We start from the raw sequence: 72,089 nt of genomic DNA, 5'->3' as shown, positions 1-72,089 counted from the left end.
GCCTTACTAGATACAACAGAGAGCTTTCTCGTGAGAACCAAGGCCATCTCTACTGGCAACAGATAAGGTTGGGGAAAGAGTGCCTGGAGAGCCCGCCAATTGACCTAATTGGTCAACATGACCTGTGACACTTGGGGATGGGATTATTTCCTATTTTAATTATACTGAAACCTCGGGAGATCTTTAGAGATGGTTTTCCTTTAAAGCAGTGCCGATATGATGTACTCAATAAAGAAGTTCTTTGAGGATGATTCTAATCTCAGAGTTCTGATTTGCTTGGGTTCATTAGATGGAACCTTGACACATATTTTATTATAGCCACCCTTAGCTAATCTGCATTAATATTTTTTTATTTATAAATTATAGCAATAGCAATAGCACTTAGACTTATATACCGCTTTACAGTGCTTTACAGCCCTCTTTAAGCAGTTTATTACTAATAACATTAACTGTGCAAATTACTGAGTACCATAGTCAGGACCTTAAATACATATTTCAATGCCAAAGCAGATTTTATTTTCTAGACATGGAATATAATTCAAATGAACATGTGAACATGTGAAAATATGACTTCTTGTCTAAATCTTGAATATATGTAATAACTTCCTTCTGAAATGGTATAAATATATGACATTGTATAAACACATGTTTGAATGAAGTGTTAATCTTATTGCAACAACATGAGATTTACTTTATTCTATAAAAATAACGGAACCCAATAAATTCAAAATACTATTTTTGGTTGAAAAAGATATAATCTAAGGTTTTTTTGGTGTGGATGTCCACATCTATTCCCATTGTCTAGCCAAAATAGGAATCCTTAATTATTCTAATCAATAAGTAAAGTTTGCATATCAAATCAATTCATCACCAACAAATTTTTATAAAGAGCAATAGAGTTTTTGAGTCATAAAATTTAATAATTGGTTATAGATATATAGTGCAAGTAATCCTTGATTTACGGTCACAAAGTTTGAGCTGAATATTTCTGTTGCTAAGCGAGACAGTTTTAAGTGAGTTTTGTCCCAGTTTACAATATTTCTTGCAATAGTTGTTAAGTGAATGACTGCAGTTGTTAAGTTAGTAAGATGGTTGTTAAGTGAATCTGGTTTCCTCATTGACTTTGCTTGTCAGAAGGTCACAAAAGATGATCACATGACCCCAGGACACTGCAACTATCACAAATAAGAGTCAGTTGCCATGCATCTCAATTTGGATCATGTGATTATGGAGAAGTTGCAATGGTCATAAATGTGAAAAACAGTCATAATTCACTTTTTCCAGTACTGTTGTAACTTTGAAAATAATTTCATTATTTTCACCTACTAATTAATCACCCAAATGCTATCCAAAGTGGATGGATTCAGTTACAGTGGCAGTGAGTGGATTCTTGGAAGATCTGAAAGACCAATTTAGGAATAGATTGTCATGTAGAAAATTTTATCTATGTGGTCACTTGATGATACATAATCAATCAATGTTAAGTCTTGTATTTTGGTACTTTTCCTACTTAAAGATGCCAATATTCAACAGTTCTGCTTTGAAAAGTCATGGGTCACAAGCGGGGTGCGTTCTAATTTTTTTTACTATTGGTTCTGTGGGCGTGGCTTATTTTGTGGGCGTGGCTTGGTGGGGTAATGTGACTGGGCGGGCATGGCCAACTTTTTTTTTTTTTTTTTTTTTTTTACTTTTAAAAGCATTTTTTCTACAACCTTAAGAGGTTGCAGAAAAAAATTCTTTTAGAAGCCTCAGACGATCAGGCAACTCAGCTGGGATCGCCAGAGGCTTTTAAAGGCATTTTTCCCCTACAAGTTCTTCGGCTGAAGAGGTTGTAGAAAAAATGCTTTTAAAAGTGTCTGATGATCCCAGCTGAGCTGCGCGATCATCAGAGGCTTTTTTTTTTTTTTTACTTTTAAAAGCATTTTTTTGGCCAAAGGGGTTGTAGAAAAAATGCTTTTAAAAGTAAAAAAAAAAAAAAGCCTCTGATGAGGTGGGTGGGGTAAGCGAGCGGCGACCAGGCCGGGGACCGGTTCAGGGGTGTGGCCAGCCAATGTTATTACCGGTTCTCCAAACTACTACAAATTTTTACTACCAGTTCTTGCGAACCGGTGCGAACTGGGAGCAACCCACCACTGGTCACAAGAAGTTCAAGGCCTCTCAATATCACATATCCATCTAAGAAAGGATGCTGTAAAAGGGAGGGAAGGAAGGAGGATGAGTCTCAGTACAAAATAATAAATGTATTAGTATTTATTATTTCTATTTATTTGTACAAGCTAGAAGAATGTATGGTGCACAATAAGGAAAGGCTCTCTGCCTCAAGAAATTCATAAACCTGTATAGGTAAAATAAAAGTGAATAATTCAGTGTTATTCTTATGGAAAAGATAAAGTGCCTGTTTTTCCATGATAGTAATTTAATTTATTGCAAATGCTTTTATCACACCAGTTTGAAAATCTTTATCACCAAGACTATAGACTCAAATGAAACCTCTATAAAAAAGAGAAATTATTTTATTATGCTATTTCCTCTTTTTTATTCCTTTCTTTTGGCCTTTTCTCCTGCTTCTTGTTCCTATGGCACAAACACCATTCAAAAGTCGGGCCTCCCAGCAACCACAAGAAGAATGTACATGTTGCTGATATGGGCAGCAGCTCTACAAATCTCATTGATTTAGATAATCAGTTTAAATGCTAAAACAGCAGCAGAGGAGATAAAATTCTTTTTAACTGCAGAGATTAAGAAAGCTGTTTACGGAGATGGATAAATATTTTGATAGCATTCTGTTGCTCCATCTAGTGACAAGAGAAGGAAAAGCAAGTTTTGATTCTCTCATGGCAGAAATTCTGTTTTGCATTCAGCAAACTATTTTTTTTGTCCTTCGAGGCCCCAAATATTAAAAAAATTCCACTGTGTTATTTAATAGCAAAGACCTTGCTATTTAAATATTAATGCAAAAATATGCTTTTAAAATGGCTTCTCTGGAGATTATTCTATGCAGTTATGGATCACATAAAAGAGAAGCAGAAAGAAATACAGTACAGTAAAAGTATGGAAATGAGGATTAAAACCAAGCTATACATCAACAAATCCATCGCTGTTATAGAAGGCTTACAAGTTCTTCCAAATCCCCACCTTAAAAGCTTCTCCCCACCCTTGTTTTTAACCTCTTGTCTTCCTTCTCCACAGAAAGGGTAGTTAGATGGAAGTTTCCTCAACAGATTGGTTGTCACTGCAGATTAGGAATTAGTTATTGTAGATTTATTCAGTTCCAGTGGTTCTATGCTCTTGCTGATTTTCAAGGTTATGAAAAGAATGATTATATCTAGCAGGTATTTAATTAGATTTGGGCTAAAAAAGTCTGGATAACCACTAGATGGCAGCAAAGCAGCTCTTAGCTATCTTAATGATCTTTCTGTTTAGGCCGCCAAGAGCGCAGCATGTCAGCATGCTGGACATCAAACTGGCTTTTGTATGAGAGCTGTGTGTAGATCCCCACTATTTTATGACATTATTTAAATATAATTGGTGACTGTATGTAAGTGTGGTTAAATAGGAGCACTCTTCTGTTCCTCTAGAACACTGTTTAAAGGAAGGAATTATACTGCTTTCAACATAGTGCTTATGATACCGAGTTTAATATAAAAGTTGGAAATGAATCTTGATGTGAGGTTTGTTGCTTCTTAAGGCTTTTGCCAAGCTGAAATATTTTCTTTGTGAAAAAGTTTACAATGAAGCAAAATATATGATTGAGTATTATGTTGGAAATTATTTTATCACATAATAATTATCAAGCAAGAAAATCATTTGGTTAAGGCTGATTGTCAAATAACTTACTACAGTATAAGTAGGTCAGGTATATCTCCCCAGGTATATCAGCTTTCTGCAATCTCATGTCCCCTTAATGTGTTGGGATAGCAACTCCCAAATTTCCAACTATACAAGGAAATCTGGAAATTGAGTCCAGTATGGGAAAATGCTTTTCCCTTCTTATGTCATGAAAAATACATTAATGCTTCTCATTCCTTCCTTCCTTCTTTCCTTCTTTCCTTCCTTCCTTCCTTCCTTCCTTCCTTCCTTCCCTCTGTCCCTCCATCCCTCATTCCTTCTTTTCATCATAAGAGCTCACATATCCAGTTTTTTCAACTGCACATAAACAATAATCTATTCCTCATTTCCTCCATCTCTCCCCCTATCTTATCCCATTTCTTGTTATAATTAATAATAACAAGAAGTTACCCCTTTCCCCCACTTCCCCCTCCCCCCCCGCCACCTCTTTTCTGGTTCACTGACCAGCACTGTGAAAACACTACTCATCTTGATGTTTTTTTGAAAAATTAAGGTAGAAGATAGAAGGGAAGAAAGGTTTGGTAATTTAATTTTTTTTTTCTCCAGGTCAACTTCTCTTGCAGTTCAAGGAGAAGCAAAGAGAGCATCTACAAATAAGATTCACATTTTAAAGTATCAAATTGAACAGATTTTTTTTTCTATTTTGAAATATATAATGTACAAATATTGTTTTTATTTTATCATAGCTACATTGTGTAATACAATATTTCTCATTTGGGATGTTTTCTGTGGCACCAGATGAATATCATAGTCCTGGTGGTCTTAAATTCCTCCCTTTCAATCCAACTGCTAATGACTGCAGTAGATAAAAACTTAAGCCTCAGACCTGGATTCATGCTGCTAAGCAAATTTGTGCACACCTCTTCTTTCTGATGTATCTTTCATAGATGGAGATTTATTTTGCAAATATTTGAGATCAACAAGTTCTGACCTGCACTGGCAATTTTGAACAACAAAAATTAATCAGCTCCTTTTACATCTTGGTTTTTAAGGATTCTCTTGCTCCATTTGTCTTTGTTTCCCAAATGAGAACCCAATTTTGTTTGCTAAATTGGAGAGGAGAGTGAACAATAGTGAGGAAAGCAGCATTTCTGTCTTTATTCTTTGCTGTTGAATTGATAATGGGAATGTTGAATCAAACCACTGATCAAGAGCCTCTACAGTAGAATTAGACAAGATTATTAATGTTTTAAGAAAAGAGAAAAGAACAAACAAAAAGGAATAGCTTGCATAGTTATTGCTCAGTATATCACTGATGATAAATTAATCATAAAAATACATTACTGTTAACAATAAGGTAAATGATTTTTTTAAAAAAATTAATCTCTGAGTTTATTGCCAGTTTCCACTATTTTGTTATTAAAAGATACCATAAAAAGAGAAAGAAAAAAAAAATTCTAAAACTTGCTGTCTTCTAAAATCATTTTTTTTTAAAAAAAAAAATTGATTTATATGCTGCCCTTCTCTGGAGACTCAGGGCGGCTTACAGTGCGTTAAGCAATAGCCTTCATACTTTTGTATATTTTATACAAAGTCAGCTTATTGCCCCCACAAACTGGGTCCTCAATTTACCTACCTTAGAAAGGATGGAAGGCTGAGTCAACCTTGAGCCTGGCAAGATTCAAACTTACTTTAACTGCAGACAGCTGGTGTTAAATTACAGTGCCTTGTCTGCAGAGCTGTCCAGGCTCATTGGACACCCACTTCTGTAATCCTTTGTCACTGACCATATTAGTTGAGGTTGCAGGGAGAAGAAAGACCTTCACTTCCCACCATCAAGCAGGAGGTTATTTCAAAGAATCAGACAGGCTTCTGTCTTATTTTCAAACATAAGGATTTCTATGGAGTCCAGAACTGATTGGTGAGGATGGCAGTTGTTTAGTTCAACAATTGAGCCATGCAGGAAAGGAGTTACTGATTCAGGAAAGGAAGTGTGTGATGCCAAATCAAAACGACAAAGCAGCTAGAATTGCAGTTTGTGGCTCCACAATGAGTAAGATGATTCCCTAGAATGGATTCCAATTGATGTTTAAGTATCCTATGCTAGGAATTCAGCCCCTCAAAATGTTCCAGAAATATTTAAAATATTTAAATTATTATTATTTGTTAAAGCACCTTCCTTATTTTTATTGATTTTTTTCAGTCCAACATGGTCTATTAGGGACATGATATTTTTGCATCTTAGTTCTAGTTCCTCCCACATAGTGAAGTCTAAGCTGAGAAAGGAAGGAAAGAGAGATGCCAGGAGAACAGTCCAACTGTATCAACATCCTCCTGGCAGTGAAATTAATACCAGGCTCCTTTCCCTTGAGACTTGTTCCTGGTTGTGTTGCAAGCAGTTCCTTCAATGTGTGTGCCGCTGGCAGCAGATGGTTACTTCACTCAATAGAAGCAGGCTGTGGATAAATGAGGCAGATAGCCATACACCAATGAGGCTCCAGTTAATGGTGTTCCCATCCAAACAAATGTTTTCATGACTGGTGGATTCGTCTGTGGTCTCTGCTGACACATAACAAGTTTTTGAACATGGTCTGACATATTACTGTGTTACAGAGGAAAACACAGAGGAGACAATTGTCCCAAAAGATCAAAGTTGTTGTGATGGTTGAAAACCAGAAGAATTTCGACTGAGTGCTAGCACTGATGATATTACCTAGTTTGGGTGATGAAATATTTGCAAGAAAACAACCAAGTTCAGAGAGCACCAAGGAGCTTAGTTGTTTCAACCCTGAGCTACAGATATTCTCCTTTACTGGCATTTGAGTTGACATCTATCACAGCTGTAGTAACTGTGGTGAGGATATAAAATAAAGAAAAGTGTGAGTGCCATATGTAGATTCTGTTTATTTTCTCTATAAAATTGTTCTTTTGTTCTCAGTAGCAGTTTTTTTCTGGACTTTACTCAGCAGGACCATAATTATGTGGATTTTAATAGTGAATAGTGAGGGGTTCTGGACTTTGCATACAGTACATACATATAGTTGGAATAAATAACAGAAAATCTATGGTTCATTACAACCCCTTCTGCAGCCACATCTCACATAAGAGGTGCTCTTTTAAGAACAAGATGGAGGGACATTCTGGGTAAACATCCAAGCCAATCTCAAGTTTCTGATTGGTCTGTTTCCGAACTGAAATGAACCTGGAGAAGAGTAGAAATAACCAATTTTATATAGGAAAATGACACTTGAAATAGTTTCCCTTTGCTTTACAGATTTGGAGAGTTGAATAATGAATAATAACTTCCAACCTCCTTCATCTCTAGGGTTATTGAGAATTAAATTTAGCAATACCCACAGAGTTATCCTGATGTATGATATACTTCTAGAATGAACCATCATAAACCAAACAGTTGAGTAATTTTCCTTCTCAAATTAGAAATAATATAACTAACTGGGCCTTTAGAGCCGAGTTGGCACAGTGGTTAGAATGCAGCACTGCAGGCTACTTCAGCTGACCGCTAGCTGCAGTTCGGCAGTTCAAATCTCACTGGCTCAAGGTTGACTCAGCCTTCTACCCAGGGGTGAAATGCTACCGGTTCGCTCCGTTCGGGCAAACCAGTAGCGGTGGCACGGTGTGGTTTGGTGAACCAGTAGTGGCGGCAGTGTGAGGTTCCGCCCACCCGCCCTGACCTGTTTTTGACCCTCTGTGCATGCACAGAAGGCTTTGTGCATGCACAGAGGGTCCAAAATTGGACGTGAAGTGCAGCACGTGCACGTCTGAACCAGTAGGGAAGGTAAGTAGGTTTCACCCCTGCTTCCATTCTTCTGAGGTTGGTAAAATGAGGAGCCAGATTGTTGGGGGCAATATGCTGACTCTGTAAACCAGTTAGAGAGGGCTGTAAAAGCATTATGAAGCAGTATATAAGTCTAAGTGCTATTTCTATTGCTATCACATCCAGGCCTTAGGAACAGACTTCTGCAAATTGCTCAGGATGTGATTAAAATATGCTTCTGGCCAGACACAGAATGGGTCAGAAAGTGCATTTAAGACTCAGATGTCAGCTTGTCCACAGTCTTGCCTGAAAAAAAATCTTTTTTTTCAGAGATATGAGACAATAAACTAAATGCAATTTGAAGCATAAATTCAATCGCCAAAATTGTGCATGAGTGCATGTTAGGATTCTATTGTTTTCTGTCAACAGGAAAATTGATTTAAAAAAAAAGTTTTATTCTCCTCAGAGCCCATTGGAGTCACTGACACTCCACCTCTAGGAGTAGGATAAAATTTGCTTGCTTTGTATATTAAGACAAACCACTCCAATTTGAACTTTCCAAATTAATATGTGAAGTGAAATATAATTATGTGTGCATCCCAGAACATTTAGGAACATGCTGTATACAGTGGGGAAAATGTGCAAATATGTGTTCATATTTATTTGTGGACATTTAATCATTCCTCATTACAGTTGGGAAATAGCAGAGAAGGGATTTATATTTGGGAAAAAAAAAACATAATTAAAGCCAGTAAAACTGGCCCATTTATCCAACTCCATTTTTCTTTTAAAGATCAGTAATCTCTTGTCACTTATATGTGCAAAAACACCTGAGTCTCTTAAGGAACAGCGTGACAATATATAGTCCAATTTGTTATCAGACAGATAAAGCAGCTGTAATTTCTTAACTTCTTAAATTACAAGAAGTATGTTTTTTGCCTATTTTAACTTTTGTGTCAGTTTTTCCAGAATCTTAAAAGAATGAATTCTCTCTGACTTGGCCCAGCAGAATGAAATGTGCTCCCAAATGATACAACCATAGATGTTGCCAGATAGGGGATGAAGTCAGCCAGAGTGGAGAGGTCAGATCTAAAATGCTTGGTGCTCTGTGAGCGTGGTGGTTTGGTTGCAGACATGTCATTACCTGAATAGGTAACATCTGGTTGCATTTGCTAATGACAAGCTTTGCAAAAGAAAATTCCCTTTTCAGTACTTTCTCCTAAAAGGAATGAGGTTCTAATATAACGCCTGCCTTTGATATTAGTATTTGCACAAAATGTTCAAAAATGCAAAATGTCTTTCTAGTGGCTGCAAATAAAGTGTTGCAGGTTTCAAATGAACATCCCCAGCAGAAAGAATTGAATGTAATTGTTTCCCAAAATTTAGGCATGCAAACACTATATATTAAAGGCAGTGGTGAAATCTAAATTTTGTTACTACCGGTTCTGTGGGCGTGGCTTGGGGGGGGTAATGTGATTGAGTGGGTATGGCCAATTTTTTTTTCTTTTAAAACCATTTTTTTCTACAACCTCTTCGGCGAAGAAGTTATAAAAAAAATGCTTTCAAAAGGCTCTGATGATCCCAGCTGAGTTGCCTGATCGGCAGAGGCTTTTTTTCTTTTAAATGCCTCTGCCGATCAGGCAACTCAGTTTGGATCGTCAGAGGCATTTAAAAGAAAAAAAGGGTTTTTTTCTTTTAAATGCCTCTGCCGATCAGGCAACTCAGCTTGGATTGTCAGAGGCATTTAAAAGAAAAAAAGGGTTTTTTTCTTTTAAATGCCTCTGCCGATCAGGCAACTCAGTTTGGATCATCAGAGGCATTTAAAAGAAAAAAAGGGTTTTTTTTCTTTTAAGTGCCTCTGCCAATCAGGCAACTCAGCTTGGATCGTCAGAGGCTTTTAAAAGGAAAAAAAAAGGGTTTTTTTCTTTTAAATGCCTCTGATGATCCAAGCTGAGTTGCCTGATCGGCAGAGACTTTTTTTTCTTTTAAATGCCTCTGACGATCAGGCAACTCAGCTTGAATTATCAGAAGCATTTAAAGGAAAAAAAGGGTTTTTTTCTTTTAAAAACCTTTGATGATCCCAGCTGAGCTGCGCGATCATCAGAGGCTTTTTTTTTTACTTTTAAAAGCATTTTTTCGGCCGAAGAAGTTGTAGAAAAAATGCTTTTAAAAGTAAAAAAAAGCCTCTGATGATTGTGCAGCTCAGCTGGGCATGGGGGGAGAGGGATTTGTGCTACCGGTTCTCCAAACCACCCGCCTCCATCGCTACCGGATCAGGTGATCTGGTCCAAACCAGGAGCATTTCACCCCTGATTAAAGGAGGTTTGGGAATTATGAGTTCTACAGAATTATTTGCATGACATTACAAATATATAATAAAGTTATTTCAACTCTGACAGAATTATATCACAAAATGGGGCAAAAATTCCAGAGTTTTCTTTCATGCATAATTACAGTTAATGAAATACAAATGTATATCATTTGAAGTCAAATTATTACTGTATCAGATCACAAGAGAGAAAGCAGTTCAATGGTTTTACAAAATCTTTTTTTTTTAAATTCAGCTTGGTTTGAATGCAGAAAAACACAGATATAATATGGACACATAACAGCCACATAGCTTCTGATGTGTTAATGGGACCACTGCAGTGGTGGTATTCAACCGGTTCTATCCAGTTTTGGCGAACCGGTAGTGACAGCTGCAGGAAGCTCCACCAACCTGCCTGTACGTCATCATGTCCCATTTTTGATACTCTGCACATGCACAGAAGGCTCTGGGAGGCGTGCAAATGGGAAGTGCACACTCCCATTTGCGAACTGGTAGTGAAGGTAAGTGAATACCACCCCAGGACTACAGAGCTAAGAAAGTATTGTTTGAATGGTTCTGAGATGAAATCAGGTCAGCAGTGGAAATAATTGTAAGTATTGCTACCCCTTAGACCAAATTTTGTAATTCCCTCTCTCAGTTATCACTTTGCAGTAACTACAGCAAGCTTAAAGTTCAAATAAGTTTCAACCTCTGAACCAATGATGCAATTTTTCTTATTTGCTAGATATTATATACTTACATTCTTTGTTCTCCTATACACAGAGAATTTACTCATGCAACTATTTACTCTTCAGAAATCATTTGTGATTCCTGATTGTGCTGTGGCAGTATATGCATCCATGCATTAGAGCAGCGGTCACCAACTGGTGGTCCGTGGACCACTGGTGGTCCGTGAGAAAATTTTGGTGGTCCACAGAAAAATTATTTGCTTTTTATATTGCACTACCATGTTTCCCCAAAAATAAGACCCTGTCTTATAATTTTTGAACCCTGAAATAAGTGCTTGGCCTTATTGCCATGAGGTCAAAAGCCCAATTGGGCTTATTATCAGGGGATGTCTTTTTTGGGGGAAACAGGGTAAAGCAGGGGCCCCTGGGCCAGATATGTGCAATGAACGCTTGTGTTACTGTAGGGAGTCTCCCCCTTTGGGGTCTTTTTGTGCGGGGCAGAAGGGGGCAGAAATTCCAACTTGGGATCTGCTTCAGCCTCCTGGTGCGGGGCTTTGGACGAAGGCTGGGGGGAAGTGCTGCTGGTGGCAAAGAGCCAGAGGGCCTTGTTCCAGTGGGACTGTATCATGGCCTGGAACTGGCTGACCATCTCAGCCCGCTAAGCCTCCAGGCACCAGTACCTGGCCTTGTACTCCCGCAGGTCTTCCCTCTGCTTCTGCTGAGCCTCCTTCTTGGTCAGATCCAATTTGAACTGAGCCAGCTGTTTTGCCAACTCTTTCTCGTGTCTGCTTAGCTCCAACAACTGCTTCCTGTTGGGGCCCTAAGGAGCTCAGGTGGGCAGGCGAGGAGTGGCTGGGAAAGGAAGAGCAAGTAGAGGCTGGCGAGGCACCCCTCGACGTGAGTGACATCACTCACCTAACCTAGCCACGCCCACCCAGCTGGTCATTAGGTAGATCATATTAGTGGTCCACAGGATTTAAAATTGTGACCCCTGCGTTAGAGCCCATTTTTGACATGCCACTTGATTTGTCACTGAGTTGTGGTGGCAAACTAAAACCTGATGTCTCTTTCCCACCGCTGTTATGCTTCTTATGTGCATTAGAACACAATTTAAGTTAGTCATATAGCTGGTCCTAAATAAGCATGGGCAGATAGATTGCAAAGTCCAGTTGATTTTCAGTCTGAATGAAATCAAATTTTGAATTAAGCTCTACTGTGAGAGCAGAGCCTGATATTCAGACAGCTCTGAGTGACACTACTGCATTGCAAAAGCTTTTCCATTGCCTTCAGAGCACTGAGTAAGGAGGGCAGTGTGATGTGTAGGCATTCTTGCTTGTAACAGAGAGGATGAAGCTGGATGCAAGACTCTTAAGAAGACTTCATAGAGCATACCATCACAAATATAAGAAAACCATTAGTTCAAATTTTGCTGATGTACTAGAAACACAAATAGAAATATGTGATTTCCAAGGATAGAAAGGGAAAGTACTTAAAATTAATGTTCTCACACACCAAGCAGGTGAAAGTTCTTCCTCTTTGTGCAAAAAGGAACTTGAAAATCGCTTGTGGCCTCAGGACCACAGATTGTCCACCTGCTTAAAAATATCATGTAGGTTTGTCTAGTTCATGCTGTGAACAATCTTGAGTTCTGAACTACAATGGTAAAAGATAAAAAGAGAAACAAATGAGTCAATTTTGATTAACAACTAGATTACAAACTATTTTTCCAAAGAGCTACTTAAAAATGAATCAGCTCAGGCTGCATCCAGTACAGTGGGTGCCGTTCTTGTTAAACTAACAATGCTTGAGATTTTATTTGGAGTCTCATATACAAGAAAGGAAAACTAAAAGAAATTGAGTTATTTTTTGCACAGAGAAAATGTTGTGCTATGTCTGGAGCCAGAAGCCCAGAGTCAAAGTGTCAGTGGAAACATGACAAGATTTCAAGCACCAATTAAAAATGCTGTGGTTTTTTGTTTATTGTCAAAAAGCCCACCCTCTTTTCAAAAAACTAAACAGACTCCCGATCTATTAGTGGAAGAGATCAGAGCAGAAAAGCAGCAATTATGCTCAGCCTACTACTTAATTTGTCCCAGTTCAGAGTAACAAAAAATGAATAAAGATATTTATCCCTCGCTACAGGGTTTTAATTGTCACTAATCTAATTGCTACTCTGTCCGATTCTTGCTATATCTTTGCTCATTAAAATGTTGCTGCTTTACTGGTTTTTCTGCTTATTTCTAAGCAGCTTCTTTCTCAAGTTTTTCACATGTCTTAGATCAGAACTATAGCCAATTTATACACCCAAGGAAAATTTTACTTCTTTTCTTCTACCAACAAAGCAGTGTGGAGGGAAGAATGCTTCGTCTAAAATATTCAGTGGTAGAAGGTTTATTTTAAAAAGTGCTGCTTTGCTAGCATTCAAAGTAATCAAAATTAAATGGAACTAAATAAAAATATAAAGACAACAACTCAGTAAAACTAGTAGCACTATTACTTATTTCATCCAAAACTGAAATGTTACTTATCCAGTGTCCAAACTTATTGTTTCCATCCTGACATCCCCAGATTTTCTAAAGTCTGCTGTATCACAATTTAAAAGTAAGGAATTATATTATTTTTCTGTTACAATTTCCATAAGATAAGTATATACAAAAATAAAGAGTTGTTGTTGAGGTTTTGTATGGAGTCATTATCCTTGTTTATATTAGGCATTAAGAGGTGTGCATGTGTGTGTATACTGTGTATATATATGATCAGGGGTGGGTTCTACTTATCTTTACCACTGGTTTGCAATGGGCTCTCGCGCACACCTTGCTTCTGCGCATACGCAGATCACAGATGACGACATCCGGGGCGGTGGGCGGGATTTCCCGCTGGTTTTACTACCTGTTCTTGCGAACCAGTCTGAATTGGGGGCAACTCACCACTGATACACACACACACTATAAACGAGAATTCTCAATTTTGTTCACTTAAGATTTCAGAAATATTCTAATTCTGCTACACATTTGTGCAACGTCAATGATGGGGGAGAATAAACTAACCATTAAACTTAAAACTGAATGAATTTTTCTACGAAGTAAAATACGTTTTTAATGATTAGAAAAAAATGATAATAGAAAAAGTGAGCTTTTTTGTAATTACAGAGCAAGATAATTCTGTAATCCTTTGCTCTATCCATTTTGTATTAGTTTGCTACTTTTTTTTTTAATTTTCTGTTTAAAACTTTTAATGTAATGTTCTTTATGCAGGTTTTTTTAATCCAAGCACCAGCATCTTCTATGCAGAAGATGCTGGTGCTTGGATAGCAGCCATAATAGGATTGTATTTGTAAAAGGCGAAAGATTTATACGATCTGAAGAGAAACCAGATTGTATTTGTAATGTGTTTGCCAAAGTACTCCTTCCATCTGTCCTTGAATTAGGATTAAAAATAGTTATTATCCACAAATTTCCATCAATGCACATGCCATTTACACAAATGTAGATGTGTATGTACACATGCAAATTCATATATGCTCATCTGATGAAGCATGTATGTCCACATTTCAACATATGCACACAGCCTCACAAAAAAGTGTATATGCATGTTTCAGGTAGAAATCAAGATTTTGGTCTTTACTTTAACCTTTGAACCTTCTGTACAATTTGGCTAGTTAAATCTCCCCAGCTGGCTGAGCAGATGCTTTGGCCTTTGAGGAGGGGAGGAGGAAAGGCCTTCTCACATTTGGCCCTCACTTTCGGAATTCCCTTCCCCAGCCAAGTAAATAGAGTACTCAAATTTAGGGTCATCCCAAAGTCAAAATAAAATCATGCTTCTGTCGTAGCATTATTAAATTTTTACTAGACTTTAGTGATCTTTTTTTCCCCAATGGGTTTCCTATTGTATGCTACCTTTGTGGGACCATTAATATGTATGTCTGAGTGCCTATGCACCATAAAGTATTATCTTGAAAGTATTATCGTGAAACAATGTTGACGTCATGCAACATTGCTATGCAGGGGTGGGTTTTACTTACCTTTACAGGGGTAAAGATTCTACTTATGCAGGGGTGGGTTCTATTTACCTTTACTACTGGTTTGCAACGGGATCGCACATGCGCAGATCACTGATGAGAATATCCGCGTGGTGGGTGGGGCATCCCACCGGTTTTACTACCGGTTCTTGTGAACAGATCCGAACCGGGGGCAATCCATCACTGTTCCTATGCAATTTTCTACCTCCAAAAGTAAGTTCAGCCACTTAACTTTAGCCTACCAGGAAATGTTGGGGAAAGGAATGGAATGTGCTCCCAAGGAAGTAATGTTAAGTGGAATATATAGTGCAAACACTGCTGAAATCTGAGTTTGGATTATCTGCTGTGTGGTTGTAATTCTATGATTTCAGTCTTACTGCTGTGCAGAGGAATTGTACGCACACTCACCCCAGACAAGTTTTAATTGAAGCATCATAAAAGCCTAAGTAATAAAAGGTAAAGTTTTTTGTACATTTATGTCTAACTCTAGGGGGCGGTACTCATCTCTGTTTCCTTAACTGAGGGAGTCAGCATTGTCTGAAGACATTTCTGTGGTCATGTGGCTAACATGACTATGTGCCAAGGTGAATGGAACAGTGTTACCTTCCCACCGAAGTGGTACTTACTTATCTACTCACATTTGCATGCTTTCAAACTGCTAGGTTGGCAGGAGCTGGAGCAAGGAATGGGAGCTCAACCCATCATGTGGCACTCAGGTCTCGAACCTGGGCTGTCAGCTTTCCAGCTGACAAGCTCAGCATCTTTAACCACTGAACTATCGTACCCAAGTAATAAATAATAAATAAATAAATAAATAAATAAATAAATAAATAAATAAATAAATAAAATCACATGAACACATAGACTTGCATGCAAATAGACTGTGTACTTATGCCTAAAATGAGGGATTAATAAAATCTCTTGAAAAAAAGATTGCAAATTTCTTTTCTCATTATACTATAATTATTGAGAGCAAACTAGCCAGCCATGTTATACTGCTACCACTAGAAAAGCATTGCAGCATAAAATTTGCTTCTTTGATTGCTGAACTCCATTCTGCCATGGTAATAAAACCAGTGACTGGTGCTGTCTCTGTACTTTAATGTGGATCAAGTCAAGAAAAGGATTGTTGAATTTTCATGGCTTTTTTCTCTTCCCACCAAGCATCAACAGCTGATGGGAAATCAATCCTTAGCCTAAGGGAGCCAAGGTTGGGCACAATTGTACACGCTTGGACTGGTATACTTATCCACCTGTTAATTTGCCTAACACATCACAGAATCTCTACAGCTGCAGTCTACCAGTTGACCTATTTCTGATCATGGATCTAGGACTCTTCTGAGAAGGCCTAGTGGAGGGTGTGAGGATTAAAGAGGGAGGGAGCAATTGATAGTATTGACTAGTCTTGATACAGAATGGTAGTGACTCCAGTTCTGTCCTCACAACTGACAATACAATTATTCCTTTTGAGATGTCTATTGTTGCTCATTGTTGTTTTAGCATTTATAACTTTGAATTCTATTTTAGTGGGTGAGATATACTGGATAGAGAAAGATGGGATTCATCAACTATGATCTTGCTATTTGCCCTTCGCTCGTATGTTTGAGTACAGATGGACCTTGACTTACAATATGTTTAGTGACTGTTCAAAGTTACAACAAAGTGAAAAAAGTGACTTATGACTGCTTTTCACACTTATCACCATTGCAGCACTCCATGATCATGTGATCAAAATTTAGACACTTGACTATTGACTCATATTTATGACGGTTGCAGTATCCCTCATGTGTCATGTGTTCACCTTTTGTGACTTTCTGACAAGCAAAATCAATGGGGAAGCCAGATTCATTTAACAAACATGTTACTAACTTAACATCTGCAGTGATTCACTTAACAAATGTGGCAAGAAAGGTTATAAAATGGGGCAAAACTCACTTAACAAATGTCTTACTTATCAACAGAAATTTTGAGCTCAGTTGTGGTCGTAAGTCAAGAAGTACCTGTATAGAAAAAGTCCTGGAGATGATGAACCCTTTCATAGAAAGAAAAACAAAACACTTTGCTTAAAGTACAGTATATATATACACACACACACACACACACACATTTAGCCCTATCTTTTTATATACAAAATACACCATAGAAACACTGTGGTGGGTTGCAGACATAGGATGAACTTACAAGTGAGAGATTTATTTATTTTTATTTATTTATTTATTGTCATATTTATATGCCACCCTTCTCCCCGGGGCTACTCGGGGCTGCTCACAGAATAAAACAACCCAACAATAAATAAAATTAAAATGTTAAAATCCGATTTAAAAACCCCAAATCCCCCAAATTAAAATGCACAGCAGATCAGGGAATTTGTTGAAAGAGCCATGTCTTTAGGTCGGCGTGGAAGGTGCGGAGGTCAGGGGCCATCTGGAGCCCAGTGGGTAAACCGTTCCAGAGGGTCGATGCAACCACAGAGAATGCCTTCATCCTGGGGGCCGCCAGCCAACACTGTCTGGCCGATGGGACCCAGAGGAGGGCAGTCCTATGTGAGCGCACTGGGTGGTGGGAGGCTGGTAGGAGGTAGTCCTGCAAGTACCCCAGGCCCATGCCATGAAGGGCTTTATAGGTGAGCACCAGCACCTTGAAGTGGATCCGGAGAACCACCGGCAACCAGTGCAGCTCACGCAACAATGGTGTTATATGGGAGTAACGGGAAGCATCCGTAACTACCCACGTGGCCGCATTCTGGACCAGTTGGAGCCTCCAGGTGCACCCCAAGGGCAGACCCATGTAGAGGGCATTGCAGTAATCCAGCCGAGAAATAATGCCTTTAATGTAATGACACAGAAAGACAATGTTCCAGGAAAGGAGAAGCTTTCATGATATTGGATAATTTGTCGTTTTTGAAGCAAGAGAGGAGAGGGAAGGGGAGGGGAGGGGAGGGGAGGGGAGGGGAAGGTAGAGGAACTAGAACATAAGCATCTTGAAATAAGTCTGTCTTGACTGCAATGTCGGAATCATGCACTGTGTCAGCCCTTAAATGGGCTTAACAAAGAGCTACAAATCTGGCCTATAAAAGTCCAGGAGACCACTAGATAACAGCAATGATACAGGATGTCTCAAAAGACAATTGGGATACCCTGCATACAACTCCCCCTCCAGGGGAGGGTTTCAAAACCTGTTGCTACCGGTTTGCACGCGTGCATGACACTTCTGCGCATGTACAGAAGTGTCCAGGCAGGCGGGCCACGACTCCCACCCCCGCCACTACCAGTTTGACCAATCTGGGGTGAACCAGTAGCAACCCACCACTGTCCCCCTTCCCTCCTAACTGAATTTCTTCATTGCTACCTAATATTTATCCAATTGTTTGCAATCCAGATCAGGTAGCTCAACAGTTTAAATATAAAAGCATGTAATGTTCCATGTAGACATTGAATCTGGTGATTTGCTTATTGAGCCTGGATAACTTAGGGATTCTTACCGTATTGCCTTGAGTGTGCCTTCCCAACTTTAATTCTTTTTTTAGCATAATACAAGAAAAATGCTGACTTGACTAAGGGTTTGAGTGAGACTCAAATTAGATATTATCTAATTTTTCAAACTTATTCTCTGTATTTTTTTAAAGGCAATCAAAACTCCTAAGTGCCAACAGGAGTTTCTCTCTTAGACGGTATCCTCCAGTAAGTCATTTTTGCAAGGACAGGGTGAGTGAGGAAAGGCAGTCTTGTATTGCCTGCTGGCCATACTGTATCTCATAATGATCTACTTCCAGCATCTACTATTTGTTTAAAATATAGATAAAAGTTAAATATAAAAAGTGAATTTAGCATTGCATAAAATTTGCCATCAAGGTAAGAATTTACACTATATACTAGCTGTATACCCGTGCCTCGCTACTTATGACCATTTTTCACACTAACGACCATTGTAGCATCCCCATGGTCTTGACAGACTCTCATTGTCATCATCACCAACAAAGTATATCTGGAGAAATGAAGGCTGCTGCTGAGGCCCCACCATGATACTCCCTATTCTGTGGTTGTAACTTTGAATGTTGGCATAAAATTTCCCTCCTTCACCTCTTTGGCTACAAAATATGTCATTTTGAAGTATTTTCAGGCAGCAGAAAGTCATTTCCTTTTAACTGGTGTTACAGTAGAAGGAACAGATTCATCTGAACTGAGGAGATCAGTGTAAGAAGTAAGTTGGGGCTGGGATACTATGCAGGAGAAATTCAGTTCACAATCCATTGGCTCAGTGGTGGTCAGTGATTGAAACACATAAGGGAATATCTCTCCCACCACCTTGAGTTCAGAAGCAGTTTGATAGGTGGAAGGCATAGACATTTTGGTGAGGTAGTAATGTTTAGTACTGAAAGGAGCCCCAGATCGCTCCTGAGTGAAGAGTGGAACGTCGGTAAAAGAGTGGAACGGTAGGTAAAATAAGGACCCAGATTGTGGGGGCAATAAGCTGACTTTGTATAAATATACAAAAGTATGAAGGCTATTGCTTAACGCATTGTAAGCCGCCCTGAGTCTCCGGGGAAGTGCGGCATATAAATTAAAGCAAAAAACAAAACAAAACCCCAAAACCATCTGCCAGTTTGACCTGTGGTAACAGAATGTGAGGCAAGTGGCAGTTGGAACTTTTCAGGTGGGGAGGGGGAGCAGAACATCTAACTCCTTAGCATCAGAGCGTGTTAATATACTGTATATGACTATATTGTATATGAAATACTAATGATCTGATGGTCATTTTGTTTTCTTAGCGAGCACCTAGAAACTAGGAGGAACGTATGTGCCAAATTTCAAGTTTGTAGGCTTTACCGTTCTGGAGATTTCGTGATGAGTAAGTGGATTTCACTTTTATATATAGAGATGCCTAAGAATTGCTGTGGAAAAATAATGATGCAACATACTGCAAGAAACTAAAATTGAAGATTGGTTAATATCTAGAAAACCTATCTGATAATGATCCAGCAAAAGGGGTACGACCAGGAAACTACAGACCAATTAACTGCTTACCAACAACTTTCACATTACTAATTGGTGCGGTATCTGATGCAGACTGACAACATCTATCTGAAAACAAGTTCTTTCCACCTGAACAGAAAGGAAATCACCCAAACAGCATAGGAACAAAAGATCAGCTCTTAATTGACAAGATTTTGGAAAACTGCAAAAGAAGGATAACCAGCTTGAATGTAGTGTGATTTTACCTTGCCATATAATCAAATGCCTAGAAATAACAGGAGTCAGTAGAAACCTCAGAAGCTTTGTGCAAAAATCAATGGTGGAATGGAAGAAAGAGTTGCTGGTCAATTGTGATAGATTTAGACAGGTTAATGCCAAGAGAGGAATCTTTCAAGGAGATTCACTATCACCATTACTGTTTGTCATTGCACAGATTCCTCTGTCAACGATACTGAATAACTCAGGCCATGCCTATCAAACTTTAAAAACATTTGCCAGGCTATCCCACCTCCTTTACAGGGATGTATCCAAACTCAGTCAATTAACAATTGTCATTAAGAAATATAAAAATCAGGATAGTGGATATTGCAGTACCTAGGATTGGCAACTTAGAAGGGAAAACCAGGAGAAAATAATTAAATACAAAGACCTGCAAATTGAAATAGAATGACCATGCCAAAAGAAAGCAAAGATAGTACCAATAATAATAGGTGCCTTGGGTGCAATTCCAAAACCTATGGAGCATCACTTGAACATCATAGGTATTGACAAAAATCTCTATCAGTCAGTTGTAAAAGGCAGCTCTACTTGGAAAAGCTTACATCCTGCAAAGATACCTTTAACACCATCAAACAATATGGGAAGATGGATAAAAAAGCCAAATCCAGTCTAAACATCTGGATGACCCTGCCAGCAATCATCATCATCATAACAACAATCTCAGTTGTGAAGCCACTTTAAGTTGCAAAAGGGTAATGCAAAGTGTAGTGTTCCCTGAGGAAGAGACAGTTGACTTTTGGAAACTCAGAGAGAAACTGATCTAATGAGAAAATAGGAAACTATTGAAATAGGGAAAAGGAATGGCCACCTGTGGCCACAAAGGTTCCCATAGACCTTTAACAATACTGGTGCTCCCTGTACCTTCTTTCTTATGAAAAAGAAAAGGTTGCTGTAAAATATTAGGAAGCTGATCTATTTTAAAGCAATGTTTTAAAAAGAACTTGAAAAGCACCGGCTTAAACTACATTACCTTCTAGCATCATATTTATTTGTACAAATCCTCTTGGGCCCAACTGGGAGGGTATATAGCATACAGTTATGGCTGTATGATACAAAATTCATCTGGTAAATGAGTGATCATATGACTATGGTTCTTATAGCTTTAATTTTGGCTTGTCTTTGATTTTGCTAATCCAGTAAAAATACATACTGTGCTAATAAAAAAAAGGAAACGTATTTTGCTTTTTGTACAGGGTGGTACTTTCAAAAAGTCTTACTTTTACTCAGAAATTTTCTCAGTGAATCCTGAAGGCTTTGTTCTCAGAGGAGCTTTCATAAAAGGCTTAAGCAGAAACATTTTCTTTCATGTGATCTGTATGTTTTTCATAATGTTATCCAGAATACAGGAAAAGAGCTCACATTGTTTGGGTGTGTTTCTGAATTAATGTTCTGCAAGTGCTTTTAAAAAAAGGATTACTTACTGTGTACTTCATTGCCTGTTACTTAACAGCTTTATTCTTTCTATATTCAAAATATAACACAAACAAAGAATAGCACAAGAAATGGGAAGACCATGTTGAATAGTTCCTTCTGGCTTTCCCATAACAGAGATTTTTGTCCCTGTACACCATATGGTAAATCTGCTAATACTTGATTACTTGCATTTACTTACATTTGCACACTAGAGCAACAACATTTTCGAGTACCATCATAGGATTTGGCACGATACCCCCAGTTTAAAAAAATAAAAATAAAGATGACTAAAGGCACGAATGCTGTGATTTTGCAAGATTCTGTGTTAGAAATATTGATGAGTTTTTAAATATATATGCTATGTTTTGCTATTATGGACACCATATTAACCATAGGTACTGTGGTTCCAGCCACTGCTAAAATATTTTTCAAGTACAATTTAACATTTATTTATTAATCCTCCATGTGTATGACTTTACTGAGAGGGCAGCGACATTTCTTGTGTAACGGAGGGGTAGGATAATTTCCTTCATTATGCCTGGATAACTGTTGCTAAGGCTGCTGATTACCATGCATAAAAAGCTAGCAAAGCCCTAGGTCCTCAAGAGGTACAGATTGCTCCATTGATTAATGACATAATCCCTAGGTGCAATTTGGAAAAATAAAAATCAGATGTGAAGATAACCTTGAAATCATCATGATAATGATGGATCTGTCCTGTTCAAGTATATCACCCTATTCGGTGGCCATTTCTGTCTAGTACTGGATTTGCTTTATTCTTCAGCACTGCATTTGACTTTCAGCCAATCTATGTGGAGTTAAATTATGAAGATGAGGAGGACTGGTGATGACATGCTAAGCATATCATCACCAGTCCTGAAGGTCATGCTGTATTTAGTTGCTCATTACATTCCACAGTGCAAAGCTGCACCAGCTGTTTAATTCCCAAAGAGCACAAACAGGAAGAAAATTCTCTATCATTCTTCATTTCATCTCCTACATACTGCCTTGCCTGCACAGTATACAACCTGCTATGTACAGTACATTATGCATTTGACTACACTTGCTAAAGCTACTTATCACTGCTACCTGTTAGTCTGACTATACCTCGCCTGTTAATTCAACATCATTAGACAATGGCACGTTAACATTGTATCCATTTAAATGAAATTATATTGCCTGTCTCTCTGACAGTAATCTAACTTATTTTGTATGCTTGGTGATGTCGGAAAACCAGTAACGCTTTGTGAAGCTCTAGACAGCAAGGCAGTAAAAGAAATGCTGCGTGCTAGATGCATTTAGGCATGCTTCCTTCTCTTTCTCTTTAATATATAGATAAAGGGCAATATAGCAGAAATCAATATTGCAGTATTGCCATCATCTTCTGTGAAGGCTGCAACTATCTCAAAAACCTCCATGCAACATTTTAGGGGCACAAAGCATCCATAAAATGCTGTATAAAAGAGAGCCGCACAAAGCACAGAGCTTCTAGCAGCCAAAGAAGAACGAAGCAGAGTGGAGCAGGAAAGGGCTGGGTAGAGATGCTTAGGTATATTCCCCTTGTCTAACATAGACTGGAATCAAGTCACTGCGCAAAGCCAAAGTCCCGAGGAGTGGCAATTGCTGCAAGGCTTAAAATATAACCGACTGTAAGAGCCGGAAACACAGCATCAGATCCAAAGGGATGGGTGGCTTCAGCAGGTTGCCGTCGAGGCGCAGGTAGCGAAGACGTGGCGCATTTTCAAGATCTGAAGATGCTGCATGAAGAGAGACCAGAGAAGTGGGACATATCCGAGTCCCATTGATTTCTGAAGGCAAAAAAAAGGAAAGAAAAAAAAACAGTTAAACAATAAGCTAAGGATAAGGACGTTGCAGAGATCATCAGTTTCATATTTCATTCTGCTCTTTCAGCATTCATTATTCATCAACTATTGACAGAGTTATTCAAATACAATATTGTATTATTGCAATAGTCCCTTCCAGCTTAAATATATTTATAATTCCACTCCTCTGTATAAAATCATGGAAGAAACTTCCCTTGCCTGCAGTAAACAAAACCTTTCCTATTCAGTTTTTAATTCCCATGGCTTCCCCCCACATTCATTTAATAAAGGGTCTATATAAATCACTCCTATAGATTGAGTATCTACAAAAGTCGATAACAGTGAGTGTGAAATCCAGGTATAAAACCAACGTTTTAAAGCTCCTTAGAAATCTCACAATGTTTTATAATTGTTAGGATGGTTATTTTAACCTTCTCTGTAACTGTATACACGTTATAGTCTTTTGTGCTGCTAAGATATTAGAAATGTGCAGTGAAGACCAGGGATAAACAAGCTAGTGCATGCACTTTCTTTGCTGTAATTTTCATTATCCCTTCCCTTCCTTCTACATACACACTGATGGAAAATTTTAATGCAAAGCCTTTTGTTTCCTTCATATCTTAGAATTCTAAATTGTGCACTGAACTTTCAGGAATATAAAGGTTCCCTATTGCAGAACTTTCCAGAGTGAATGAAAATGGAAAGAAAAGTTAGCATCTTTCTTCATATCTATGCACTACAGCCTAAAACACAAAACATTTATGGACTGCCTTTCTAACAAGTATATTTGTTACATAGTATACTTACCTGAATGCTTGTCTTCAGGTGTGCATTTGATTCATATTTCATTATTAGAATGCTGTTATTATGAGATCTACATCTACATATTCAGAATTTATAAAAGACTATTAATTATGAATGATATTGATAGCTCAGAAATTTGCACTAAGCTCTCCTTATAGAAACCAAGTTGGCTATTACTGTGCCCTTACTGTGTATAATCATCTTGGAATCAGTCAAGTACTTTTTGTTGACTGACTGCAATGTGGGGCAAAACTAAGAGAAAGAGACAAATGGGAAGGCCAAAACCTGGATCTGGAGTTTCCTTCTCTGCATAGCTCTGACTTCTGAGCCTTTTACATCATGCTTATCAAACATGGTAAATTATATAATCTTCTACCCATTATGATATTATGGAGCTGAAGTACAATAAACTTGCAGGACATTATTTTATACAAGTTACAAGATTATGCCATACTGACTATATAGACCAATGGACAAGAATTCCTATTGAAAAGGCCCACTCAAGCACATTATTAATAAGCTACAGCCATATTGGACAATGACTTTCACTTTCTCAGAGTGGCAGAACCCATATCTACATATAGATAACCAGCCAGTTTGAAGCAGATTCTCACATGCAATAAAAAAACAACAACAACAACAAGAAAATTATGTTAAAAAGCAAACAAGACTATGTAATAAGCCCAGATGTCTATTTTACACCAGCAGTGCCATACAGATTCCAGCATCTTCACACATATGATTAGAGGCACCATTATGTGTTCTTCCTCTAATGAAACCTATATCATCATCTGCCCCTCTGGAGTCTACATAGAACAAACAGGACAAACTCTGCACAAAATAGCAATAGCAACAGCACTTAGACTTATATATCGATTCACAGTGTTTTACAGCCCTCCCTAAGCAGTTTACAGAGTCAGCATATTGCCTTATACAAGCTGGGTCCTCATTTTATGGACCTCAGAAGGATGGAAGGCTGAGTCAACCGTGAGCCGGTGAGACTGAAACTGCCAAACTGCTGGCAGCCGGCAGTCAGCAGTATTACCTGCAGTACTGCATTTTAACCACTGCGCCACCACGACTCAAAATAATGAATGGATACAAGTTTAACATCAGGATCAAAACAAGCATAAAATAATCACAAAACATTTCAGTCCCTTAGGACATACTATTACAGATTTAAAAACCATTTTGGAAAAAAGGAACTTTAACAGTATACTTGAGTAAGAAGTTGTTGAACTCACATACATAAAAAAAAAAAATCAGGATATCTCAGAAGAACTCAATAAAATCAAGAGTTTTTAAAAACACGTTATAATTGTTAATGGAGAAACTATTGCTAATCTGTTTTATATGTAATTTGCCTCAGCATAACCAATCTGTTTATCCTGCCCTTTCCCTCCCCCTGCCTTATTCTAATTTAACTCCTGCATTAATTTAGCTGCTCTATGCATCTGAAAGCTGTAGTTCACAAAACCTTATGCCTTTTAAATATAAGTCAGTCTGAAAAACTGCTAACATATTTTTGGTTTTATGGTATTTCAGACTTCGTTACTGTTCAGCACCAGTCATGCTGTACCAATGGGCATGCTAGCTGGGTTGGTAACATTTGAAGAATTACAAATTTTCGCATCTATTGTAGAAACATGGCTCTAAGATAGGGGCACAGAAACTGCAGCTCTTTGGATGATGCTGATCTGTATACCTAAGCACCTTAGCCAGTACAACTAATGGTGAAGAAACCTATAGAAGAGGTCAAAAGTATTTGTTTCCTGATCTGATAGCATATTCCACAATATTTAGTCCTGTTGTGGCCCCGCCCTCCGAGCCTATCTCATCGGAGGAAGAAGGCTCCGAACATGAAGAAGAAGAGTCGGCCAGGCCTCCCTCTCCAGGCCCCTCCCCTCTGGCACTGCCTCAAGTGCCGGCCGAGGAAGAGGAGATTAGTCAGGAGCCAGGTGTCTCCGATGAGAGCGAGGGAGGTGATCTGTCGTTCCTGGATCCATGTCAACGAAGGCGTGATAAACGGTTGCAGCAGTTAAGGAGGCGTGCCAGGGATTATAACTGAGTCACTGGACCACACCCCAGAGACTATATAAGAGAGTGTGGTGGCCATTTAAGACTCTGTGACGGACAAAAACTAACTCTGGCTAGTCACTTGAACAACGCTTAAAGCTGCCGAAAGGTTTCTTGTTTGGAACTGGACTATTTGCAATTTGTATGTATTTTCTGTTTATCTGATGAAGTAAAGCCCTTGGCAGTCGATGCTTGTATAGCTGCCAAGTTTTAGATAACAACCTGTGTGCGTGCCAAGTGCTTTCTTAACCCTCGTCTGACTGTGTTTGTGTGTGTGTGTGGAGACGGGGACAGAACAAGTCCAGCAGTATCATAGTAGACCATACCCATGCATAAAGAGAGTGGGGCTCTGATTGAGTTGACACAATACCATCTTGCAGATTTTGACTGGGGAATCAAAATCTCCAAGACAGCATCATGGTATCATGATTCCAACCCCTTTATATGTGTGAACACAATACATGCCAAGTGGTATTGTGTTTATTAAGACTTGACTGGCTGAAGATGTTCATATAGTTTTTCAGATGGATATACCTATCCTTTCTTTTCTTATACATTCACACACAGGAAAAAATAAGAGGAAGAAATCATCCTACAGCAAGCACTGGGGAAGCTTCCAGGACCTCCGAAGACTGTTTCCAACACAATGATTGAGTTGGGAATGGCAGCAGTAGTGCTAACTCTCCCTTCTCCCTCTTTCTCTCTATTTTGCTCTGCTTCTGGTATGCCCCTTATTTGGAGCCTGCATTTGGATTTTTTTTCTTTTGTCTGGATTGCAAAAAACTGCATGACCATTAAACATAACATCAAACAGTAACGGGAAAACTGTAGTTGTTTGTTTCCAGTAAATGGTCATCCAATTTTTTTTAGCACATATAAAATAATCCTACCCTGTTCAATCAGCTTTACTAAAGGCATGGAGCAAACAAGGTGTAGCCTTTGTTATATTTACTGTATGTCACTAATATTAAGTACATTTTGTATGATCTTAAGATGAGACTAATTCCACAAATTATTCTTATTCACAGCTATCATACACACCAGTGGTTCAGAGATTGAGTTGTTGGTCAATCCCATTATATTGGAAGTATAAAAAGGACGAGGAGCAGTTAATCATATGATATGGATTCATCCCAGTATTTTCCTAACTTGGTTTAATAATCATAGGTTTACTAATATGGCATTGCCATGATCAAACAGTACGATGTGAATGTGTTTATAAATCTGGGACATGCTGTATTAGAAGATTGCTGGCTTTATCAAGTAGTATGTGTATGAAGGATGGGGTGGGGAGACAGTAAAATAATTACTTTTCAGTGTTGGAAAGACAATGCAACCCCAGATGTACAAAGTTTAATCAACTACACATGGTTACTTTTGGTTTATGAGCTGCTATTTTCAATATAATAGAAAAGCTGATATGTGGTCATGGTTTAATGAAGTGTTTAAAAATTAGGCTGTATTCTTTCCTTTATGTAATATATACAGTATAGCTTGCTTTCAGAAATTGTGGGTGCTCCCTCCCTGGAGGCTTTTAAGAAGAGACTGGACAGCCACTTGTCTGGAATGGTATAAGGCAGTGATGATTAACCTTTTCAGCACTGAGTGCTGAAACTGAAGCATGTTGGAGTGCATGTGCGGGCCGGAGCGCATGCCCACAGGGAGAACTCTGTGGGCCACCTCTGGCACGCATGCCATAGGTTCGCCAACACGGGTATAGGATCTCTGGCTTGAGCAGGGGGCTGGACTAGAAGACCTCCAAGGTCCTTTCCGATTCTGTTATTCTGTTATATTTTTTCTTCTTTCCTTTGTTTCTGTAATTTATTTTTTGTATTTTTCTAATCTTTCCTCCCTTTTTGTATATTAAAGCAGTAATATGAAAAGTAAAATTAAAAAATTGGTATCTCTGCTGCTAGAAGATGTTTTATCCTTACTGTTCAGACTAATGCTCAGAAACATATGCATAGCTTTTTAAAAAAAAAAAAAAAATCTTCAGTCCTTTTCATTTAAGATGTTAAAGAGAGTTATGATTGTCTACTGAAATTCTGGGTTTGAAGTAGGATTCAGTCCTTCCTATATGAGGCCTATCTTACAAGGACATTTTATTGGCCTACAGAGTTGCCAAAAGTTTAACTTGAAAGAAAAATCCAAGCTTTTGGGGTTGGTTTGAAGTACAGCGGCTCATTATTTTCTTTATTACTTCCTTGTTAAGATTTTCTGGAAGGAATTCTGCATTTCTTAAACGCAGATGTTTTCAATTAAGGCAACAGATGTTGGGAACTCCTGCTGAACATACTACTAGGAACAGGAAGAATAAACGTTTTATTTTTCTACAACTATGTTGGTGTATTCTGAAGGATACAAACTAATGTATGAAATTATTAAGGCTTTATCCAATAGTATGGGAAATATATGTTGATTTTTTTAAAAAAACATATTTAAAGACACAAAATGGGAAAACTCATTGATATTTTCTCTCTATAATCCTTCACACAGTCACCCATTAATTTAAATTAGTATAAAAATAGTATGCAAAAAAATTAAAATTGCTTTGATTTGCAATGCTTTCTCAGCCAAGAGAAAAGTTTTGGAAAATTAGTCAGTCCTACAAGCCAAAATCTATTAGCTATAGATTGACAGAAGCCACAGAAAATGGCTTCTGGGATGGGTGCTGAGTTTTTTGCCTCCCTTCCTCTCTCTCCCTATATGAAAGAAACATAAAAATAATTTCCATTTTTGTTATATGGAAAGATCTAAATGTTTCTTTATATGGAAATAGTTCAATTTGCATGGAAAAGAACAATTTGCTCTCAGTCTGACTCCTCTGTACCCACCCACCCTGTTCTGTTCAATCATCTGTCCTAACAGTCATAAAGTTACAGCTTCAGGCAAGATGGAATTTATAATTTCGTGGAATCCCATGGAGTAATGACTTAAGAACAATGAGGGAAAATAAGATTTCTTACTGAAGTTCCCTTGGAAACATCAACATAAGTAAGTCATTTTGGAATTTTTAAAATGAATGTTGAGTCATGAGATAATCTACCTCTTCCCACTCCCCTTCTACCCCACAAACAGGATCTCTTGTAGGTCTAATCAATTACAGACTTGTGCCAACTCACGTTGAATTGAGTTGTCATTCAAGTAGAGGTGCTCCAGCTTCGGGCTGATGTAGGGGATGCTGGTGAGGTTGTTGTATGCCAAATGCAAAACCAGCAAATTGGTGATGTTGAAAGTGTCGATAGGCAATCCTTTGTCAGACAGTTTATTATAGTTAAGCCTGATGAAGGCCAAGTTGGAGAAATCTTTGAAGTAGTTGTTGGGGATATTATCAATTTGATTCTCATCAAGAAAGAGCTGGTGAATGACTTTGGGAACCCCAGGAGGCATCTTACTTAGCCGGTTATGAGCCAGGTTGAGTTGCATGAGGTTCTTGAGCCCCTTGAAAGTATTCTTTTTGAAGTCTCCATTATCCAGTTGATTATGATGAAGATCTAAAAGGAGGAGGTGATCTAACTTGCTGAAAACATTTTCAGGGATTTTGGAGATACGATTTCTGCTTAGCCTAAGTTGCTCAAGATTGGGAGGCAAATTGTTGGGCACTTCCTTAAGGAAATTTTTTTCCATGTACAGAAAGACAAGGTTATCCAACTTATTTAGTACTTGTGATCCCACTGAATCAATGCGGTTGTTGTCCAAACTGATCCACCGCAGCCCTGTTGCATTCTTGAAAGATTCTTCAGAGATCTTGTCAATGAAATTGTTTTGTAGATACACATATTGGGCCCTGGGTGGGATGAGTGGGATTTTTCTCAGGTTGCGGCTGTCACAATAAATGGCTGAAGGAAAATCTGGGGGGCAGAAGCATTCTCGGGGACAATCTGGAAAAACTGAGGGTGGTCCTGGGGGCAGAGGTGGAGGGAAATCAGTTGGTTCAACTGGCTCAGGGAGTGAAGGACGTGGGCGCTTCTTTGGAGGTTTGGTGCGCCTCTGTCCATTCACCTCACAAATCAGCAAAAAAATGAGTGGGAAAATCAATCTGACAATCCTCTTCATGTCTAAATAGAACAAGAAGAAAGAGAAGCAAACATTAAAAAATATACTCCTTCATTCATTTGTTCATTCAATATTAAGTACATATTTTCCTACATATTTTCCTTCTTCTTTTGCTTTGCGTTTATGTTTGTAAATAGAATTTTGAGAGCTTGCAAATCTTGTTAAAAACAACAGTTCAAAATATTGGGTAACAACAGGCTGACAGAAATCTGCGATGGAATGTTTGAATTTAGGAGTCAGCCACCTGTTACAACTTAAGTGTGATCCAACTGGGATGGGACAGAAATTTTGATATATATAATCCAATGCTGAAAAAAAAAATCCATGAGGAATGGAGTCAATGAGAATGCTAGTCACATACTTCAAATAGTTGCAGAGAGTTAACAATGATGGGGATATACTACCAATGAACCCTCTTGGATCAGCACATGCAACAAAGAACACGACCATAGAACAGCATTCTCATATCATACATCACATTGCCTTCTGCCAGGTTTTGGATGCAGGTAGTCCTCAACTTACAATAGTTCATTTACTGACTGTTTGTAGTTACAATAGCACTGAAAAAAGTGACTTATGATTGTTTTTCACACTTACAAGTGTTGCAGCATCCCCATAGTCATATGATCAAAATTCAGACTCTTGGCTATTGACTCATATTTATGATGGTTGCAATGTCCTGGATCATGTGATCATTTTTGTGACCTTATCACAAGCAAAGTCAATGAAGAAGCCAGATTCACTTAACAACCATGTTATTTAATTAACAACTGTAGTGATTCAGTTAACAACTGTGCCAAGAAAGGTCATAAAATGGGGCAAAAATTCACTTAACAACTTCTGTTTCTCATTTCCTGATTTCCATTATCATATCTCTTGCTTCCCTGACCCTATTCATACTTCACAGATGATGAAGGAAGCTGAAGTCACTGTCCATCTCTCTGCTTTGGTCTGTTTTGTCCTCATTAGTGTGGACTTTTCTCTCTGAATAGATCTCTAATCTTTTTCCCAGGAGGGCAATATGTTTTCCTTGCAGACCTCATCCTTTTTGTATCCTATGCTCCAAACGAATGGTTGGGAACAAGAACAAATACAGGTAGCCCTTGATCTATGACCATATCTGAGCCCAAAATTTCTGTTCCTAGAGAAACACATTGCCCTCCTGGGATAAAGATTAGAGATCTATTCAAAGAGAAAAGTCCACACTAATGAGGACAAAACAGACCAAAGCAGAGAGACAGACAGTTACTTCAGCTTCCTCCATCATCTGTGAAGTGTAAATAGGGTGAAAGAAGCAAGAGATGTGATAACGGAAAGCAGGAAATGAGAAACAGAAGTTGGAAGGGGTAGTGATGGTAGTTTGCAGGTCTAGAATACATATAAAAATATAAGACATCTCTGAGGCCCTCAGGGTAAACTTTACAAAATAACAAAGCCATGTTAAGGGAAATGGCTTTTTAGTTTATGCCTCCAATTCCAAAACTCAAACAGTCCTGCTAATAATTCAAAAGCTGCCTGAATTCCATACTGAGTGGAAAATTCTCATGTTTTCTATAGAAAATATTTCAAGAATACTGACGTGGCTTTTTTATGAACTTAGACCAACATGCCCCAGCACAAGCTTAAAAGGAGGACATTTGATAAAGGGAGGGCAGGGATATTAATCCATAGCTTGGCACATTTGTACTTATCAGAATACTACATTGACAGTAGACTTCTGCATGGCCCAACCAACCATCCTTTTTGGTTCATTGTTCTTTGGCAATCAGGGGACCAGGTCCTATTATCACAGTTAGACAAGTTCTGCAAGGTATTTCCTGGCAGGACTCACTATGCTTTATTTATCTTCCTAATTTTAATTCTTCCCATTACATATTCTAATCCACCTGCCTCAGTTTCTTGGCAGAAATATCTATCTCATTTCAGTGCCTCAAAAAGCTTGCTTGCTTTTTGAGGCACAGTCTCAAAAAGTTCCTAGGTTCACCAAGCTTTCTCCTCATCCTGACCAAATTCCAGAAGCAACCTATCCATCACCCATTATCAACAAAAACACAATGACATACATGGCAAAAGCATATTGCAAGTCAAGAAAAGTTAATCTTGAAAGAGAAAGACTTATATGGGAATACCAAACAATTCCCTGGAATTGCACCCTGGAAGAGTACATGTGTAGTGGAAATTGCTCCATCAATAAAGCTGTAAGGGCAAGGCCTCTTAGGGTTCCAGTTCTGTCCTATCATTGTCTGCTATGACATCGGTAGGATGATGAAGCCTGTCTGGAACAGTGATCCCATGGAGCAGGGGTCAACAACCTTTTGGACCTCAGGGACCAGTAAATTCATAATTTTAAATCCTGCGGCCCACTAATATGATCTGCCTAATGACCGGCTGGGTGGGCGTGGCTAGATGGTCATGTGACTGGGTGGGTTTGGCCAACTCACATTGAGGGGTGCCTCATCGGCCTTTATTTGTCCCTCCCCTCCCAGCCACTCCTCGCCTCCCCACCTGGGCTCCTTAGCGCCCCAACAGGAAGCAGTTGTTGGAGCTAAGCAGCCACCATGAAAAAGAGTTGGCAAAACAGCTCAGTTCAGATTGGATCTCACCTCACTGAGGACTAGGAGCATAGGCTTTCCAAGCAGAGGGAAGACCTGTGGGAGTGCAAGGCCAGGTACCGGCACCTGGAGGCTCAGCGGGCTGAGATGGTCAGCCAGTTCCAGGCCATGATGCAGTCGCACTGGAACAAGGTCCTCTGGCTCTTCGCCATCAGTGGCACTTCCCTCCAGCCTTTGCCCAAAGCCCCACACCAGGAGGCCGAAGCAGACCCCAAGTCAGAATTTCTGCCCCCCTTCGACTCACACAAAAGACTCCGAAGGAGGAGACTCTCTGCAGCATCACAAACATTCATTGCATGTATCTGTCCCAGGGTCCATAGTTTGAGGACCCCTGATTTGCATTTTTATATTGCAATATAAAAAATGCAAATAATTTTTCTCCGGAGCACCAACATTTTCTCGCGGACCACCAGTGGTCCACCGACCACTGGAAGATGATGTGCCACGAGCCCTTTGCCTTTTGGGAAAAAAGTCTGTGGACAGGAAACAGAGACAGAGAGAAAGTAAAATAGCAATAGCCAGTAGCCAGAGAATGTCAGTGTTTGGGAGTTTTTCGTGCTAAGGAAAGAGAGTCTGAAGACAGAATGGCACCACTTGAATGATGGATTATAGCTCATACTTTGACTGCATATCCAGCCCCATTCCTTGGGGATTATTTATATGTATGGATATCGTAATGGAATTTCTTGTTGGTGGTTTCATTTCATTCTGCTCTAAACATCCAGATATGGCCAACGTGCTTACAAGAATCTGTGGACTGAGATTCTCAGCTTAGTCACTGATTTAGTCACTGAGAAGCAAAGCTGTGACTAAAATGGCCTAGTGCCAGCAGAGATTTCTTCCAAAAGGTGAAGGACTCATGGCACATGATATTCCATGCATTTAGAAGAAAGAACCCTGAAATCTCAACAGCAGTTGCCAGGGTGCTTAGTCTGTTTAGTCCTCCATGGGATCACTGTTCCAGGCAGGCTTTATCAACCTGCCAATGTCATAGCAGACACATGTGGGGATGGCTGCCTCCTCTGCAAGGTAACCTTATCCCCAGCACTCAGTGATGGAGGGGTACAAAGTTATACAGGTAAGAAAAGACACAATCTAAAGCAAGATGGGGGGGGGATTATTGCAGCAAATCTAACACAGCAAATGTTGCAGCAAATTTATTGCAGCAAATCTCTTTCACAGGCTTAACTGTGTCAAGTACTTCATCCAGATATCCAACTGGAGCAGGGGTGAAATCTACTTACCTTCCTTACTGGTTCGGAAGTGCGCACGTGCGTCACATGTGCAAGCAGATCCTCTGCGCATGTGCAAAACCTTCTGTGCATGCGCAGAGGGTAAAAAACACATTACTTCCTGGTTAAAACCAGGAAGTAACAACACCCGGGTGGGTGGGCGGAGCCTCGTGCCGCCATCGCTACCAGTTCTCCGAACCACCTGCCACAATCGCTACTGGATCGCCCGAGCCGGTCCGAGCTGGGAGCATTTCACCCCTGAACTGGAGCCACATGAGTATTACAGTTGGGATATTGTTGTTTGACCAATTAAAGCAACATGACTGTAAGGATGCTGAAACAAAGAACCATTAGCTATTGTTTAGGTTCCCAGTTGTCCTCTGGAAACAGTTTGTTTTGCTATATGTTCCCTTTGGGTACAAATTTTAATTACTTTAAAATTAATTCTAGTGAATTATATGTCTGAGTAATATAAAGCCAGATGCCTATTTATATTGCTAGAGTGTCATTACTGGGAATTGAAATATGTGATGCTTTCTCCTCTATCAAAGAAATGTTCCTGTTCTTTTAAATATGTATTTCCTCCAAGTAAATCAACAGGAGATATATTTCTGGAGCTGATTTTTTTTATGCCATTAAAATGTGCAGAGTAAGATGATGTCACGTGTTATCTCCCTTTCTCCCATGATTTCAACATATCTGAACCATTTTTGACAGCAAATCTGAGCAATTTTGCTGATGTATGTCAAATTCCATCAATATAGTAGAACCACCACAAATCTTGTCTATAGTTTTGTTTCCTGAATTCCACAAAGTCTTAGATAGAAAAGTGCATTATTTTTTATGACAACAGCATTTTCCCTACTTCTTTTTTCAGAGTTGAGAGTCATATCGAATAATTTGTTTATGTGATCTTAAGAAGAATGACGTACAACCATTAGTTTTTATGATTATTTATACATTCCAGAAGCCTACAAAGAATGACCTACCCTATCATGATGTCCTTGCTTTTACAGTATCCTTCCATTCTTAAAGCTTATTTCATTCCAGTAATTCATTTTAAGATGTGATGGCCTTTTCCTAGAGCACTAGCAATGTTAGTTAATACAAAAATATCAGGTTTTATGTTCAGTTGCTTTACATTTATAAACTTAGAAAATACTTGGAATTTGAATTGTAATTAACACATGAGAAGTGTTAAAAATGGTTTTTATTACGGTACTTTAATGAAATAGAATATCCATTTCTTGTGACCTAGAAAATCCATCTAGCAAGTTTAGCTGGTCCATCACAAAATGGCTGCTGCAGAAAAATACCCAGGTATTAAAAAAAACAAAACAAATTGATCAAGGTAAAAGATAAACAATTTGCCCTAAATTCTAAGAATGAAGGAAAGGTGATGTCTGATTTCCAAACTAACATCATTATTCCTTTTAATCCACAGTTCCACCTCTTTGAGGATTCCTCCAAAAATAATTTTTCCCTTTCCAAAACAAAAGCATGTTTTTCTCTCCACCATGAACGCATTCTCCATTTAAAAGACAGATACACATTTGTACATACTTTCCATATAATATTATCCAGTCAGAGGCCATCATGCTCTGTTCAGTCATCATCCAACATACTCCTCTTGTCCTCCAATTTATTACCCTAAATTTAACACCCTCCTCTCCCCTGTCCAGTCAAGTTTCTACATGCCATCCCTCATGGTGCCCATCAGTTCTTCTCATCAATCTCTGAGGATGGAATTCTATGCCACCTGAATCCATCCAAGATTGCCCACCACTCTGACTATGTTAATTTCCTTTCCTTTCCTTTTCAAGTTATGTTGCATATTGATAGCTGTTGCATGTCACCATCATATTAGATGTTCTTAAATATTAACTACATCTCAGTTGCTGGAGAACCATTAACCTCTAAAATGTTAATACAACCGCTGTCATTTATAAGTAAGCAAGGTAATAAACAAAATATTCATCATCAAATGAAATTTCAAGTAGTGTCATTTTTACTGAAAATTATTCTTAATCCTGATATAGGGATCAAATGTAGCATGTAAATGCATTCAGACTTCATAATCCATAAAAGCACATGTGAGTTCAGACTTTTGTAATCCCTGATCTTTTCTTTGGAAAGTCAAAGTTTAGAAAGTGTGTCTCTAACTGATCCAGTTAGATGGAAAAGGGGATAGAAATAATTAATTCTCTCCCACCTCCCCACTCCTCTACCCCCTTCCTGTTCCATTGTTCCCATAGATGTCTTTTATCTGCCCTTCCTTTCTGTATTTTATGGAAAAGACAAATTGACTTTATCAACTATGCTATTTCTTTGTTTGCAATCTTGTAGCATCCATTACCAGTTTTGCAATTTTCTGACTCCTTGGGAAAGGAACATACCTGCCTTTTACTAGAGATTTCTTCCAAGCCTTTGAATGAATGTAATTGCATTTTCTTCATTAATGCATTTTTTTTCTTTTCACCTCGAGCATACAGATGATGAATGAGGCTAACAACTCTTGTGATAAGCTTCCAGTCCTTTCCATCACCCAAGGCTCAAACATTATATTATGGCTGCCTAAGTCAAACTAGCGCAAACATCTCATTTAACATAGCATTTTCAAAAACATCAAATGATCAGGAAAGGCTCTGATAACCAAGAACATTGAATTCCATTCAAACAAATAATTGAGATTTATAATCCCAGCTGTAAAGAAAATGCAAGCAAACTAAAATCAGCATAGCAAATGTCCTTTAAAGTTGAAAAGAACCTATAAGAAGAGCAGCAGCAGTTAGCTTTGGCTAACAAAAAGAACTAAAAACTAACCTGAATATATGCACCAATGCTTTTGGTGTTTTCATTTTGTGATAGGATGTGCAGTACAAAAGGTTCACATGGGAAAGCTAGAGCCAAAGAAAACAAGTGTGGCAGCAGGAAAAACAACTCCATACAAAGACCGTGATGTCTATTCTTCTTGTGTCTTGTGTTCCATCATTTGCTCTTGTTCTCTGCTTGTTACATATGCTCTAATTAAGGATTATGCCAGGTTAAGAGTGCCAGATCTCTTTACTGAGTGTTTGGCTTTCTGCTGCCCAGATCTGGTAGACCTAATCTCATTCTGCATGTTTTATATGACGATATCAAGATGGAATTTTGTGACATCTCCCAATTTTGAGTTTGCTCTGCTAAACATTTGAGTTTTTCTTTTCTTCTCTACTAGAAGATGACTCCTGCTGCAAAAAAAACTGATTAAATGTTGATGGATTATTTCTGTAAATATATTTATATTTCGCTCTTCCTTCCACTATGAGACCACAAGACACATATGTAAGATTTAAAGATCTCTTGTTCATGGAATGACTCCAGCTGATCATTGCTTCATATACTTTTAAGTCATATTCTAGGCCTATGCTGCTACTCAATTATGCTTCTGTCAGGCCTTTTGGCAATGTCTAACATCCATTTAGCAGGAGATGTTTAAGCATATAAAAACATAGCACCACTTGTGATCACAGAAAAGAAAGAATATTACTCAGGCCGCAATGCTCAGAGCATTTAACTCCTAATAGACATTGTATTTATCATTTAGAGATATGTGAAGTAAACAGATGGGTTGTTTGTGTCCAAAAGCTTTCACAACAAACAATTTATAGTCTTAGCAAGACAAAACAATGCTCATGTCCTAACATTGGAAATACTCCAACACTATGTGTATTTGGCAAATGATAGCATGCATTGTGAAGAAAAGGAAAGTGTATTGCCTGGTTAGGATATAATGAATTCAGTAAGGTTACTTTCTTGTATTCCTGGAGTTCTCCTACTGTGTATATAAAATTCCTGATGGTTCTGAAGTTAGGATTTTTCTTCATACAAATATATATTTTGATAGCAGTGTTATCAAGTGTTTGTACTGAAATCCAGATTGCTTTTAAAAAAAACTGTGGTGAAAATGTGTAAAAAAAAAGTAATTGGAAATATTGTCTGAATGGTTTGTGAAACTTTGGACTTCATTCAATCATATGACATTGGTTAAAGATGGGCCCCAAAACGTATCTGCCCTGTTGATTCTTGTGATATGGGACAAAATAGTTGGAGATAAGTGTGCCACAGCTTCTTTTTCAACTATATCCAATATGGTGGACTCAAGACCCATAAGAACTATCAACTGCACAGGTCCCTTATACAACATTCACACTACTAGAAACATAGTATCTTATATTCCACAATATTAGCAACACTCCTTATGAATAATGGCACAAATTGGACCATGGAGTTTTCCTAAGTGGAACAAGCACTCTGACACTCCCCTTGTGAGAGTCCAGGAGTACCCTAAATTGCATGCGCTTTATGTCTGGAAAATGCTACCCCACCCATAATTAATGGTGAAAAATGCCCAGATTTCAGAGATGAGAAGACCAACTTGAATGTAGTTTGCTTTGATTAAAAGAAAGCATTTGACTTCCTGGATAATCAAATACCTAGAAATAGAGGGAAATAGAAGCATTAGAAGCAATGATACAATGGAAGACACAATTGCTGGACAATGGTGAGTACCATCTACGGGATTTACACTTGTGCAATTCCAGTCATTAGAAGTAGAGCAGGGGTGGGTTCTACTTACTTTTACTACCAGTTCACAGCGGGGCCGCACGCTCTTTTGCGTATGTGCAGAAGCATTTTGATGACATTGGGGTCAGTGGGCGGAGCCTCCCGCTGGTTTAACTACCGGTTCTATAGAACCGGTGCGAACTGGGGGCAACCCACCACTGATATAGAGTGGATATAGTGCATTGGAATCAAGCTAGAATCAAGTAGAAGTAATAGAAACCTTAGAACTGAAGAAGTTAGACACCACTTAGACACCATCAGCTTTGACAAAATCACCATCAGTAATTGCAAAAGGCAGTTTTACATGGAACAGCTTACATCCTGCTGTTCCTTTAATATTATTAAACCTTTAATATTATTAAACAACAATATCTACCTATCCCAGGTCCTTGGGAAGGATTCAATAGGTGGATAAAAATGCCAAATCCAATCTAAACAGATGGCTGAGTGTGTAACCAATCATAATTATTATACAGCAGTAGGGAGACAGTGAAAAAATTCCCAAAATGGGTAGTTAGAACTGGATCTCTCCCGCCAACTACCACTTGGTGGAAGCAAACTCAGTGGACGAATGGCCATAACAACACCACACCTTCACTCCTAGCTCCCTAAATCAGAATCAATGTGATTGATGGTTATTGAGACACCAAAGAAGGGCCAGGATGAATGCAAAATCATCATCCCAGTTTCACCAAAGAATTCATCAAGATGTGTGATCAATGCTGCCTTGGAACTATGGCAAAGTCTGAAACTCAACTATTTTAAAATTCAGATTGATGCTGAAATTGAATTCACTTTCACAGCATCTGCAGGTTTGAAATACACCATCCAATATTGTATCTTGCTAGAATTAATTTATTCAGAAAATACAGGCATGGAAGAGCTGATACCACAATGTTTCAAATAATGTTTCAGTCATTTTAGGAACAAAAATATTGAAAATTTCAAGAAATGTATTTAAACTGAGCTGTAAGGGTTTTGGGGAAACTAAATGTAAAGTTCATCAATTTAAAAGTTAAAAACAGGAAATTTTTCCTCCTTTACTATTTGACCTACTTAAATTCCTACTTAGCATTTTTTTCCAAAGTAAACTGGGGAAAATCTGTCATTTACTGTTCTTCCCCAGTTATTCCTGACCTTCAGTTTATCTCAGTTCTGCTTTCCTGCCTTCCAATTATGTGCCATTATGAATATGACTTTAGTTTAACCTCTATTTTTGCATTATCTGTATAGTCTGACTCTTGTTATAAATTTAGCTGGACCTTTCACTTTGATATACATCAGAAAGGAGCATGATAAGAAGCAGAGTTATTCTCTAAGAAATATGAAGGCATCTGGAAAAAAAATCACTGAATGTTACTTGCCCTGGAATACTTGCAGAAACTGTCAGAAAAATCCAACAATGAAGCCTTTTATCTAAAATTTAAAAATCTATCGCTCCTGCAATGCATATAAACATAGGACTAAAAGTATTGAAAAACCATGATCTTGCTTCCTTAAGATTTATATCAAGCAAAATGTTTTTTCAACTTGATATTTTTTGTTCACATGATGAATGAAATAAGATAGCCTACCATGTGACCTGAAAGAAAGAAAACTGTCTATATGAAATTAAGCAAATGCAGAAGCCAAGAAGTTATAAACAAAGATATTTTAATGGATTTTTAAATTAGTGTGCCTGTTATGCAGAGAAGATTGTATTCCAATATTGATAAGTATAAGCTAAATAGAATACAGCAGGGGGCATGGCATACAACACTATAATTTATTTAGCTAAATAGCTTAATCTGGATTCAATTACCTTTTGAGTTTATTGAAGTCTAAAAATATATGCGGGATAAAATGAGTTTCCCTAAATATTCCTGACACATGATATGTTTTCAGATAACTCCAGTGATAATGGAAGGCCCAATTGTTGAAACCCAACAATTTCTCATTATAGCTTCCTAAATATAAATGATAATAGATTTGCAATTACAAGGTACATTTACTATAAAACCTAGGTAGGTGGAATTTAACAACAAATGACAACTTTTGAACAAAATGTTCAAGTCATCAGACAGGATTCCTTATTATGGAGAACAATTTATAATAGATAACATAGACTTGTCTTGGATAGAGTACAAATTTGTAGGCAGATGTCAGTAATTTTAAAAAGGCTCAAACCAACCTGCCTAAGTCCAAAGATTGTGCAAAACCCCAAATCTGCTTTGCATTTTGGAGTTCTGCTATGTTCTAAATAGTGACATTGTAGGGCAGCTAAGGCAAAAAGGGGGAAATCCTCTTGGGATTTGCAATTTGTGTTCTATTATTTGTACCCTAGTGGGAAGGAGGGGAGGAGAAGAACTGGATGCCATGGTCAGCAAGGATCTTTTCTAGTAAGGATTATTACTGTGATCAAGTCTGAATTAAATCCCTAATTACAAAATATAGGGAAACAAGGACAGATTTTTTTTAAAAAAAACTTCTACTTTATTATTTTGACCTTTTCTTTTTAGCAGTTACATAACAATGTTAATATGTCTGTAATTGCCTATTATTAACTCTTTTCTTCTATAGAAAAGGTCAGTATTTAAGATTTTTTTCCTTCAGCATTTGACTGTCAATTGCATCATATACTGAGGGAAGAACACAGTGCAGGTTTTTGATTGAATAACAACAGATCCCACTCCCTCCACTCTGCCCCTATCCTCCCCACACGTCCTTAGGTTTTAATGCTTGGTTTTAATTTATGTTTTAATGTATATCTATAGTTGTATTTATATGACTGTAAGCCACCCAGAGTTACCCTATGTAAGATAGGCAGCCAATAAATTTTATAAAGAAATATAAATAAATACAAGAGTTATCATTCCATACTATTCCAAACCAACCTCATCAACTAGCTTGTGAAATTTGCCAATGTTCATTATACATTTTATCACAGAATATAAGAAAAAATGTTATACAGGGTTAGAATCCCACTTCATCCCTTACCAATCAAGGTATCAAAGAGTCACGGTGGTGCAGTGGTTAGAATGAAGTACTGCAGGCTACTTCTGCTGACTGCCAGCTGCCTGCAATTTGGCAGTTTGAATCTCACCAGGCTCAAGGTTGACTCAGCCTTCCATCTTTCTGAGGTGGGTAAAATGAGGACCCAGATTGTTGGGGGCAATATACTGACTTGGTAAACTGCTTAGAGACGGCTGTAAAGCACTGTGAAGCGGTATAGAAGTCTAAGTGCTATTGCTATATTAGAATGAGCTTTTAATTGCTTTTAAATGCTTTTAATTGCTCCTATTTTTAGAGTGGCTTTGGAGACATCTGAACTCTGGACAGTTGAATCAAGACTGGAATTTCATGGACAGTTTGAATTGGACAAAATAATTCAGAGCTGTTTGCTTCTCTCAAGCAAATTTTAAAAATCCTGAATTTCCCCAATCACCCTGGATTTAGACTTTATCCCAACTCAAGGTGCAATCTTAATACCTGGAAGGTAAATATTATATGAAAACAACAGCAGCCAGGGACTGTTAAAAGAAGAGTTAATCACTATATTTTTTAAAAAATAATTTTCAGATGATAGTCACGTCTTCTGAGTTTCTACAAGGTCCAGATTTTATAAACAATCTTCTTTTGAAAATCCTGGCCTTCTGGAGACTACAATTTAGCTCTTCTGGAGAGGATCTATTTGACCTAGCCAAAAGGCAGAAGACGACTGTCCATGACATTCAGGCAATGGAATTTCCTGCTCCAAGACAACATGTTGACTCTTTCCCTCATGCAGTTTAAATGCCAGATCACCACATTTTTATTCCAACAAATTTATGACTTCTAGATTGTGTGTTTATGCACATTGTGTTGCTGACTATCTCCTGCGTTTTTGTGGAGATTCTCAGTCATCCAGGTCGTAGTTGTTTCAAATGTGTTTTTTTTAAGGCAACTGGACTGTTTTTTCCTTGAGGAAGCTTCATCCAAGAAGTTTCATAAGTCCTATGTTTTCTTTGCTATTTCTAGTTATTAAACAATTGTGCTTAATTATGCTGTCTATTTCATTTAAGTTGGAAAGGCAGGATGTAAGTTTGTAATTGGTAATTGAAATAATAAAATGTAGCTTGACATTGTTCATGACTGCTCATATACAACAAGTTCATTCAAGCAAAAGAAACATAAGTTTAGAACTTTTGTCCCAGTTTGGATATATATTACTCAAATGGCACAATATTATATTTGAAGCAACTCCACTCCATCAACATTTACTATATTTCAAAATCCTTCAAAAATAACTTGAACGTATTTCTAAATTGTTACCAGTAATACAGTGCTGAGAACAAAGAAAAGAAATGAGTGTCTTGATCTGAGCTGTTGCAGGCTATTATTAATACTGTCATATTGTCTACAGTTTCCTGCAAAAAAGAAGAGAGGGACCAATGGAGAGAGGGACCAATGGAGTCTTGCCCATTTCATCTCTGCAGCTCTACCTGAATTACTAAAGGGGAGGTGTGAAGCCAACACTGTTGTTAGTAGACCTGACAAAGAATACCTGGAACTGGAAAGAAAGGTGAAGCAAGAGATCCCTTCAGTGGAGAAAGAACTTATTCCCATGTACTTTAGAGCAGGGGTCCCCAACCTTGGCAACTTTAAGACTTGTGGACTTCAACTCCCAGAGTTCCTCAGCAAAGCTGGCTGAGGAATTCTGGGAGTTGAAGTCCACAGCAAAGCTGGCTGAGGAACTCTGGGTGTTGAAGTCCACAAGTCTTAAAGTTGCCAAGGTTGGGGACCCCTGCTTTAGAGGAGCTTCTCTGGCACCTCAGCTAATCCAGAAGTAAGTTGATTATGTTGCTGAAAAGAGAAATTAGAACGGGATCACATAATTGGTGTGCCAGCCCTGAACAATGCAACTTCCTCAGAGATGCCCTTAGAACCAATACAAAGAAATCAATGTTAAAAGAACTAAATATAGATGTGCACAATATGGACATAATAATAACAGGCTCTATGCCTTCAAGTTCTTTTTTCATGACTTTATCTTTCCTTTATTCCTTTACATCTTTCTTTTCTTTATTTTAAATATTACCGGTAGTTCTTTCATGTTTAAAATCTTAATAAAGTTATTTGAAAAAATAAAAAGGAAATCAACAAGACTGAATATATTGATCCTGGGATCATACCTTTGCTTGTGGTCAGTAACCATGGCCATGCTAGGATTTTCCAATGATTGCAGGTATTTTTCTAGAAATCCACTTTTTTTCTCATACAATGGAATGGGAACTCCCTGTTTGGTTGTTGCAGCATTAAAATAACAATCTATTTCCCATTCCAGTTGTTAGTCTAAATTCACACCCACAAATTGCAAAATTGTTTGTCTAAGAAGAAATGAGGATATACAGAAGGGAGAAATAAAGCACCACGGGACTGCTGTCATATTGCAGAAAGCTTGGCTCCTTTTAAGACATTTTGACTAAAATGATGCAATACATTCCTGGGACTCTAAGTAACTGACTGACTTCTTCCATGACAATATTCTGTATCTCTTGTCTCCCTTTCTAAGTTTGCTGACATCTGTCTCACTTCAACCTCAGAACTTTGATTCCTGCTGTTTCCAATAAGAAGACTTGGAAGTCGACACTAATCTTAGCACAAAAATAGTTGTGTGTGAAGACTTACTAGTTATACCATAAAACCTTTCTGTTCTCTGCCTCAGCTTGTGCCCTAATAAAATATTTGAGCTGTGGTAAGCAGAGGAAAAAATGTGTGAAAATATCAAAACGCTATAAAAACATTACTATTTTTATGTATTGAATTTTTTCCAGCAAAATCTTAAGAGTTTTTCATTCTGGTTCCCTTCTCTGGAGTTTTTCCACATATATGAAAAGTATCAAACCTGCATTAGTTTACCAGAGAATACAATCAGGCTCAGTGGTGATTTGATGATGGACATTAATTTAGATAGGATCGGGCTATCAATAGCTAGTAGGCTTGATGGCTATATCCTATGTCTTGAATACCAAATGTTAGAGCATACCAGTTTAAAATGGTTTCATTCTTTCTGCATGTGCACCTGAACTTTCCAAATGCATCTGGATAGCCATGTCCCATCCAAAATGCTGGTGTAGGAGATGGCTAGGCTGGGCCCAAGGGAGGGGTCGAACACATCATCAGTCATGAATCCCTCCATGCCCACAAGAGATCTAAATCCAGTCCACTATCAATTTCTTATCTACTGCCAAATTGCTTCAACCTAGTGGTTCATATTCTTATAGAGAGCTTAAGCTTGCAATAAATCTTTATACACAATTGAACTGTCTGGATCTGCTGATTTCCCTGACGCTTGACAGCTGGACTATCTGGACACATGGGCTGAGCTAGCCTTGTTCTTCTTACATTGTTTGAACTGTAGCTCACCCTTAGGGTGAATAAATAACATGTCCAAATGTTTATGTTACACAGGAGTCTTTTAACTGAAGGGTAGCCAGAGGACAGCCCTCTATTTTGAAAACTTTCCAAATCAAGGTCTTTGAAATTGCCACTCAAGTTTCATTCTTGAAGCATACAAATCACCAAGTCAGAATCTTCTCTCTAGGTCTGTACTGGACTGTAATACAACCAATTGTCACTGTAAATGTGCACATGTACATATATGTAAACAAATGAAAATATGCAGTTCTATTTTAATGCATGTCATCTTTGAGGCAATATGTAATTGACCATTTTATGAACAAACAACGGTGTGTAAAATGTAAATATTGTCATTTAGAGTTTTCCCATAGAAGCAATAGTTATAGAAGAGCCGCTAATCTATTTTGAGTTTGTTTAGTTTCGTTTATGATGATGAAAACTGTGATTATGTTATGCTTCTATAGTTATGCAGTTGGGCTTTCAATAATATAATGCACATTTGTCTACTAGTTTAAATAATATATTGTGAGTAGAACTGCAAATTATAAAGGGTAAAAAGCAAAATTAAGAGTGAGTAAGTTACACATAAACAGAAGGTATACATACTAAAGTAGAATCCAAAGAAGGTCACATTTATATTTAGCTCCTAGTGCTTGAGACAGAGATGGCCAACTGCTGTCTCTTGAGTTGCATCCTTCTTTTAAACCATTTACTTAATTGCAATGAACATCTTTTGAATGTATACAGTAACATTAGATTTGGCTCCACCTTCAGAGCAACACAGTTCTATAAGAAACAAGACATTCTAGATTTTAGTCTGTTTTTGTAAGATGATGATACATTTATAAGCAATGGCACAATTATATATATTTGCTTCCTAAATATGATGTGAGATCATTATTGCATTTTGATTATGGAGCCAATGGGTTAGTTTCTGCAGAAAATATCAACCCTTGTTGCAGGAATGGGCAAACCTCAACTTGCATATCTTCTTGTAATTATGCTCCCAAATGGTCATTTTTTTCCCTCAAAATAAGAAGGAAATAGAAAGAATCAACCTTTTGAAATTTCATATTTAAGAGACTGTCTGAAACCACAACAGTACTCTGAAATTGTGTGATGTTATGGTGTTTGAGTTTTTAAGCATGGAAATTGGAATAGGCTGCTTCCTAGAACTTGCCAATTTCCATTCCTATTCTTTTTTTAAAAAAATGTCAAAATGGAAAAAAGATTCAGATTAATCTGCCAGTACAACCCTAAGGGGTCACTGTTTTATTCCAACAAGAAGGTAAATTGAAAGTTAAAATGAAATAATGGGACAAAGACCAGCACCAAATCTTTATAGGATGTGGTGGCTGTTTACCTTTCAACTGCCTTCACCCTTATCTATGAGGAGGCAGTGACAGCCACCAGCTGCGTTCCTCACTTTGTTGTTATAAAAGTCTACTTTTCAGACTTGGAAGGACTTTTTTCTTTGCTTAATGACACACAGAAATCCATATTTTCCTTTGTGGAAGTTGATAGGAGTAGCAGCTGAATCCTATATTAACACAAGGACAGAAAATACATCTTCAACCATAGTTGACACCAGCAATCTAACTTATGTGATGCAGACATGTATAGTTTTGACTTCCAGCACTTTGCAATGATTAGCCTGTGGGGCTGTAGGCATAGTGACACCAGTGTAAATCAGAGAAGCAGGGTAGGCATGCTCATTGTACAATCCCACATAATACTTGTTGACCTAAACAGGGATTTGCCTGTTCATTTAGTTATGGTCCTTTCCCAAAAACTGGTCTGTAATTCAGGAAAGGTGACTAAGTGAAGCAACCAGCAACACCAAGCCAGTAGCAAGGAAGGACTGATGCTAGCTCAAAAGAATGAGCATGCAGGAAAGGAGGAGAATAATGTAGAAGGTCTTTACCCTACTTCCCAGCCCTTTGCTTAATGGCATGTTTGGCTCTTCCTTCCAGCACTTGAATAATAATTGTGGAGGTTACTGGAAACAGAATGAAGAAGGTAGCTGTTCTACGAATTCAGACACTCATCTCACTGGGTGCCTGCCATTTTCTCCATCAGGAAATTATCCTGTTGGCACTTCTGAAGAGCAAACTGTGTGGCAATGAATATGTGCATGGAAAGTCATTGCACACAAGCAGCTCACCACAGGGAATGACTCCTTGTCATTTCTAACAGTAACCACAGTATTTGTTGTTTATATAGTATGAGCCTTAGTTACAAATAACAAGTGCACATTTCATTGTTATTGCTTGAGACATCCTGATGTTAGGAGAGTCCAGCTATGATGATTTGGCAAATTCTACTCTTCAACTATCCAGTTTTTCATCAACCAAATGAATCTATAAAATCATTTCCTCATAACCAGCCATTTGTGTATCAATATAGCTTCTGCTAGAATATTTACAGTCTCCTTGATATCCTCGCTTGCTATTGGAATGTATTAGCTTCACTGCAACAAGTGAGGAGGGGCAAATATTTTGAGGGTTCCAATTGGCTGATAAGTAACCAATGTTTTCTATTTCTCACTCAGAAATCTATCAAGGTCATACAACTACATTTCTTTGAGAAGGGGAGGAATGAAAGAAACTTTACATACCATTGTTCCAGGGGTGGGTTCTACTTACCTTTACTACTGGTTCGCAATGGGGCTGCACACGCATGCGCACGAGCAAAGCAAGCATGCACGCTCTTCGGCACATGCACAGAAGCATTTTGATGACGTTGGGGTTGGTGGGCGGAGCCTCCCACCAGTTTTACTACCGGTTCTATGGAACCGGTGCGAACCAGGGCAACCCACTACTGCATTGTTTCATATTGGTTATCAGGAAAAAAAAAATAGTTTTGTAAGGTATAAAGTATTGCACAAGACTGTTTAAATTATGAAATAGAGATGAGGCAGATTAGGGTTATGTAATCAAAAGAGAACACCAAAGTTGCCAAGGACACTTTATTGCTAATGTAAACTACAAGTGATGAAGAATTCATATTGTGAGTATAAATGAATGATTTAGTGTAAAATTTAAAGTATTTAGATTATTTTAGCATTTTGCATGTGGGGATGTCCTTAAAGTCTAGCTAAATTACTTTGGCTTCCAACAGTTTTCCAAGGTGCTTGTTCTTACATAGAAATCCTGAAATATCTTGGATCATTCCAGTAATTCCTTCTGCTATATGGGCTGTCCTAAAAAGAGTAAATTCTTTTTGCAGTGATGCCAGTTTCATTAAATAAAAAATCCTCCTGTATTTTAGAGAATTAACAAATAATATATCTGCTATAGTTTGACTGTTTCACCTAAGCTGGCTAGCATTTATATAAATTATATATTTATACAAATTATTTTCTTTAATAAAATAGAACAAATCAGCTAAAAGCCACTGGGTCTGGCCAAGTACATTAGGAAATAAAACTTCCCCAAGGAAGATTAAACATTTACGACATTCCTTAAAATAATCCCATCAATTTGCCAAGCAAAATGTCTATGCTGAGTTTGTGTAGGCAAATCCATCCAGAGCAGAAGCAAGTCATACAAATTGAGAATCTTTCCTAGAATGCTTTTTTCTGGAGTCCATGTCACCCTTTTCTTACTAACTTCTAATATCCAACGAAAAAGCTAATGGAAATGAGAATTGTCAACCAAATGTTTCAGAATATTCCTTTTTATTTCAATGTTTTTTTAATCTTGTGACAGCCATATCATAATCGAAGCCTATCCTGGATCTGACAAAGAAAAAGAGATAATATCTTCAGTCGCCTTGCTCTGTAGCAATGCCAACTAAGTAGATAGACCTTTTTAGATTCAGATTATCTACTGTTTTTTTCTATGTACATCCTCTCTTTATTATTGGGATTCAAGATGGCATTCATGGGCAACATTCATTTTAATCTCCTAACAATAACCTGAGAAGGAACATTGGAGATGGGTGGCACAAGCACTGGTTCAAAGTACTTTATCTATTTATTTTACATCCCATCTAGAAACTACCCTCATAGAGCAATTCTATAGTGTTTTCCAAATATAATGTTCCTCTTGTGAACTAATACCTTGCTTCTAAACTCAATTTTCTCATTGAATTGATTCTTTATAATATGTCCCAAACTTCAGAACTGAAAAACCTTCTTGGATGAGAGCAAAACATCTTCAAGGAAAAACAAGGTCCTGTTGCCTTTTGAAAAAGCACCTTTGGGACAACTATGACGTGGATGACTGACAATCTCCATAGACATCCATATAATATGCTTTAATGCTTTAATTAAATAGTATTAAATCACTGGATAGAATATAGACCTTCTTATTCTCTATATCTTTGACATACGCTACCTCACAGATTTAAGAAAATAAATAAGGTAATACTCTGACAATTTTGCCTAAAAATAGAGGCTTAAAACTAACAACATGTAGCAGCAGACCCATGTCTATAAACATGTTGGTCTAATTATACAGGACTTTCATACAAAAGCCAACCACTTCATTCTCAGAAAAGTGTGAAAGAAAATTCCCAAGGATTTTCCCCCATGAACCCCATGGTTTCTTATACTGTACATGACTCTAGCTAGCTCAGAAACATGGCTCAGAACGCATAAATCCAAAGTCTTCTCTGACTGAACATCACTCCCTTTACCCAGTATTGTTTGCTCTGATTGGCCATAGCTCTGAGTCCGGATATGAATTTGGAGCATTTCCCAATCCTACCTGTAAATGCCAGACATTGAACATGGGATTTTTGCATGCAAAAATGTGCTATACAAATGAGCATCTCTCTCTTTTGGCTTCAACATCTGTCCACTGCCTGATTTGCAACCATAGATCCAATTGTACATATGATTGGAGAAGAAGACTCTCATTGGCCTTTAGCAATAAGATTGCTGTCCAGCTATGCCCTAGGGCAATCCTTGGTTTTCCAAATGCTGATGAAGTACATTTCATGGGCCGTAACCTTGGACAAATCGGTTATTTCTCCACATTGGGCCAGAGCTCATAGTAATAAAAAACTGGTAATTTTGCTTCCTCTATCGGTAATATTCTGGATTCTAGCCAAATGTTTAAGCCTTGACTATTTGTTTTCATACTTCCTCTGCTTGCCAGTGTTTATATGAGTCATAATCTTTCTTTTGCTGTTAAAACAAAATAATTTAGAGTTAAAACATCAAAAGAACAGGCTAAGTAGGAACCAAACATTAAAAAAACCCCAAAGTAAAGGCTTACAATCCACATGTGGTAGTCAATATTAGTAATCCATTTCTATTTGAAGTAAAACATCCACCGCAAAGTTTAGCTGGTGAATTTATGGATTATCCCCTGTTGTACTCCCCATTTCGTGCCACCACGATATCAGAGCACTGAGGGCCACATGGACTTTACAACAGCAGCAGATGCTCAGCTCTGTTTTCAAATGCAGAAAAAGAGACAATGCTAAAAGACCACCTCTCCCCATAGACCAAAAAGTTTAAAAAGCCAATCAGGAAAGTGCCTGCCTTAGGTCAGTGCAATTATACTATTAACCAGTCCAAATTATGTGTGGGCTGGGTTAAGAAAGAAGCCTCAACTGCAACATCATTTGTTCTTCAGGGAAGGCTTTCTGCATAGAGAGGGTGTGTCCTGCCGAGAAAGCATTTGGGACCAACCAGTCTGTTAATTTCTGCAGTTCTGTAATATACCAGGAGAGAACCTCCTCTCTGTTAATACTTGCCCCTTTATAGCTAATTTTATGTTTCCAAATGCCTCAATCCAGATTTCAAAAACAATAGCATGATTATGCATTTACGGGGTTCGTTTACAGTTCTTGGCCAGAGGACACAAAAACAGGATGAAAAGCTGTAAGAGTTGTAAGCAGTCTCTTCCCCATCCAGTTTCCTATCATAAAGGAGAATCAGCACTGCCCAGTCTTCTAGCTATTTCCCATGAGAACATAATTTTCCAATGGAATTTCCTGCTCTTTGGAGCTGCAAATATAAAATGCATAACTGGGAGGGTAAGAATCCTGAAAAAACTACCTCCCCTTATTTGAAACATGTCTCATAGCTCAGGAACCACAGTCCAATTTATAGCTTTCAACAGCCATGAGCCATTTGTATCTCTGAAGGCTGACGTTTATACTTGTGTATTTCAGACCTGGGCAGTCCTGACCAAGGCTATTGACCTCCTAAAGGAAATCTGACCAACAAATTGTAAAGAGCACATCTCTCCCAGAATATATTAGTCTCCTGTATTTAAAATCATAAACTGAAGCAGTTCATGTACATGATTTTTAGTGATTTGCCTAGAACCTTATAAAGGAGTTCAACACAATTTCTATCTTGCAGTAACTTGGAATGTCTTTTCTATGACCACTTATATGACCAGGTTAAAATGGATTAGAAACCTACAGCCCACTCCATTAACCAATTGTCTATCATGGCCACTTTTGATAATGTAGCCATCTATCTTATTCTCATGACTGACTTTTGTACTAGTGATCTCTTTGGAACTTAGTTAAAGTTTTTCTGGCTAGTAAAAACGATGGAACAATTCCAAGCATGATCAGTTTAACTTGTGTACTTCAACTTTATTTGTGCAGTCTATAATTCAATCCAGCTACTTTCCCAAGAGGTGAATGCCTGCATGAGTTCTCATAATTGCTTATATCCTTCTCACATTTCAATCTCATTTATCTATCTTGCCTTCCCCCAATTTTTTTTTAACTTGTAAGGGAAATGTGCCTGTCCTTCCCTTCAGCAACATTTCTTAATTTCTCAGAAAAATCACATGAGTTAGATTCAATTCCACTTGGAAAAACAAGGCACTTGGAAAAGCAAGGCACAAAGTACATATGTTGTAGGAAAACAATTCTTCTTTTGAAAACCACTTGACCTCAATCTATCAAGAATAGATCTCAAGGATTGAACAATTACAAGGTATATCTCATGCATCTGCTTTGATGCGATTGTCTTCCACTGCAATGGACAAAGGTCCAGTGAAAGTAATGACCAGTCTCCTGAGCAAATCTGAGGACTTGTGGAGTAATCCTGGAGAATGTCATCTTTCCCAACCCTCCAATCATTACAGGAACAAGTAATGAGAGTCCAAAGAAATGCTAAACCAGTAATGTGCTTTGGAAGGGATGTCCCTAAAGAAGCACAAATTCAGCATATACAGTATACCTAAAATTCAAGCAACCATTCAATAAACCTGTCCAGTTATGTTAACAGTGAGATGAGTAGCATATAAGTTTAATAAAGAAATAAAGATCAATCTGTCACTTTATTGAATGGGGTGTATGTCCGAGTTAGACATATTTAGGGCTGTGCTATAGGAAAATCTAATGTGCTCAAACTTACACTGGGGGCCAATTTGCTTTTATTTATTTAAGGATAACAAATACAACAAACATTGGGACTTGCTTCCAAGTAAATACATTAATATTGCTAGGCAGCAGAACAGTTCTGCACATACTTACTCAGAAGTAAATAATTCTAAATTAAGAGAACTTCCAGGTACAGTATGAATTGCAGTTAGTTAAATCCTTTAAGACTCACATTTAGGTTTAGAAAAAATTGGGGGGGGGGGGGTATTGAAAACTAAGATCCTAGTTTCCTCCCTTCTGAACTTCAGTTTCTTGTTACAAAGGGAAACTAGTTTAAGAAATGAAAAGCCTGGGTATTCTTTTGCTTTGAGAGAAAGCAAACATTTCTTTCCCCAAATATCATTGTTTATAGAGAAGCAAATCTTCATCATTGGCTATTCAAAGGAACTCTGAAACTCTTTCTTCTTTCAAACAAGATATATAGCACTGATAAAACAACTTTGAATGTCATGCAAATATAATTAATTAGTACCACTTAGACATTCCTTTCATAAGAATGTAAAATTTATAGACTTGGAGTCTAACTATCTTTCTCCCATCTATTGAAGTTATTATTGTGAATCATTGATCATTGATCAATGATGCAGCTTTTGAAAATAAACCTTGCTTTTGTGTGGGGTTCATAAGCATAAGACTGACATACATACGAAAACAAAACAAAACAAAGGGGAGGGGGGAATCCTTAAATCCCATGGAAGCCGTTTCAGCTTTTTAATCATAAACTTCACATGCAAGTCTTTTTGGTTGTCAGAAGTTTTATGAGTCAGAAAATCAGCCTTTCAAAGAATCAGACATGAAACCCTGCAAAGTAGAGAGAGAAACATCCCATTTGACTGGTGGTGAAAGAAACAGTGCCTGCTAGATGAGGTTATTCCCAAAGAAGACACTTGGTCCAGGCTTACCTGTTGACACCTGCCCTCCTCCTGCCTGCCTTTGCGTGCTTTAACTTCCAGGCTCTTCCACCCCCCACTTTTCTCCTCCTCCTCCTTCTTCCTCCTCCTCACTCTGATCTGGTCCTGATACAAATGTGAGCCTCTTCCAAGCTGTGTGTGTTTTCTCTGGTTTTGTTCCTTGGAGATTCTGTTAGAGAGGGCGGGTGGGAGCGAGGGAAGGAGGAGAAAATCATAACAATAACGTCTTTCTTTGGCAGCCAAACTCCTCAGCGTTTAAACTACATGCGTGTCCTCCTGCTTGCCTGTGGAGAAAATTGTATGGAAAAACGTTTCCTTCTGCTCAGTCCAGAGGGTTCCCCACTAGCATTAAACAAATCACATGTGCCTATACACATCTGTACATACATACCCAGACTTATATATTTACCTTGCACTTTACATTTATTATTAGCAGGGTAACCTCTCCTGACTTTACAATAAAACAATACATGGTACAAAACAGACAGAAGGAAATATGAACCCAACTTACTTGGCAGGATTTGGGGGTTTGGGCATGAATGATAACAGGTAGTAAGGATCTTATTTTTCTAAATGCAATTGCTTTATTACCCTGTTCTTCTTTTATGCTATTAATATTATGCATAATATTTTATGCTATTAATATTGATAGTGCCAACTCAGTTATTAAAAGCCACCCCTAACTCCCCCCCCCAGATTTAGCAGTTTAAGAATAAAAGGGTACCCTAGAGTCTAAGTATAGTGGCTGGCAATATTTCTTGCTAAAAGAGACAGAAAGCATAATGCAATGTGCAAAACTCTCTACACTGTAATAAGTGAAATTTCCTCATCAAATTACTCATTTCTGTTCAAGATCTTGAATTCAAATCAATACCTGTTATCATCAAAGAGGAAGCCAGTCCAGAAAAAGAAAACACAATCATGGACAGAGGTAATTTGCATCATTTCATTGTAACTTTGTCCCATGATTGTATTCTTGAAAGTAAGTTCCATTGAGTTTAATCCTATGCATGTTTATGTGGGAATGCTTCTATTGACATCAAAGAGCCTAACTTCTGCCTAAACGCATTTAGGATTTTACAGTAAATTAAGATAAAAGTTAACAAGAAACAAATTGTAAGCCTATGTTAAATGCTAAGTGTTAACATATGCCATACCATAGTCCTGTACAATTTATTATATTTTAAACTATTTAATTGATACTTGTTCTTTGACCAAGATATTTTCAACAAGGTATTTTTATTGTATAATAGTCGTATATTTCATTCATTCATTTATTTCATCCAACTGAAAAAGAAATGGCAGCTTGTGATATGTGTATATTCCTAAAACACAAATGGTCCAGTGATTTTTTTTCTTTCTCAAAAGTCTCTTGCAGTTTTGCAAAGATTTCAGGTTGATATCAGACTTGTGAAAATGTTTGCTTCAGCCTGATAGACTTCAAAGAGTTCTATCTAAATCTATACAATTTAAGGTAATAGAAGAATTATGAAATACCGAGCTATAAGATTTAACTATATGGTACAATATTTAATTTTCTGGATCCATCACACACACACACACACACACACACACACACACACACACACACACACACACAAACAATAGTTCAGCTGAAAAATGTATTTTTGTCATTTTCAAAGTGCACTATTTCACTGGAGATTTCTGTATAAATATACAGAGGAGGAGGAGGAGGAGGAGGAGGAAAGCTAGGAAACTGGTCTCAGGATTTCTCTTCTGCTCCCCAGCTGTTATGGTGTTCTTTTCTGTGCTTAAATGCCCTCGGAGAACATGGCCTGGCTGGTGGTGCAGAGCAGCTGATTCCATGTGAGGTGGCAGCTGTTTCAATGAGATGCTTCTCTTTTTCCCTGCCCCTAATGAGCTTTTTGGCACATTGTTTCGAAGAAACTGCACAACATTCCTGTGGTAATGTTCCAGCAGCTTTATGTACATTGACTTTGATGATTTTTTTTTTCACCCCGACAGGATTTCTTTCCCTTGGCATCCTTTGCTTTCTCATTTGAGGTTGATGTCCTTTTTCAGCACCCTGCTGAGGCCAGCCGGGACAATCTTCAGGATACATTTCTTTGTCAGCTAACCAACTACTTGGTCCAACAAGGCTCAGTTCAAAATGCTCCTGAAAGTTCTTTAGTTTTCTAAGTACAGAACTGGTCAGTTCAGAGCAATGTGTGTTTCCTATTTTTTATCCTTTTAATATTAGAGACATAGAACAACACGCACCAAGTCTTGGAACAAGCTCCCATTAGAAAAGAAAATACAGCATGTTGCAGACGCACATGACTTGTTTCTCATGTAGCTTTTCAAAATGTTTTCCTTAGAAACAACAAAGGATATCAGGCAACAAACAAACAATTATAATTCCGTAACTAAAATGCACAAGCCACACCCGTGTCCTTTCTGCCTGGAGCAAATCCAACTGATTTCTTTTCTCAGAAATCAATTATATTTATCAGTATTCTTTCAGAGACCATTGAAAAATCATGTAAGTTTTATCTATAAATATTTCAGTTTTCTGTCTCCAAAATCTTAACCCAATTCTCTTTTCCAGTCCTCCAGCTTCTTCAATGGCAGCAAAAGCAGCAAAGAGGTCCTAATTCACTGCTCCTTGCATCCATGAACACATGTACTACTGAACTGTTTAAGTCCTTCCAACCTTTTGGAGAAAACCAAACCACAAGATCTGCTGCTAGTTCATTAGGAGGGATTTGCTCAGTCTCTAGAAAAAATAATGCTCACATTTGCTTGAAATATGGACACTAGTTGGACAAATCCAAGTGAAGTCCGGTTAAAATGGCAAACACCTCATTGTGTGTGGTTATCTGGAATCAGCTTTAACATGTGGCAGTGGTGAAGTCCAAATTTTTTTACTACCGGTTCTGTGGGCGTGACTTGGTGAGTGTGGCAGGGGAAGGATACTGTAAAATCCCCATTCCCTCCCCACTCCTGGGGCAAGGATACTGCAAAATCTCCATTCCCACCCCACTCTGGGGCCAGCCAGAGGTGGTATTTGCCAATTCGCTGAACTGCTCAAAATTTCCGCTACCGGTTCTCCAGAATCTGCCAGAACCTGCTGGATTTCACCCCTGACTTGTGGGTCCCTGAGGAAATGGTCATTTTTTTTATATGTTAGCCTGGCCCCTTGGGGATTGGATTCCTGTTGGTATTGTCTGCTGAGTTAAAGCTTCCAGGAGGCTGGGATTCAGTTTGTAGTGCATACATTCTTGAATGAGGGTTGCCTGCCTCCTATTCTGAAAGAGGCAGTGGTGTGTCCCTCCTCGAGAACTTACTGCTCAAACAAGCTATTTTAGACAACTATAATATCATCCCCAATATTTTGCTTTAAAGTGGGTTGTTGAGCAGGCCTGCAATTATAAAAATTCTATATGGAACAGATTGTCTGGAGCTTTATCAGAAAGGATTGGGATTAGGGAAAGGATGAAAAATGCATCTTTGATAGTATTGGTATAGCAGAACCCTCCATGCTCTACTGGTTGTTGCAGTGGATTTTGATACCCTCTGGGCTGATCCTTCTAGGCTGTCTGCAACAGGCACACAGTTCTGCAATGGGTCCTTTTTCCTAAATGGTTGACTCAGTTTGTGTGTGGAGCATTAATCTCTCAAGTAGCATAGGTGGAATATTACAGGGCTTAAACCTTTCCATATGTTGTTTAATATCTACAGTACATGAAACTTCTAGCAGATGGCATCTGGCAGCACAGGATTATCAATATATGGATGATATTTAGATATATATCTTCATTCTGGGACATATAGGAGATGAAGTCGAGGTCCCGTTTCAGGATGTGTAGGAAAAACTATCTGAAGCTAAATTCAAATGAGGAAGAGTGACTATGAATACAAAGATGGACTAATGTCAGAAACAGTCTATCTAGATGTGGTTGTGTACTCCTGAATGGAACTCAGTGGTAGTGCCTGAAGGATCAAACTCCTTTTTTCCTGGTTTATTTCCAGACCACAAATTCCAATAAAACAAACCAGACTTTCAGTGAAGGTCAAATAAAATATATTTATTCAACTGAAAGTTGTCAAATAACTTTGCATGAGTGACTGCAATGGGCTGCTTCTCCATCTTCCTTTTTATAGGTTTTAGTTTAAAAATTTTATCAATCATTATCAATGGAATGAAATTTGTTATTACAAACAAATGTGTCCTTATCTTAGACTTAAAGCAGATGCCTCTTTATTTATAATTAAAACAAATGTCTTATCTTGATATTAAACAGATGTCTTGTTAAATGGACATCATATATACTGTTTTTGTGTGTGTAACAAAGAAATATATATGCACACACAGACACAAGATATATGACTTCTTTTACATGGGTTTTGCTATGTCATGATTATTTGTTTATTTATTTATTATTTATTTATTTATTCTGTCAGAAGCCAGGCATTACCACTGCTTATACAATCTTTCATGATTCTTAATTTAAACAAATTGTAAACATATAAGGGACATATTCCAATACTAGGCTAAGACTTCTTCATGAATAACACATAAAGACCATGTCCAGGAAGGCTTTTGCACAATGACATCATATATGCCAGCTCCATTAGCTCTGGTCATGGTCACAGAAGGATTCTATGTTGATGGTATTGAAAGCAAATTAAGGCAAGGATGGACATCACCCATCCTGACCATCCCAGAAATCATCCAAAAGTGTGACCAATGCAGTTGCCATTTCATGCTCAGGGCTGAATCTTGACTGAAAGGATCCAGATGTCCTGTTGACAAAAGATTTTGTCTAAGTTTGGTTTCAACTGCATTTCACTGTTGCCTGGGCAGGAAATTCTGGGAGAGATTCTGTGTGCATTCATCTCTTGGTATTTTCAAAATCTTCCATGCCGTGGGGGATTTCAATAGAACATTTTTCCAGCTATTTGGCAGATCAAAAGCAAGTTCATTTTTTCAAGTTCAATATTTCACTTTTCAGATCCCCTTCTCAACATTCAGAATTTGAAGTGACAGGAATGAGAGGGTTGGGCTGAGTCGTGTTTCCCTCCCCTCCTCCCCCCCTGAAGAAAATTCTGAGAAAATGCTGAAGCAGGATTCCTTGAGGATAAAGATGTCCACTCCAGTTTTTTTTAACCAAGCCACTGCCTCTCAAATCATAGCTCTGCAGTAGCACAGCAACTTTCAATTGAGTTGCAAGCTGAGAATCAACACAGCAATTAGTTTCAATTGTTTTTCTTTTCCTGAATGTTTCACTCAATCCAAAATAACAACAAACAATTTGAATGCCCAATTCAAAATCCATTGAATTTTCTATGACTTGAGCCTTGCAAACTTAATTAGTGCATCTTCATTTATATACCCAGTGGACTAAAAATATCAAATGAGCAATAACAAAAATGGATCTATGTATAAAATATATCTGGAAAATCCAACAATATAGTATATAACAAGGAATTAAACAACTTTAACAAATATTCTTAAACTTTATCACAGACATAATAGTTTTCTTTGCAACTGTGCTTGGACTGTCCTTGACTAGGATATTCTTTTTCCCGTAGTTCTTCCTTGTTCATCTAGACCAGGGGTCTCCAACCTTGGCAACTTTAAGCCTGGAAGTCTTAAACTCCCAGAAGCAAAGCTGGCTGGGGAATTCTGGGAGTTGAAGTCCACCAGGCTTAAAGTTGCCAAGTTTGGAGACCCCTGATCTAGACCCTCTAGACCTTTCTTATCATCAATTATGCTGTTTTATAATCAAGATATTCTAAAATTAGATAATTTGTTTGTTTAAAAAATTGTTCTGTAGAAACCCAATGGCTGCTATTAAAACCATGATCTTTGATACAGAAAAGGATATTGCAAATTACCAGACACAGAAGTATTTTCCATCAGAAACACAATGTTATTCCAGTATCAATAAGACATTTCACAAAAAAATAAATGCCTGACTAAAATAGTATGCTTGTTCTTGGAATAAAATGCTTTTAGCTAATTCACAGCTTTCTCTCAATAAGATGCTGGATGATGGACCATGAATGCAGAAACTGTCAAAAGATTGTCAAAAAGATTACTACAATCACATTTAATGTTTTTGTTTTAATCTGTTCTGTTTTACTTTTTATGTGTTGTTAGCTGTCTAGGCTGATACAGATGGCCTTATAAATTCTTTAAATAAACAAACAGTTCTGCAAATGCACCTGACTTGATTGACAAAGAAAAACAATGTGTGAGAGGCACATAGCAACTTTTATACTTTAGGAACAGGTTCAAAAGCAGATAATGTTTGGCCACACATAATAAAATGTGAGTCGTTGTTAGCTAGATTAAAATTCTTATCTGTCATTAGGTTTATTATATTCATTAATGTATACTGATAAAAGAAGATGGAAAACAAGTTGCACTTTGCCAATACAGAGTTTGAGAGATATTAAGATTATGACAAGGCAGTATTTGGAGATGTTTAGAATGCCAATGGCATTTCATTTTCAAAATAAGGTGATGAAGAATGACAAAAAGATGAGTATTGATATATTAATCTGTTGCGGAAAAGGGAAATTCAGAAGATACAGTTCTATGATGTTTACAATTATTTTGTAGTTCTTTCTTCATAGACAACAAGGACTGCTCCAATTTCTATAGCATTCTTATTATGAATTGAAAACTCTAATGAGATACAACCTGATAAGGAAGAACTAACTGAATGGCTTTCAAGGCAATTTTTTGGGATTGGCTAAACTGTGACTAGGAATCACAGCATTGACTAGTAACATGAACAATTTAACCAGTGTAGAACTCAGCCACAAAAGCATAAACATCCCTGCATCAGTAAATGGCAGTGCAATATAGAAGATACAAACTTTAAATTAAAAGAATCATTGCTTTTCTTCATATATATAGAAACATTTGAAGGAATGCAACTCAGAAAAATAATTAAAAGTGTTAATGACAAGATCAAACATATAACTACTCAATAACATATTTATAGCTTTTTATTACTAAGATATCAAAGAATACTAATTATATGATAGAGATAAAAGTCTTATTTTCTTTGTTACCTATCTTTGATCACTCAACCTCTACAAAAAAAGGCACTGTTGCAAGATCAAAAAATGCAAGTTTGAGTGCAATCTAAAGCCATGTCTAGTCATGTCTAAAAGTAGAATGTAGATGAATGTATTACTTCTGTCAGCTTTCTCAAACATTCTTCTTGTCTTCTGCACACGGAAGAAGATTACCCACACCAAGAAACTTTCTATATTCATTGAGATTTTCCCCATTATTTTAAGATGGTGGAGAAGACATTGCTGCTGCCAATAGATACAATGTTGTTGTGACAAGAATGACAAAAAAAATGCAACTTAAATTGCGCTCTGCCTTCATTCCTGTCATCATATGCTTGTAAATATTTACAAGGGTTCCAATTACACTAATTACACTGATGGGGTAAATAAGCGACTTTCTCTGATGGAAGCAAAAAGGTAATTTGGCTTGGAAATGAGCTGGTACACAGCAGTACAAATTTTCCCTGGGAAGCAAAGAAATTGAGCCTAAGGCACCCAGCTTCAGAAATTAAAGTAGAGAGGAAAGAGATCTTGAACATGAAGTTAAACAGTGGGAAATAGGATGAGGATGAATTCTGAATGAGAGCCTTCTTAGAAGGAGTGAGGCCTGTAAGGAAACCACATAATTGGAGATTTTTTGAAGAGGGAGGTAGGGCATAACCAGGGATGTCAAACTGGCAGCCCAAGGGCCAGATGCATCACATGGAGGCCACACCCACCCCAGCTCCGTGAAGGGAAAAAATGTCATGATACGTCATGTGACAGCAGTGTGAGTTTGACACCCATGGTATAACCAATAAGAAGAAATGAAACTTAAGAGTTTGGGGCAAGGTATAAAAGATAGTGACTTGTGATACAAGAACAGACCTAGCAAAAGAAACACCAATCTAAGGCCAAACAGAGATCTAGAAAGTGACTAATGCAGATGGTCTTCAGAAAGAACAAACCTAGATGAAATGGCTCCAAACAGAAAAGGAGGTGATGAGCAGAGAAAAACAACCTCAGGAAAGGACTGGAGTCAGAGATTTAATGTAAGACAGCAAGATTACTCAAGAGAAATGGGGAGGAGTGGTGAAGGTATAAACTGAAAGAAAGGTTACTTTTGAGTCAGACAGTTTAAGATGACAAAAGGGAAATAAGGAACAAAGCATTCCTGTTAGGAAAAAGTGAGATGGATTATTTATGAACAAGAAACAAAGGAGGAATACATGAGGTCTTCCTCCCTATCCTGCTGGTGTGCCTGCCTGAAGCCTGGATTCAAGACGGGTGGATTGGCCGGTAATTTTCACTTTGAAGGGAATCAGCTGGCAGGAGGACTGAAGTCAAGAAAGTAAAAAACACCCAATATGTGCAGAGATGGGCTTCAAAAATTTTAGCAAGGGATTCTCTGCCCAGTTACTGGACAGGCATGGCCATGGTGGGCGTGGCCTAGTTGGCTTCCTGCACCATGCAGGAGGGGGGCGTTTTTGCTCTCACCAGGCTCCGGAGGCTTTTCTCGAGCCTCCGGGAGGGTGAAACGGCCTCCCCAGGCTCCGGAAGCCTTCTGGAGGCCAGAAATGGGCCCATTTCCCACCTTCCTGAACTTCTGGTAGGCCCGTTTTTCACCCTCCCCGAGCCTCCACACACACCCTGCACTTGCCTGCATCCAAAATGGGCTGTGTGGGGGCTACTGGGAGGGGAGGGGCAGGGTGGGCGGTACAAGCCAGGAGTGGGATTTGGGGTTTCTCCAAACTGCACAGAATCTTAGCTAGAGGTTCTCCCGAACACCTGTGAACCCCCAGCAACCCACCCCTGAATGTGTGTCAGCTGTGGGTGTTAAGAGATTGGAACTTTGGTTGGCTTTCTTTTGTCTTCTGCATCATTTCTGATGGTTCCTAAACAGCTGTGTTCCCTTGGTTCTTGAAATGATGTTACTGAGTCAAAGATTTGTTTAATCAAATAACTGGTTAGTCTCTAGATCCCCTCATAGATCTGATCTATGAAGTGGAGACGTTCCAATTTGTACATGTGCATGCACACAAACAGATACACAGATGGGAAGCATCAAGTTGTTGGTGCTCAATATTTCCAATGAGTCATCATGCACATAAACTGCTATGAGACTTTCTGAAAGTTACTCTGCTCCATTTGTTGATATAGTGTCTGCCTAAGTGGCCAAGAAAGCCTGGGCAAGAAGGGAGAACTCAATAATAGCTATGTTCTTAAAATTTTTGTCTTGCTTTCTCAAGGCCCCCAGAGGAATAAAATTTCTGCAGAAAGATTTTTTTTTTGGGGGGGGAGAACAAATCTCAAACCCAGGAATACTGCCATTTATAACAGCTGCATAGTCTTTGGCTGAGTCAGCAAAACTGATAGATGGATTACCTGTGATATCAACCAGAGGCACCAAAAATCTCTCCCCTGCCTCCTCATGTCAACAGATTAAATGCTCTGGTTTTAGAACCTGGAAGTTTATCCTTGCAAAGGCTGATACTAATCTTCTTAACATTTAAAGCAAGTCACATTTTAAAGCAAAACAAATTGTTTCAAGACATACTTAGTCCTTTTAATTACATAGAGCCTTTGAACTGCGTGGGAATGAAACAGGCAGCACTAAACTGTAGATTCCCATTCAATTGGATTGGCAGTACTGTAATGACTTGGAACTGCATGGGAAGGAGGTCTAATATCAAATGGGAAAGTTCACCCCATGAAAATGGACAGTTCATATTAAAATTCAACATGTTTTAATTCACTAGTTATGACTTCTAACTTTGAAAACCTGAGAATAGAGAAGCTGGCATAAGAACAGGGACATACTACCCTCTCTTGTATTTAGTAAGCTTTTTTCCCCAACTGAGATGATATCTATAATGCTGCATATGATTTAAAATATTACATGTTCATTTTCTTCCTGCTTTCCTTCTGAGCACCAGAGTTATTAGTGATATTTTATCTGTATTGCAAAAATCCAGTGGACCACTAGGTGGCAACAAAGGTTAGAGATTTTTTTGTGTGTGTGCTGGTAATCCAGATTTTTCTAGCCATGATCTGGTAATCTAAAATCTAAATCTAAAAATATAGAGAAGGTTGCATATGGGAAGAGATGCATTCTTTTCCCCAGTTCTTCCATGTGCTTCCCAAACAGCTCAAAGAAGCCTTGGTAACTAATTTTTAAGATACCCTGATGATACAGGTTTCCCCAATGTATAACCGAAGTCCCCAAATTCTGTATTCATTTAATCTGATGTTAGAATGGCATTTTCTAACTTCTCCTGCTACAATCCTTGTTAAATAGATTATTTATGATGCCTTTGGCAGTGAGGTAATTGTCTAATGGCCACTTTGGGCTGCTGTGGCAGGCCTCCTTGTCAGTGACTGCCTTCCCTAGCCATTTTGGCTTGGACAGCTGGACAAACCAAATACCGGCATCTACACATGCAGTGTCTGATTAGTTTTTTGCATAGTACCAGGCAGATATAATGTGGCTTCCTTGTTGAGCCTACTAGTCTTTTGTGCAACTGCTTGACCTATATAAAGAGGAGAGAAAGGCCCCAACTATCAGGCAGTTTGGGCAGGAGAATGATGCTGTATGAAGTAGAGTTCACCCTCTAGTATTTAATCCTCTCTATCAGTTGTTTTTAGACTGACAGTAAGCAAGGTATGGGGAATGAGCAAGTGAATAAGAAATAGTGCATGAAACAGAGATAATGAGAAAGACAAACAAGCAAAACAGTCATAGAATATGGGACAAAGAAAGAGTCAGATCCATAGGGAAAGTGGGGTTTCCCAGTAAAACTGAAGCATTCTGTACACTGTAAGGTTCTGACAGATGACTAAGACTTCTGTCAAAACCCACTTCTGCCTTCAGTCCTAGCCTATGTTAGAAACAACAGTTAATACCTCTTCCTCATGACAGTAGGAAATCCATCATTTTCTGTCCTCAACTTTTCACACATTAAAGCTATAATGAGAGCACTACTCCCATGTCTTGTTACCAAGACAGTTTAGAGTTTAAGCACCTAAACTGGTTATCTGAATGTGTTTTCAATCTCTCTCTCTCTTTTTACTAGATTTATCATATCTTGAGCTTCACAAATTTTGGCATCCCTAGATTGCAGCTGAAGTAAATACTCAAATCCTTTGCTTAGTAGTCATCCAGAGTTTTGCAGCCCTGATATTGTATACCTACCGGTATGTAATTTATAAATTCTATTGCAGCTTTCTGGGATCAACATCCTCTATTAATGTAATATTTGTCATTCCCTCCAGCTTTTTCACTTTCCTAATTTGCACAAGAAAAGCTGAAAATGGCAGTTTTTTTGAGGGAGTATGTTAGGCCCAGAGAAAAAACATAAATGTGTATGTCAAAGAAGTAATTGCTTAATTGCATAAGGAATATAATGTCACTCTCTTGGAGAAGAATCTGGGCCAGTAACTCATTCTACAAAGCACTTTTTTTTTTTTTTTAGTATATTGCTTTCATTTGGTCTCAGCAAATACTAAGTGATGAGCTGGATGAAAGTTACACAAACTCAAGTATGTAAATGTGGGTAAATTTTCTCTAGCATTAGCCACAAAAGTCCTTTTTAACTTACTAACCTAAATTTAGATTATTTGGACATTGAACTGGTTTCTGCTCTTATAAATCTCTAGGCCTTAATACTTCTCCAGTTTTCCAGATTCCTGGCTATGGCAACAAATTTGCATAAGATGCATGGAAAATATTCAGGATATTTTTGGCTAAATAAACTGGAGCTCCATTGCCATGCATCCTAACCATAATGGTTAGTATGTTCCTTAGCATGTTCAGAAATATCCAACTGTCCAAAATAAGGCTATGCTAATTTAATGTATTATCTATTCTCTGTTCATTCTGTGAAGTTAAAGGCAATCTACATTTTGCATTAAAGTAATAGCAGTTATATATATTTTTTCCGGTGAAGGCGTTTCCTACTTTTATTATGATTAGCCCAGGAGGGAAGAGACTATAATATTTTCTCACTTGTCTAAATGTTAACACTATTTCATCTTCCTGTTCGGATACAGGACATTGAGATGGGAAGATCCCACTTGTAAACTTTTTTTAAAAATGCATCTCCCTAGCTCCCCTATTAAGCAATAGCTCCATGGAAATAATTTTGGCAGAGTCTTGAATGTATGAAACAATGGTGAGTTATTACTGTAACCCCAGTGGAAGGTTCAAGTGAAGAACTGTGCTAACAAATTGTTTTATTCGCATAATTAGTGGCCAAGCACTTGTGTTGTTTTTAAATTATTTATACTGGCATGAGATTCTACCATTTGAGCATCGGTGCTAAGTAGAGAGTGTGATAGAACAGTTTTAAGGACACGTGAATTTGCTCCTAATCCTGCCCACCTCACTCAAATGTAGAGCTTGTCCTGCATATCTTGTCCATTGGAAAAATACTCTGGTCAGAACAGCTTGCACTTATTAAAAGTAATTCATCTCCTGTCAAAGATGGTGAGGATGAGGTTGCTTGAGAAAGTGAAATCACACCATTAGAGTTCTACTTATCCTCTTGATTTTAGCCAGGTTCCAAAAGCCACAAAGAGGAACACATTATTGGATAATTTGCTCATTAAATCCATAGACAAATTTCTTCCAGGAGAATTAGGAATCCAAAAGCATAGAAATTACATGAAGGGGGAAAATATGAGTAGGTACAACTCAGGCTTGCACACAGTCTTCAACTCATTCTTCTCAGCTTAGTTGATTAATTTCTTCTGTCATCTGCCTTGAAGATCTGGCAGTTGAAAAATGAAAAAGAGGAGGAAAAACGTAAGACAAAAAGAATGTAAATGATGCTGCAGTTTTTACAATGTTATTCACACAGGAGCCCACCCAACAGCTTTACATATTTGAACTTTATTGTGAATATATGTAGACTTTTTACATTTACACTTTGAAGATCTTACACCCTGGATTTTATCACTTCATGTCAAAAGCTGGCAAATATGATCCAAGGAAATTACTTGAAAACACATTTGAGTTTGGTTTTTTTTGTGCATGTGTAGATTTGGGAACTTGCAGATTTAATTGACTTGTTTTATTTACTTATTTACTTACAGCATTTCTAAGCCACCTCAGTCCCGAAGGAGCCTAGGCAGTGTGCAGTTAAAGCAGAATTAAGTAAACAAAATGGTTAAAATTAAAACAATAACTCATTAAAAACATTTTTTTTAAAAAAAACCACTGTGGCATTCCCAGGCAGCTTAGGCAGCAGGTGGTTCACAGTAGGACATATTTCACTTGCATTCAACGTGGAAGAAAGATACATCAACTGGGGTGTGTGAGTACTCTACATAATGGGGTCTTCTACTGAGAAGGCTTGCTATCTTCCATGTATCTGGCAAGGAAGATCAGCTCTCAAGCCTTCTCTAGATGTTTGCATCACATGTAGAGTAACATTCTATTCTGGCAAGGCCTTGTTTGAACAAGATGATAAAGAAAAAAGAGATCCTTTGGCAGGGAGGGCCCCAGTACAAAATGCCATCTTGCCATCCATGACCTAAACTAAGCCATTCAGTTTCAATGCTTTGGAAAACCTCCCATGAACTGAGCTCCTTTATACTTTTTTTCCTTTAAGCAATTTCTGCTTAAACTATTCCCCCTCTCTTGGAATCGCGGAGTCAACTTGGGTGGTCTGGAGAAGCATATAATGCCATTTGTTATGGAAGCTGAAAGAAACCCCTCCATCCAAACATATGCTTTTTCTGTTGTGGGGGTGGGCTGTGTGGAGAGAGGGAGGTAAGGATTTCATGAGGTTTCACATTTCTCCATGGTTGGAACATCCGGATATACATCTAAAGTTTAAAGTTTATAAATCCATACCCATGTCACAATCATCATATCCACTAATTTAAAAAAGTCACTTCTTAGTTCTACACACACATGCTGGCTCCCAACTTATCCAATTGCTGTTAACTCTTTTCAGGCCTTCAATCTGTGAGGAATTAATACATATGGAAGTGAGTCTTCTCCCACGGATAAACAACTGGGTAGCATAAATTCATTTCTAGACTAGGAAATATTCTTGGATATTGCTCTATTATTAGCATTATTAGTACAAGGATCCTATTGAGGGTGGTGGGAGTTGGAGAACTGAGTCCAAACAGGAGGTGCTAAGCATCAAGCTAATAAAAACAAAGAGCTAGGTATTTTAATGACATATGCACCTTCCCCAAATATAAAAATCCAATGGGTATATATCACATTACAGCATTACAGGATCTTTTTAAATTAGGTATTTTCACCACTTTTTTAAAAAAATAAAATTGACTTCTTTTAATCTGAAGAACTTTGCTTACGTCTTCAATCAAAGCAAAATCTGATGCAATCCATGTCCTTAGTAGTCCGTTTATACAGAAAGCATAACCTCTTAATGATCTGTCACTCAGATCAGTGTTTTTCAACTAGCAGCAGGCAGAACTTTGTTGGTGCTGTACTCAGAGCTCATCAAGATGAGATGCATCTTTTTTTCCCTCTTATCAGGAAGGAGCCTATTTGAGAGGAGGACAGTATAGGAGGAAGATAAATTGGAAGATGTCTCCAATAAAGTACACTGAGAAAAAGGGAAGAAAATCTCAGCACAGTGTTTTATGGAGTCTAGAACTGGAATAAGCTCTGACAGACTTGAATTTAAGAGCCAAAATAAAATAAGTAATGCTTTTCCCTAGTTCATTCTCACTTCTTTTCATTATTTGAAGGTATTTCTTTGTCTTTTGGAGGTGGGGGGGGGTCATGATTTAGGAGACAAGAGGCCACAGAAAAAAGATGTTTCTTTCATTCCAGTTATCCAGTTAGCTCTCTCTCAGAGTAAAATACAGTGGTGATGCTCTGAACAATATGATCACACTTTTAATGCCCTTAAAACATGTAGATAAATGCAATAAGGTAGTATCTACAAAAGTCCTTCTTTTAAAAAGTAAGTTTTTAGTTCCTACCTTGCTGGAAAACTAATGAAAAAAATGAAAATATTGATTTAAATAATAAACATGTAGTCTGCATGTCCTTTTTCACAAAAGAGAATTTTGTGTTTAAACACATTCTTTATTTTAAGGGCTCTTCTTCTTCTTTTTTTTTTTTTAATTTGATTTATATGCCGCCCTTCTCCGGAGACTCAGGGCGGCTTACAATGCGTTAAGCAATAGCCTTCATTCTTTTGTATATTTTATACAAAGTCAGCTTAATGCCCCCACAAACTGGGTCCTCATTTCACCTACCTTAGAAAGGATGGAAGGCTGAGTCAACCTTGAGCCTTGGAGAGATTCGAACCAGCAGAAATTGCAGGCAGCTGTGTTAATAACAGGGTGCACTAAACCACTGTACTATCAAGGCTCTTCTTCAACTGTCTGTTGGAAATAATAGTCTATATAGCATAAGAGTTGCTAAGTTAAAATATATTATCAACATGACAGAAGGAGAAAACCACAGTGATAGAGAGAAGTAAGTAAATTCAAATGCTACATGTTTCTGAATAATTGCAATGACTATGAGGTTACTGGTTAAGCAATAAAAATATAGCTTCTCAAAAATGTGATTATAATTACCATTGAGATGCCTACACAAAATGCCTCTATGTGTAAACTAAAGAAAAGTACTCTTTAAAACATCTTTATGATCATTTTTATTTTGGAAGTATTCATTTGTATGAGATTAAAGTCCAGATTGAGCCAGGCTAAGATTCGATATGGGGATAAAACTCAATTATTAGAAATCCAAATCTTTGGTCAAGACAGAAGTGCCTCTTCCGTGCCAAGGTGCTGAGATGGCAAACGGTATTTGACGTAGGTACAGAATTGTAAAAGGGCAAACTGACCCTAAACAGATACATTCTGTTGTTTAATGTTTATTGCATCCCAAATGTCATGCATATCCCTGGATAAGGGGTGCTGCTTTCTTATTGCCCTTGAGGCGTCTTTTAGCCTCTTATCTCCTTTTGTTATGTCTTGAGCTCCGGGGCTGAAAGCCTGAGCCTGTGGAAACAGGGCTGTTATGTCTTTCTTAGAGATAGATTAAAGGGTAGCTTCTACGTGTGAAATGCATCACTCTCTGTAATACTTTTGCCTTTAAACTGTATAAATACATGGCCAGAAGAAGCCATAGGCGTTCAGACCTTTTTCGTGGTCTTCGGACTGTTTGAACCTTGCGCAAATAAAAACCCTTTCCTGCACTGAAGAGCTTGTTCTAGTCCGTCATTTTTCCTACAACAAGATTAGATTCTGGGTGTCAAAAAATTCCTCCTATCTCTGATGATCATCCAAAAAATGCCCATGAGATTGCTTTCCTCAGTGAATGTAGGAAGCATGTTGATGGATCAAACCAGATACCCATTAAATCCAGCAAATTGTACCAGTATGTGGTTTAACATTGGTTAATGCCAGTTGTTGCTGTGCTCTATCAAGTTGCAAGATGTCGGTTATTTGTACATCTCAATTTTGCTTGTAGGGATTTGGACAAGTTGTCATTTCTGAAGCTACAGATACCATAAAGTTTCCCTGACTAATAGACCTTGGATGCTGTAACCTGTCTGAATGTGTCTAATCCTTTAAAGCTCTCCATAAACTTGCCCTTACCACATCCTGTGGCAACAAATTGCACAGAGGTCATGCTTGTTGCTTGAAGCAGCATTTGTGAGCATAAGAAGACAAACAAACAAACAAATTGAATAATATGTATGATAGGGAAAAAGGTGCAAATACTCTGCATTTGCATTAGGTGTTCTAATTTTTGCTAGGTAGTCACCACACTATGATGATTGAGTGATAATTGCTGGGTTTCAATGTGATAGCTCTGATAATAGCCATAGCACTTAGACTTATATGCCACTTTACAGTGCTTTACAGGCCTCTCTAAGTAGTTTACGGAGTCAGCATATTGCCCCCAACAGTCTGGGTCCTCATTTTACCAACCTCGGAAGGATGGAAGGCTGAGTCAACCTTGAGCCTGGTGAGATTTGCACTGCCAAACTGCAGGCAGCCAGCAGCCAGCAGAAGTAGCCTACAGTACTGCACTCTAACACTGGGCCACCACGGCTCATAATAGTAATGCCCTTCTTTCTGTCTTATGAAATAAAGACTTAGAAACTTGGTCATTCCATAAATAAGAGCCAGTGTCATGTCGTAATTAAAATATTTGAGTAGAAGCAGTTGAGTGACAACTTTTAACCATGGAAGTTCACTGGGTAGTTTTGGGCGATCACTCTCTGCCCTATTTCACAGGTTTACTGCCAGAGAAAATAGGAGAAGGGAAGTCTATGATTTCCTCACTGAACTGTGAGCACACTGTAGTACACATGGAAATAATCAGGATGCTGGACAAAGATGGGAAATAGAAATGGAAATGGAAATGGAGAACAGTAGCATTATCTGCTGATGGGAAAATCCATGCAGTTCAGTGACAGAGCTCCAATCCTTCCATTGCTACTAGTGGGGAAATGCAAAGGCTTATAATTAAGATGGTGATATACTTCTTGTGATGAGTTTTCATACAGAGAGATTAGCTTGGCCAGGTAAGATTGTTTTAGTAAAAAATAAGTTAAAAATGCTTTTTTCCACAAGCATATTTAAATGAAATAAATCATTGCATCAAAACTCAAGATAGTTTGAATAATCTCGTCCATCTAATGTGTTGAGTATATAAATCAAAGTAAATAGCATATTAGACAATATAAACTTTATTTACTTCTTAGATTTAGATCCCATTTTTCCCATAATGGTGTGAACAGGACATCCTCCTTCATTGTTTTCCCCATAACCAACCAGACAGAGGTAATTTGGGTTAAGAAATAGTAACTTGGCCTCAATCACTCAATCTGCTCCTATGATAATGGTGGGTTTGAATATGTTCATGTAGCTGAAATGCAGTGTGTGTGTTTTCAGATTCCCAACAGATATATAGGTACCTTTGATTCCTCAAACCTCAGTCCCCAAATGCTTTTTGAAAAAGGCAAGTTTTCACAACATTTCTGAATAGCAAGAATGGAGGCATTGATCTTTTGTTGGGCACAAGGGCATTCCACAGGAGGAAAACTCTCGCAGAAGATGTTCCCTCCAAGGCCCCTCCTGTTGTATCTCATGAAGGGATGGGAATTCTCAGTAAGTGTTCTGCTCCATACCATGGATGAGCATAATCTATTAGGAATAAATAGCTTGGGAGATAACCTATAAAGATCATTTATATAATATTTAAATGTGAAAATATTTACAAACCCCTCACATCCTGGATATAAACTGTTTCAACTCCTACCCTCAAAACGACGCTATAGAGCACTGCACACCAGAACAGCTAGACCCAAGAACAGTTTTTTCCCGAATGCCATCACTCTGCTAAACAAATAATTCCCTCAACACTGTCAAACTATTTACTCAGTCTGCACTACTATTAATCTTCTCATCGTTCCCATCACCCATCTCCTTCCACTTAAGACTGTAAGACTGTAGCTGTGTTGCTTGTATCCTTACGATTTATATTGATATTGTCTCCTGATTGCTTATTCGTACCCTATGATTATCATTAAGTGTTGTACCTTATGATTCTTGATGAACGTATCTTTTATTTTATGTACACTGAGAGCATATGCACCAAGACAAATTCCTTGTGGGTCCAATCACACTTGGCCAATAAAAAATTCTATTCTATTCTATTCTATTCTATTCTATTCTATTCTATTCTATTCTATTCTATTCTATTCTATTCTATCCATACAGCCTTTTGCGCTCCATCCAGAAACCAACCAACAATTAATACAGCTCCCACAGAATGGCTATTACATGACAGTACCAAGGCAATTTTTGCTAGCTGCAGTTTCAGGGTGACTTTAATGGCAGTCCCACATGAAGCACATTGCAGTAGACCATCCATGAGTGACTCTTGTCAGCACCTTCTGCTCTAATAATAGAACAATTATCTATATAGATATCCATTG

At 38.0% G+C, this 72,089-nt stretch overlaps 1 protein-coding gene across 1 annotated transcript; it reads right to left on the bottom strand.

Annotated features, from left to right (window-relative positions):
- Positions 1 to 21,263: 21,263 nt before the first annotated feature.
- On the bottom strand, positions 21,264 to 53,216 carry PRELP (proline and arginine rich end leucine rich repeat protein). The gene is made up of 3 exons (XM_070939755.1): positions 53,095 to 53,216; positions 29,070 to 30,005; positions 21,264 to 23,052 (listed from the first exon to the last, which is right to left on the bottom strand). Exons 2-3 carry the CDS (start codon positions 30,001 to 30,003, stop codon positions 22,877 to 22,879), a joined length of 1,110 nt encoding a protein of 369 aa, XP_070795856.1. The 5' UTR covers positions 30,004 to 30,005; positions 53,095 to 53,216; the 3' UTR covers positions 21,264 to 22,876.
- Between the last annotated feature and the right edge of the window lie 18,873 nt (positions 53,217 to 72,089).

Source organism: Pituophis catenifer, unplaced genomic scaffold (assembly GCF_029215685.1).
Source record: "Pituophis catenifer annectens isolate HBS135680 unplaced genomic scaffold, rPitCat1.0.hap2 SCAF_3, whole genome shotgun sequence".
NCBI lineage: Eukaryota > Metazoa > Chordata > Lepidosauria > Squamata > Colubridae > Pituophis > Pituophis catenifer.
This window is presented reverse-complemented; position numbering and strand designations above follow the sequence as displayed.

Bases quoted from the DNA above. Each gene is read 5' to 3' on its own strand.
- PRELP (XM_070939755.1), bottom strand. From the start codon at position 30,003: ATGAAGAGGATTGTCAGATTGATTTTCCCACTCATTTTTTTGCTGATT. The intron at 23,053-29,069 runs GTGAGTTGGCAC...TTTTGCCTTCAG, and splicing joins GAATGACAACTCAATTCAAC to AAATCAATGGGACTCGGATA.